The sequence below is a fragment of the Primulina huaijiensis genome, chromosome 12 (genome assembly GCF_012295235.1).
Source record: "Primulina huaijiensis isolate GDHJ02 chromosome 12, ASM1229523v2, whole genome shotgun sequence".
NCBI classification, from domain to species: Eukaryota; Viridiplantae; Streptophyta; class Magnoliopsida; order Lamiales; family Gesneriaceae; genus Primulina; species Primulina huaijiensis.
In genome coordinates this window covers 5,503,199-5,565,856 of record NC_133317.1, presented here as the reverse complement: position 1 = coordinate 5,565,856, position 62,658 = coordinate 5,503,199, and the positions used below count along the sequence as shown (strand labels likewise).

The window sequence follows — 62,658 nt, the reverse complement described above, 5'->3', positions numbered from 1 at the left end:
ATATATATGAATGAGTTTGATAAAAAAAAATAATTAAAAAAAATGAGGCTAAAACAATTTTAAAAATGGCACACTTTATACAAGCTTTTTCCAATGATGTTACTCCATTCCAGAAATCGAATCGAATCGAATTGACAACATTGATACGAAACTAATTAAATTCCTTGCAGATGGCCGTACAACGTTTGGACTTCAAATATAAAATATTATTATTATTTTCAATTTCCCAAATTAAATTTTGAATTATTACCCAAAGATTAAAAAGTTATTATATATATAAATTGTTTTGGCTTTACCCAGTTTATTGCCGTGGGGACATTTTTTTATTCCCCGGAAATCCCACTAGCATTAATGTACATCCATTTCATCCATGTGACGCCTTAGAAAAAGGTAGGTTGCATGCACCTTCTTGGCATGATTGTGTTTTCTTTTCTTTCTTTTCATTTTTTGGGTGAAGCAGTTAAAATTAATGAGTCGCGTAGACAGCAGACGTGAGATCCGAGTAGTTAGTAAACCGGTCCACTTGATCGGTAAATGAGATTACTTGACTGATAAACAGATCCACATAGGTAATATACAGTTAATTTACGAGGCGTTACTGCGTCACGAACACTAGTTAAATGGGCGTCGGGAGAGTTCACGACGTAGACACTCCGACGCTCCAGTCAGTAAGCAATTCAAAGAAAACTCAGAGAACTAAAAAACTTTTATAAAAATGATAGCCTCCTTTGAATTGTCCGAAAATTTCTCTATTTATAGATTTTTAAGAACGTCTAATGGGCTTGGACTTCTGCAATCATAATCAATATTTTGGAACTCAATAGGACTAAACTCAATTGATTTTATTAACCCAACAAATAATTGGTCTTAAGTCCATCATTGGGTCACAATATAAAATTTATATTATATTAAAATTAATGTTGAATATTTGGTATGTTGATGATACTTACTATAATTATCCATATAACTTTAATAATTCTACCACTTAATTTCATTTTTTATATTTTTCATTTTTAACCCTTATATGCAAATCATTTAATACTTTTTCATTTCAAATTTTGTTAATCATATACTATAAAAAAATTATAATAACAAAATATTATTTTGTTTATAAAATAATCATGCTCACGCATGTGCATCGCGGCTGGTTATTATGGATCTTAAACTTTATATTTATAGGTGTGTGCATAATATAATTATTTTATATATAATTCATTATATATTATAATATTTTTTGCTATATTTATTCTATATAATATTTTTTATTTTTGATTTGCTTATAGCCTTTTGTTTTCGGTTGAACTTACGGTTCTGAAAACCGGGAATACCATTTTCGTTGGTTGATTGGTATTTGATAAAACATCGATTAGTTCATGAAATATGATAATATAATGATGTGTGATATTGAGATAATAAATCGAAATTTGTAATTTGTATTATCGTAGAACTCGAGTCAAATGTTAAGTACACGAAGATTGGATTATATCACCTTTTGGTATTTGTATGTTTTAAAAGTAAGATGCATGGTCACCCATCACCTTGGTTTAATGACCGCCTTTCCCTTTTATATTGTAATTGCTTTCATCAATTCAAAAAATAAAAAATAAAAAAAAATCAAAGAATAATAATTTGTTAAAATCAAAGTCTTCATTGTCTACTTTTTTAATTTAATTTATTTAATTTTGAATTTTATGCCCCAAAATAATTTGTATTATTTTCAATTATGCTTTTATATGCAATTAAAAAATTAGAGAAATTGTAACAAATAACCCAAGTCAAAAGTGTATTTTTAAAAAATAATATATTTATTAAATATTATCTAATATAGCCTTTTACAATCTAATAATCCTAAAATACCCTTCTTTATTTTTTTTCCTATCAAAAAACACAAAATCTCATATGTGATCGTCTCATGAGGTAATTTTGTGGTACACATCTTCTACCCGACCTGATCTATGAAAGAATACTATTTTTTATGTCAAAAATAATATTTTTCATTTCATGTCTGAATTGACCTATATCAGTATTCTCACGTACATAGATCTATGAGACCGTTTCATATTAAATATGCTCATAAAAAATTATTATAACTTAATATTGAAAGAAGATTCATTTTTCAAAATGTTTTTTTAATTTAAAAAATTTATAATAGTAATAAATTTATATGTGTACAAATAATAAAAATAAAATAATAGTATTAATAATCATGAGAATTTATGTTAAAATAATAATGATACTCACTGAAAATTTAAGGTCATGTTCCAGCAGATGACGCTAGTTCGAATGCAGACCTCAAATTTACTCTATGCCTGAAATCACGAAGTAGACCATCAGAAGGGGGCCGGGAGCATATCCTGGCGTAACCCCTACGACGCTCAAGTCAGAGACATATAATATAATGACAAAGCAACTAAGGGTGATGCTAAAAATCATTATAGTGAATCGATGAATTAGACACTCAAACCTGATATTTATAGAGAATTACATGGGCCTGTCTTGGGTCTTCTACCTTAGCTAGAGATGGGCATGGATCCAAAATCCGGTTTGAGCCTGATTTTGATGGGTCTATTCATGGAATATCAAATAATATTTGCCACCATCGTCATTATTGATAACTACCATGATTCTCATTTTTATTAATTTATTTGTAATTAATTATTCTTTTTATTATTATTTTTTTAGAATCCTAAAACTAAATACTAATTCATACTAAAAATTTATAATTTATTAAAGTTTTGCTTTTAACGTAAATTAGATACAGAATAAATAAATATAAATATAAAAATTTACAAATAATACACAAGTGAAACAGAAAAAATAATCTAATAAAATATGTTGTTCTTACTATAATTATATTATCATATTAACTGAATTTGACATGGTTGTGTTTTATTATAATCATAAAAAAATAGCCTAAATAATATATTTGGAAATCAACATAATTAAAGGTCAGTTTTAAAAATTAACTCGATGCGAGGCGTGAAATCTAATTCAATAAAGTTAACCTCTTTTTTTTTGAAACAATAAATAAAGTGAACTTATACACATATCATTATGCATAAAATAGTTTATTTGTGTATAATATTTTTTGATATTAAATATTTTGTAATAAAATATCTAGAGATTCTATTGATTTCATGTGTGATTTTTTAATAATTAATTAAAATTTAAGTAAATAATTTTATTATTTTAAAATTTATGATGTTTTATGACAAGTTTAGATTGGAAAATAAAATAAAATAAAAAATAGTAAATATAACATGGGAATAAGAAAATAAAGTTTTCATAGGAATACAAAGACGATAACGGGCTTAAAGCCTTAACGATATGGATCCTAGTTAGGTTTCTTTTTGTGTTTTAGACCCGCCTTACAGAATTGAGCCCATTGTAAACCAATGTTGACGATGGGCTCGTCCGGCCCAATATAATGCCCATTTCCTAGTGCATTGCAGCGGAAGCAAACTTTTTGTTCTGCTGCTATATATTCTGTCAAATCTTTCATTTATCCCAATAGTTTTCTTCATTCACAACTATTGCTCTGGAGAACAGCAGAAATCGGGTAAAATTGGGTGTTCATTGTTTGATTATTTTTTTCTGCACAGTATCCATGTATTTTTAGTTGCAATTAATTACCGATTAGGGTTTTTCTGCTTATTCTCTGCTTGATCCTGATCCGTGGGGTCATCGTAATCTTGACGGATAGTATATATGTATTTTTAGTTTTTTAGCTTCACGTGGTCCGATATTTGATTTGGATGACAATTTAAACAAATTTAGATTATGCTGAAAGGTTTTAGGATGTTTTTTCTTTGTTGAAGTGCTGGCTAGAGATTTAAAATTGTTCGAACTTAAGGTTTTAAGCTTCGAAATTAAGAATGATTTATTCTCCATATTGTTATTGTTGTTTTTCCTTCTGTTTGTAAAGGGAATAATGATGAAGATTGATTTTACTGGGCTCGAACCATCCGCCCCGTTTAGGGGAACTTTGGATGAGGATGAGTTGCGGAACGAGATTTTGGGCACACCCTCTTTTAAACTTCCAACTACTGCTGATGTGAGTTTGTTTTTTTATTTGTTTAAACTTTATTTTGTGTCTTTGAAAATTTATATATTTATGAAATGCTCACTAGTTGAATTTACAAACCCATGTATTTGTGTTTTCTTAGTTCGATGGGTTTCAGAAGGCGGCAGTACAGATGGTGAAGCCAGCAAAGGGTACGACAACTCTCGCCTTTATATTCAGAGAAGGTGTAATGGTGGCTGCTGATTCTCGTGCAAGCATGGGAGGATACATATGTGAGCCCTTTTTTTATTTATTTATTTGATTGCTGGGTTGAGACATTGGTGATAGTTGTAAGGGAATCCAACTTACTGATTTGATGATTGTTTGCAAGATTATATGTTTTTGGCTCGGATTTATTCAAAACTGTGAATCTAGCTAAATGGATGCTAACATTCTGAGTAAATGGTTGCCGTGTAAATGCTAAAGCTCTTGGTGTATTCCTAGACATTGGTTTTTAGTTATTAGTTTTTATTCTTAAGATGCATGGATAGAATATTTTTAGTAGTTTAAACTTTATCGTCCATTAGAAGTATATTTTTTTATTAAATGAAATGATCTGATATTCTTAGTTTTGCACCTGAATAAGTTTGGAAGTGCTAGAGGAAGATCGTATTTTAGTGAAACTCGATTAGTCAAACTTCTTCTTAGCGTCATNTATATATTTCGAAGTTTAATCTCGTGGTTTTCCCTCTTGTATTTGTAGTGCACGTGCAGTTAAAAAGATGAGATTCAATCGCTAAAAGTTAAAACCATGTAAATTATCTTGTTGATGTTGTGGAATCATTTTCATTTTTTGACCTTGATGAAAATCTGTTTATCGTAACTCTTGGTGTTAAATTATGCACGATTCTTCTTCATTTAATGTGCAAGACTAAGTTCTGTATGATGCTCGTATTAACATAACAGCATCACAATCTGTCAAGAAGATCATTGAAATCAATCCCTACATGCTTGGAACAATGGCTGGAGGAGCAGCTGACTGCCAGTTCTGGCACAGAAATCTTGGAATTAAGGTCCTAATGTTAAAATGGTTTCACCTGGTCGTCATTTTTATAGTTTTATTGCCAAGTTCATCTTTTCATGAGTAAACAGCGGAATATGCATTGTCTATCCATCATTTAACTGAATAAGGCATATTTATACAGTGTTCGTACTTCTCTGGTATTGAATCCTATAACTTGAATTGTAGATATTTGCCTGTGAACGTAAAAGTTTACCATTTGGGTTTTTACCTTTTATTTATGTTTTCCTTTCACTATTTCTATTGAGCAAGAATGGGTAAAGACAGGCGCATCATAAAAAGATCCCATTTGTGGAGGGACCTGGTCATCCTGATTGATTCCCTGACATCATCTTTTGCTGCATTATACTGCTTACCATATTGATGTTTGAAAATATTTGTCATTTTAGCTTGGAAATGTATTTACGGGTCATTTTTTTGTCTACTCTTGCTATTCGAGCATCCTATGTTAGAGTACCATTCGAGCATCCTTTGTTAGATTACTAACGAGAGTTTTCTTTCATAATCCAGTGCCGATTACATGAACTAGCAAACAAGAGAAGGATTTCTGTTACTGGAGCTTCAAAGTTGCTTGCAAACATTCTGTATTCTTACAGAGGAATGGGTTTGTCCGTAGGAACCATGATAGCTGGCTGGGATGAAAAGGTACGAGGATGAATTATAAAAACTGTTGTCCATACCCAATATATTTTTGTAACCCTCTGCTATTTGGTTTAGGGACCTGGGCTTTACTATGTGGATAGTGAAGGCGGACGCCTCAAAGGAACTAGATTCTCTGTTGGGTCTGGTTCACCATATGCTTATGGTGTTTTGGACAGTGGGTAAGTTCATGTCTTTGCTCAAAAGTCTCTGTTCACATTTTTACCTTTTTTTTTCTTTTCATCATCTGTTTTATTGCCAATCATATTAGAAATTGCACACTCGGTGTTAGGCTGGCAGCTGCTAAAACTCAATTTTTGGCAGATTGTTTATCTATTATATTTTTTTTACTGCTGAATTATGGACTAGAGAATGATTTGCGTGCATCAAGTGAATCATCATTCGACTCCCGTTGCCTATATGATTTTAGAAAACTGAATTATTTTTTAGCATTTTATGGATAAAGCATTTTGTCCTAAGTTTTATGTTATATTTTTCCTAGTTTGCGTTGTTTCTTGCAATTTTGTTCTCATTGATCAACATAATTAATTCACCCTTGTGCATCTATTAACATCTCTAAGCATCACTCACATTCTTTATTCTAATTATGTTTCATATTTTGTGCATTATTTAGATATCGCTTTGATATGTCAGTTGAGGAGGCTGCAGAACTGGCTAGACGATCAATTTATCATGCAACATTTCGTGATGGAGCCAGCGGTGGTGTTGCCAGCGGTAACAAACTTCTCCCCTACCCCCTAAAAGCCACGTCTCTCCTCTCTCTCTAATGTTACCAAGCCTTCATTATATATATATACATGACATGACTCTGTTCGCATGACAATGACCTCCAACATTTTTCAGTGTACCACGTTGGGCCAAATGGATGGAAAAAACTATCTGGCGATGATGTTGGAGAGCTTCACTACCATTACTATCCTGTCGAACCCATGCCTGTGGATCAAGAGATGACTGAGACATCCATGGCCTAAAAGGCGGAGAAAGGAAGCAGTATATTCACTACAAATTGCCTCTGATTACTTGTGATGTGGTTTTTATTATTCAGAACACAATAGATAATGGTAGACAGGTTATTTGTAACATTTTGTTTCAAATTAAACAACTTCCTTTCGCCGTGTCGTGCAAAATGATAGTCATTTGAAGATTGTTGCTCTTGTCCCTGGAGATAATACTTTGTGCTTGCTCACGTAATCGTGATGAATCTTTGCTGTTTTTCTATTTCCTTCCTGCATTGTGTCCGAAACATTCTAATTTATAAATGTTTGTAGAACTTGGAAGTGCTTTCTCAATTAGCATTCTCACAGATACCCTTTTTGAACAAAAACTATGGATCCTCATGTTCTATCATTTTTCAGAACAAAGATACGAAATTGGATGGACAGGATCAATTTTGGTCTCTGTTTATGTCCAATGGTCACGAAGTTGCATCTGGGTCGAGACCATATCAAATCTTCACGAGTTAACTCTGATGAAATCTTACATTTCAAGAACCAGCTGAATTTCATCTTGATGTCATCATTAAAGAACTGCGTAGTCAATCACTAGGATGAAAAAATGTACATGGAAGCCTTTGCTTGGTAGACAATTCAATGTATGTCCAACTAGATGAAGCCACTAACATATAAGGTAACATTGGGACCCCATTTCCCACTCTGAGAAAAATCTTTATCACGAAGTAAAAGATCTTTTTGCGCCATATTTCCTTTTACTTCAAGTTAATATAGAATTATAATCAATCACTGTAAATCTATTTCAAAACTAGTGATACTTTTCATCATCCAAATTCTAAGTAACATATGTTTCTTCATAAAAATTAGAAAGGATCCTCTCTCTTTCTTTTTTTTTTTTATTCATATTCACATTTTAAAATATACAATTATCTTTTATGTTATCGATGAGTAGGGGTGTAGACGAATCAAACTAATTATAAGTAACTTGTGAGTGGCTCAGTTAAAACTCGACTTGAGCTTGATTTGTCCGAGTTTGAGCTTTAATTTTTTCTACTTCATTAACCCACAAATTACTCGAGTACGTAATTACATTTTTTTTTTGTAGGATATAAAAGTCGAGGGATATTTTTGTGGATATATAACTAAAATTTAAACCCTAAAGTTATTTGTTAATATGTTATGAAGACTTTCGGGTTTTTTTAGTATATGATTGAGTGGCTCGACTTGTAAATGAGTCGAACTTGAAATTGATTAATTGTCAAGTTTGAATATAGAGAACTTTAAATTGAGTCGAACTTGAATAATATAATACTCAACTCGATTCGTGTGTACTCATATGATTGGTTCGAATGATGAGACGATGAATGATGCATAATATATGAATGATACATATATAACATTACGTTTGTAATTCTACTTTTTTTTAAAAAAAAATTGGCCCCAATATTAGATGAAATAAGAGTGTGTAATCAATTCATGTATTACAAACTGTGATCAAATATGAATTTACAAATAGTAATTCAACACAAAATTTGAAAATCTATTGGTACCCCGTTTAATCCCCGCACATGACTGACAGAATGTGTGGTCTTCTTCTATAGCTATTCTCACGTGTGATCCTACCCACTTTATAAAACCAATAATTAGAAGTGATTAATATCAACATTCCCTATAGCCATCACACAACTGCTCCGATGTACTCGCAGTATAATACACACACTATCAAACAGAGAGCACACAAACCCACATTCTATTATTAGCTTCTAAGCATGGTTTCATGATTGTTGACTCCATCTAATGATTTTTATATAATTTTATTTAAAAATATTTTAAATTTTACTTATAACATGAGAGAGAAAACATAGTCGTTACCATTCTTACATGTTTTGAATAAACCGTCTATCCTAATATAGTAACTTGCAAACTTCGTCAGTCGACCAAATTATCTCTCTTGATCTATGACTGTCTTCTTGAAGACACAATTGATCGAGGCATATAAAAAAGGACCGGGTTGGAATCATGACCACCAGAGAATATGAACACTGAGCTTACGTTTGGACGAAATAGTTTGATTCGGAATTAATGATTTGATATGAATAATGATTTAATTTGGAAGACAAATTTGAAATGATACTCATCCATCATAATAATTAATGTATCTACGTGAATCAGCAATAAATAGCTGAATTTGAAATCAACCAAATATAAGTTTATTTAAATAATTAAATGGATTTCAAATTTATCGTTCAATCTAAATATAACCTGAAAAAAATCACACTCTCAGTTTTGTCCAAAAATTGAATTCATCGTTTAATCTTTACAAGATAATTTTTCCTATGTTTTTATTTGCCAGCAGACATAAAAAAAATTCATCGAAATTAAGCCTATGTTTTTTATCCATTATTTTCGAGGCAAGAATACTTCTTGGAGCACGTAATAAAAATATATCATAAATGCGCATCTCATTGAAAAGTGTGCACTTACTGCATTAATGTAAAAAACAAAATAATATTAAATGTTATCACTATAATATACAAATGCTGGCAACACAAATACATGGCATAATGGACAACCCATATCCTATTACAAGTTTTCTAATTTTTATTTTGGACAAAAATTTATGTGAGACGGTCTTATGGATCGTATTTTGTGAGACATATCTCTTATTTGGATCATCCATGAAAAAATATTAATTTTTATGCTAAGAGTATTATTTTTTAATTGTGATTATCAGTAGGATTGACACATCTCACAGATAAAGATTGGTGAGGCCGTATAATTGTACACCTACTTTGTTTGCAAATTTTTACTCACATGGACCACACCCTGACTTTAGGACAACTTACAATCTCACCTAATAATCTTAAAAAACATCAAAATGAATTCATTTGTATATTTAAAGTATCAATAAAACATATGTTTTATTAAATTTTAACTTGTTTATGATCAGTACACTTATCTCGTCAACTTTTCCAAAAAATTAAAATTTATTTATATTTATCAAGACTCTTGATTTTTAAACGATTAGGTCATTCCCCACAAATAATTATTATAAAAACCATGAATTTAAGAAACATCGTGTATATATAAACTTCAAAGGGACGCTAAGGTTAGTTCAGATGGTTATGAATAAATACGAGAAGAGAGGATTAAAGCCGCAAGCAAGGGAAAAAACATAAGTCAATGAAAAGTGCTGTGAAAAAGTAAAAATTTACGGTAAAAAAGTAAAAATCTCAAACTCTCAAAATTATCACACTACACACTTTATAATATTTTTCTCTCAACTCAATTGTGATTTTCTTCACAAATGAGAGATCTATTTATAAAAAATTTTTACAAATAATCCAAAAATAAAATACATCATTACCTACATCATCACACACTAATTTTCAATATTCAACACCTAATTTTACCTAATTTTCAACATTCAACATTCACATTTTCAACACAAATATTTAACACATTTTTAAATAATTTTTCAACACTCCCCCTTGTGATGATGATCATAATGATTGTATACATTACGTGTTTTTATACTGCCTCGTTAAAAACCTTACTAGGAAAAACCCATTGGGATAAAAACCATAGTAAGGGAAAAAGAGTGCAGTCACGTAAACTCCCCCTCATGTTGACACGAACAATTCTTCACAAATTTCGTAGATTGCGCATCCCAATATTATATATGTGCTTTCTGAATATTGTCGTAGGAAGTGCCTTTGTGAAGAGATCTGATGAGTTTTCACTTGATTGAATGTGACGAACATCAATACATTTATTCTTCTCAAGCTCCTTGGTGAATGCGAAGAACTTAGGAGGAATATGTTTAGTTCTGTCGCTTTTTATGTATCCTTCTTTCATTTGAGCAACACATGCAGCATTATCTTCATATAGTATCACAGGCTTCTCGTCGAATGATAATCCGCATGAGATTTGGATATGTTGAGTCATTGATTTTAACCACACACATTCACGGCTTGCTTCATGTAGTGCAATAATCTCGGCATGATTTGATGAAGTTGTTACAAGTGTTTGTTTCTGTGAACGCCAAGAAATTGCAGTGCCTCCACGAGTAAATACATATCCAGTTTGAGAACGTGCTTTGTGTGGATCAGATAAGTATCCAGCATCGGCATAACCAATTATACTTGGATTAGCATCTTTTGAATACAAAAGTCCCAAGTCTGTCGTTCCTCGTAGATAACGGAATATATGTTTAATTCCGTTCCAATGTCTCTTTGTTGGATATGTGCTAAATCTTGCCAATAAATTTACGGCAAAAGATATATCAGGCCTTGTACAATTTGTAAGATACATAAGGGCACCGATAGCACTTAGATATGGTACTTCTGGACCAAGAATATCTTCATCATCTTCACATGGACGGAATGGATCCTTTTCTATGTTTAATGATCTAACAACCATTGGAGTACTTAAAGGATTTGATTTGTCCATATTAAAACGTTTAAGGATCTTTTCTGTATAATTTGTCTGGTGAACAAATATTCCACATTCTTTTTGTTCAATTTGTAAACCCAGACAATACTTGGTTTTTCCAAGATCCTTCATTTCAAATTCTTCTTTCAAGTATGACACAACTTCTTGAATTTCCTTATTTGTTCCAATGATGTTTAAATCATCAACATATACAGCAATAATTACGCATCCGGATGTTGTTTTCTTAATGAAAACACAAGGGCATATTGAATTATTTACATATCCCTTTTTCATCAAGTGATCACTTAGCCTATTATACCACATTCTGCCGGATTGCTTCAACCCATATAATGATCTTAGTAATTTCACAGAATAACATTCTCTGGGTTTTGAACTTTGTGCTTCAGGCATCTTAAATCCTTCAGGGATTTTCATATATATATTACTATCAAGTGATCCATATAAGTAGGCTGTAACAACATCCATAAGACGCATTTCTAAATTTTCAGATACTGCCAAGCTAATCAAATACCGAAACGTAATTGCATCCATCACAGGAGAATACGTTTCTTCATAATCAATTCCAGGCCTTTGAGAAAAACCTTGTGCAACAAGTCGAGCTTTATATCTTACTATTTCATTTTTCTCATTTCGCTTTCGAATAAAAACCCATTTGTATCCAACAGGTTTTACACCTTCAGGTGTAAGGACTATAGGTCCAAAAACATTACGTTTATTTAGCGAATCCAATTCAACCTGGATGGCATCTTTCCATTTTATCCAATCCTGCCGATTTTTACATTCACCAAAAGATTTTGGTTCATGATCTTCATTATCATTTATGATGTCGATTGCCACATTATAAGAAAATATATCATCAATTTCTTCTATATCTTTTCGGTTCCATATTTTTCCAGTATTAATATAATTGATAGAGATTTCATGATTCTCGTCAGTTTGTGGTTCTGACAAAACATTTTCATCATCATGTGTTTCTTCAGGAACATCATTCTCTATTTTGTGATCATTATGTGTTTCTTCAGGAACATCATTCTCTATTTTGTGATCATTGTGTTTCTCTATGAATTTTCTTTTTCGAGGATTTTTATCCTTGGAACCAACTGGCCTTCCACGCTTCAGGCGTTTAATGACATCATGACTATCTTCAATTTGTTTCTTCGGAATTTCAATTCGAGCAGGGGCATTTGCAGCATGTATATATGATTTAGTTACCCCTTTTGTGTCTGCAAATGCATCTGGTATTTGATTTGCTATTCTTTGCAAGTGCACAATTTGCTGTACATCTTTTTCACATTGTTTTGTTCTTGGATCCAGATGTAACAATGATGATACATACCATGTAATTTCTTTTTCGGTATGTTTCTGTTCTCCCCCTAACATTGGGAAGATTTCCTCATTAAAATGACAATCAGCAAAACGTGCTGTGAACACGTCGCCTGTCTGTGGTTCAAGATATCGAATGATCGATGGACTATCATAACCAATATAAATTCCAATCTTTCTTTGAGGTCCCATTTTCTTTCGTTGAGGTGGTGCAATAGGCACATACACCATACATCCAAAAATTCTCAGATGAGAAATGTCTGGTTCTTTACCAAATGCAAGCTGCAATGGGGAGTATTTATGATATGCACTTGGTCTGATGCGAATTAATGAAGCAGCATGTAAAATTGCATGTCCCCATATAGAAATAGGGAGCTTTGTTTTCATAATCATTGGTCTAGCAATCATTTGCAGACGTTTAATCAATGATTCAGCCAATCCATTTTGAGTATGTACATGAGCAACAGGATGCTCAACAATGATTCCCATAGACATACAATAATCATTGAAAGTCTGGGAAGTAAATTCACCAGCATTATCAAGTCTAATTTTCTTGATTGTATAATCGGGAAATTGATTCCTCAATTTTATTATTTGAGCAAGTAATCTTGCAAATGCAACATTTCGAGTTGACAATAAACATACATGTGACCATCTGCTGGAGGCATCAATCAATACCATAAAGTATCTGAATGGTCCACATGGTGGATGGATTGGTCCACAAATATCACCCTGAATACGTTCAAGAAACATTGGTGATTCAGTTTGGATTTTGGCTGGTGATGGTCTTATAATAAGTTTTCCAAGAGAACATGCTTTACATTGAAACTTATTATTCTGAAAGATCTTCTGGTCTTTCAATGGATGACCATGTGTATTTTCTATAATTCTTCGCATCATTGTTGAACCAGGATGTCCTAATCGATCATGCCAATTGGTTAATATTGAAGAATTATCAATTACCATGTTTGATTCAATGGGACGTATATGTGTATAATGCAATCCAGTAGGGAGCATTGGTAGTTTTTCAATCACATATTTCTTTCCTGATTTATATGTGGTAAGACACATATATTTCTCATTCCCTTCATTCATTGTTTGAGTATCATACCCATGGGAATATATATCATTAAAACTCAACAAATTTCTTTTCGATTGTGGTGAATATAAAGCATCATTGATCAAAAATTTTGTACCATTAGGTAACAAAAATTGTGCTTTACCACATCCTTTAATCAAGTCTACAGGACCTGATATTGTATTCACCGTTGTTTTTGTTGGTTTTAGTTCCAAGAAATATCTTTTATCTCGGAGGATAGTGTGCGTTGTACCACTATCGGGTATGCAAACTTCAGCTTTGCTCATAGCATTTTCCATATTTGAACTTCAAAAAATATGCAATGAAAAAAAATTAATGACAATACATATTTAAATATAACACATATCATAATTGTACAATAAAACATTATCATATAAATACATGAAAAATAAATTATTGTACATTTATATTCTACCACTATATTGTTCATTTTCAGAGAAATCATTGAGAAAATCTGCAGCATCAATATTGTTCATTTCTATCCCACCAACATATTGATCATTTCCAGAGAAATCATTCATAAAATCAGCAGCATCAAAATGAGTTGAATCACTCAAACGGTCACTTCGCTCAGTGAAGTTGGTCTCCTTTTCTTTCCCCTTTATCGATTCTTTATAAAGTTTGCAAAGATGCTCAGGGGCTCGACAAATACGAGACCAATGTCCTGGAGTGCCGCATCTGAAACAAGAACTTTCAAATCTTTTCGAGTGATTTTCATTAACACTCATGTTTTCTTGATGCCTTTTCTGTGGATGGTTTGGGACGTTATTTTGAGATGAGTTATAGAAATAACTATCTCGATTATTTTCAAAACCACGGCCGCGTCCACGACCACGACCACTTCCTCGTCCACGTCCACGTCCACGACCTCGACCTCGACCTCGACCTCGACCAAAACCTTGTCTTTGAATTTGATTTTGGTTTCCAGGTTTAAATTCATTTTTACTTACAGCATTTACTTCTGGAAATGCTGTTGATCCAGTGGGTCGGGACTGATGATTTCTCATTAATAGCTCGTTGTTCTTTTCCGCCACAAGAAGACAGGCGATGAGTTCAGAATATCTCGCAAATCCACGCACTCTATATTGTTGCTGTAGTGTTATATTTGATGCGTGAAACGTGGAAAATGTTTTTTCAAGCATTTCCGATTCTGTAACCTCATGTCCACAAAATTTTAACTGCGAGATTATTCTATACATCGCTGAATTGTAATCACTGACTTTTTTAAAGTCTTGGAATCTTAACATATTCCATTCATCACGGGCGGTCGGAAGTATAACTTCCCTTATATGTTCAAATCTCTCTTTTAATCCTTTCCACAGAGCCATGGGATCTTTTTCGATGAGATATTCACATTTTAAACCTTCATCAAGGTGTCGTCGTAAAAATATTATAGCTTTTGCTTTTTCTTGTGATGAAGATATACCATTTTCTTTAATGGTCTCGCTTAGACCCAATGACTCAAGATGCATTTCTACATCAAGAGTCCATGGCATATAGTTTTTCCCAGTAATATCAAGAGCGATGAATTCGAGCTTTGCCAAGTTTGCCATGGTGGTACTAAAAATTACGATGCATTTTATTAGTTAATGAATATTGCAATACAAAGTAATGGATAAACAACAAGTACAAGTATTCGTAAAAATAAAGAAAACACACGAGGAGGATATTCTCCGATAAATACAAGACTGGTGAGTATGATAACCAAAATAATTAAAAATAACCTCGTGAAAGCCATCTTCTTTTTTTCTTCGAAAATTTGATGAAGAATAATTTTTAGAGAAGAAGAGAAAGTTGGAGTGATTGAATGTATTTGTGAGATTGTATTTATAGAGCAAAAACTAGCCGTTTTGTTACCGTTTATTACCGTTGGTGTATAAGAAAATAAATGTATGTATTTGTATAATTTTATGGTAATAATATGGTGTATATAATATTAGTCATATTTAAATAATTATGTATATCATATCACATTATTATAATTAGGTGTCATAAGTTATTTTGTTTAAAAAACCTTATAGGCTTTTATACTTGTCGTATCCCTTACCGGGAGTGTGGGATGTCGTCTTAACATCCTCCCAGGATTTATAACAAGTTTTTGAAAAAATTATTTTTATTATTTCTAACAATAACATTATATTATATATTACATATATAAACAATAAATAAATAACAGTAAAATAAATATTATTACTTTTGTTACCTTTTTCTTCTGTTCGGAGCTTGGAAAAATATGGAGGACTTTTAGAGCTTCGTGCTGATAACGTGTTGTGAAAAAGTAAAAATTTACGGTAAAAAAGTAAAAATCTCAAACTCTCAAAATTATCACACTACACACTTTATAATATTTTTCTCTCAACTCAATTGTGATTTTCTTCACAAATGAGAGATCTATTTATAGAAAATTTTTACAAATAATCCAAAAATAAAATACATCATTACCTACATCATCACACACTAATTTTCAATATTCAACACCTAATTTTACCTAATTTTCAACATTCAACATTCACATTTTCAACACAAATATTTAACACATTTTTAAATAATTTTTCAACAAAAAGTACTTTCTTGTAATAACAAAAACATCATGGTTTTTTCGATGTTATCGTATTTAAGATTGTATTTGAATTCAAAAATGTTAATTTATTTTTTTACTATTTTAAAATTATAATCGAAATTGATAGATTTCAAATTTTAAAAAACCTAAATTCACACCACTATGAGACCGAGGAAGCAAATCTTGCTTTTCCTTCACCACACCCTTCATCCAATCCAAATAATTATAGTGTACATCTCTTATAAGATGGTCTCACGAATTTTTATCTGTGAGACGAGTCAACCATACCGATATTCACAATAATAAGTAATACTCTTATCATAAAAATAATACTTTTTTATAAATAACACAAATAAAAGATCCGTCTCACAAAATACGACATGTAAAATCGTCTCACACAAATTTTTACCATAATTATATGAATAAAATTTACTCTTTCTGTTAGCAAATAATGTAGTTAAATCTTTTTTCTGTGTTTTGGTGTGCTGGGCCCCATTAATCGATCCTCTTCTCCTTCTCCGGTCTTTTTCTCATAAATTCTTCAACTTCCTTCACCAAACCCCAGCTCAACTCGAACGTTCGAATATTCAAGAGATCGATAATTGAACAAAAAGAGTTTTTCATTTTTGTAATTGTAATACTGTTTTTCTTTCCAGATTCTGGGGTTTTTGTGCTCTGAATTTTGGTGGTAATGCAAGGGAAAAGGGGTTGCATTTACCTTTCCCATCTTTAGAAGGAGCTTTTTTGTGCTTGGACTTTTTTTTCTTTACAGATTTTTTTCGAGATTTGTGGTGTTGTTCATGCCCATTAAACGCTGAACGCCTGTTTACATAATGCTGTGCTACGAAGAGCTTCGATATTTGGCTCTCTTTATGCTGAATTTCTGCTTGTACGTAAATTCTGGCGTTTCTTTAACTTCCGATGGCCTCTCTTTACTGTCACTTAAGTCCGCTGTCGACGCGGACGGCGCCTCGGTTTTTTCGGACTGGGACGAGGATGATGCAACGCCGTGTCATTGGACAGGAATTTCTTGCATGAACGTTTCAGGTTCGTCTGACCCGCGTGTTGTAGGAATTGCGGTCTCCGGGAAGAATCTTCGGGGGTATATTCCGTCGGAGCTTGGCAGTTTGATTTACCTCCGGCGGCTCAATCTCCACGGCAACAGATTTTATGGGTCCATTCCGGATCAACTGTTCAATGCTTCTGCTCTTCACAGCATCTTCCTCTATGGTAACAATCTCTCCGGTTCATTACCGCCGTCTTTGTGTAAACTCCCTCGCTTGCAAAACCTTGATCTTTCGAATAATTCTCTCTCGGGACCGCTCCCGAAGATTCTGTGCGACTGCCGTCAGTTACAGAGGCTGATTCTCGCCAGGAATGTATTTTCGGGTGGGATTCCAGTGGCGATTTTCCCTGAGCTTGCTAACTTAGAACAGCTCGATTTATCAGCGAACGAGTTTAATGGCTCGATACCGGATGATATTGGCGAGTTGAAGTCACTCTCAGGCACTTTGAACTTGTCTTTTAATCATTTTACAGGTGAGATACCAAAAACTTTAGGCGATTTGCCACTTACTGTGAGTTTTGATCTTAGGAACAATGATTTGAGCGGCGAAATTCCACAAACGGGATCTTTCGCTAATCAGGGTCCAACTGCATTTTTGAACAATCCGATGTTATGTGGTTTTCCATTACAAAAGTCTTGTAATAGTAATCCAGCCGATGCACCTTCAGTTCAGAGCACTGGTTCAACTCAAAATGAGGGTGTCCATGATAAAAAAGGGTTAAAACCAGGGTTGATCATATTGATATCCGTGGCTGATGCATTGGGAGTGGCGTTTATAGGATTGGTGATAATTTATGTGTACTGGAAGAAAAATGATTCTGGTGGATGTAGTTGCACGAGGAAAGGGAAGCTTGGGGGTAATGAGAAAACAGGACTATGCTTGTTCCCTTGTATCCATGGTTTTCCGAGTAACGATTCTGAAGTGGAGTCGGAAAAGGGTGGCGGTGGTGGAGCCAGTGGTGGCACGAGTGGTGGGGAGGGAGATCTCGTGGCGATTGATAAAGGGTTTAGCATTGAATTGGATGAGTTGCTGAGGGCGTCAGCTTATGTTTTGGGAAAGAGTGGTCTAGGAATAGTGTATAAGGTGGTGCTCGGAAATGGCATTCCGGTGGCAGTGAGAAGGTTGGGAGAAGGCGGAGAACAACGGTATAAAGAGTTTGTGGCTGAAGTTCAGGCGATAGGGAGGGTGAAGCATCCGAATATTGTGAGGTTGAGGGCTTATTATTGGGCGCAAGACGAGAAGCTTCTCATTAGTGATTTCATTTCTAATGGTAACTTGGCTTCTGCTCTTTATGGTAAAGACCGTAAAGTCTCTAATCTTTGCTTGTGGATTTTGATCATCAATACACTGCATTTATTTCCCAATTTCATGAATGTTGCTTGAATATTCGGTATGGAATGAATTTTCATTTCATGGTGTTAATGATTTTAGATGATGCATAATTCAGAAGTGAAGAAATTTTTTATAATCCATTCACTTTTTAATCATCTTTGGCAGGAAAAGTTCTTGTATACATCAAGTCTAGTTATTTAAAGTTTTCTTCCTTTTATACAGGAAAGACGGGACTGCCATCACCGAGCTTAACATGGTCAACAAGGCTCAAAATCGCCAAAGGAGCTGCCCGAGCTTTAGCCTATATACACGAATGTAGCCCGAGGAAATTCGTTCACGGAGATATAAAACCATCGAACATCCTCCTCGACCCTAACTTCGAAGCCCACCTTTCTGATTTTGGCCTCAACCGTCTCATCACAATCACGGGAAACAACCCTGCCTCCTCAGGAGGCTTCATCGGTGGAGCCCTCCCATATCTAAACCCGACTCAACCCGAAAAACTAAATAACTACCGCGCTCCAGAAGCCCGGATCCCCGGTAGCAGACCTACTCAGAAATGGGATGTCTACTCTTTTGGGGTAGTCTTACTCGAGTTGTTGACAGGAAAATCCCCCGAGCTCTCGTCTCCTACAAGCTCGACCTCCACAGAGATACTAGACCTCGTGGGGTGGGCGAGGAAGGGATTCGAGGACGAAATCCCTTTATCTGAGATGGTTGACACAATGTTGCTCCAAGAAATACATGCCAAGAAAGAAGTGCTTGCCGTGTTTCATGTAGCTCTTGCGTGCACAGAGGGAGATCCTGAACTTCGGCCGAGGATGAAAACTGTCTCCGAAAATCTCGAAAAGAGAGGATAAGGGCATTTTTTTTTGGGTGCGAGATATCTAGTTATATTGATCAAATGTTCATCATATACTCACAAGTCTCGTTATATGATACGTGATGAACATTTCCGTTAATATAACAAAGATCGTGGTCGTTTTACACCAAATCATGAATGGACCTAAAAGCAATTATTGAATCTTCTATTCCTTTTCAATTTCCCTGTATTCTAAAAGAATTTGTTTCTCGGTAAGTGCAGAAATTCCTACAATTTTTTTTTTATACCAGAGTTGTTATATTTGTGTCCATTTCATCGGAAAACTGGCTCATTTACATACGTGTAATTTATCTTGTATGTCAGTGGACACTAGTGCGCTGACTTAGTTCATTGAAATAACTTGATAATCTCATCTCATCTTACGAACTTACAAGCTACTGTAATTTACTTAGTGCTTGCAAGATATTATTTCAAATGCTTTCAATTTTCTAGTTAATGAAATGTTTGGAAATCAAAATTGAAAATAATTTAAAATAAGTTCTTCAAGATACAAGTGTCTTCAAATTTCTTTGTTTGTTTTTCGTTGTTTCATTAACTAATTCATTAGGCAGTTCGATAAATTAGATTTGATCGTAATCCTCTTGATTAAGGATATAAATAGTTTTTTTCTATAAAAATCAAATGAGAAAAATAAAGTGGTTAGTTACAAAGTTCAAGTTATTGTTAATAAAAAGTTCTCCTATTTGTTATCGATCCTGAATTACCATATCTTAAAGCAGTGGTCATAGCCACGACCCAATTCAAGGCCCATATTTGAAAGGCCGGTGATTGGCCCAAACACAGGAACTGATATATGTTAAAGACATGGAAGCAATACTGAAGGCCCAAATTGGTCTGGGCTTAGCTCCAACAAATTGCCCAAACACACATCGACAAAACGGACACAAGTCTGCATAAACCTCAGTCTCCCTCCACAGCTCTCCTGGTGCACGAAACAATGAAACACTACCAGAATATGACCCGAATTTCCCGAAGACAGACAAGTCAAAGCTAGGTCGTCTCCGGATGTTGATTCGTCGATCAATTATCATAATTTCGATCGAAAAACAAGAAAAATCGGTGCTAGAAGCAGCAATCTAAAGCGGATAATAGCTTTGATCACCCAAATTTCGATGCTTTTGGAATTCTAATATTCGTTATTTACAAAATGTGGGAAGTTTTGTAATTTTTACTATTTATGCTTGTGGATTGATTGGAAGTTGTAATGCAGTTTCAAGGGGATCACAAAGAGAGTTCATACTGGGGAACATATAGGACTAACGAGAAATTGGCTTCAGTCCCCGCCGTCGTTTTTTTTGTGTTCAGTCCCTGGGTACTTTTTTAGTACCACATTTCCACATTAAGTGTACCACAATTTCACATGAAGTGTACCACAATTTGTATGACATAGTACCACAATTTTGTGGGTAGGGGGTGAACCCAAAGAAATGTTTTGATTGATTATTTTTCACCAACTTCCCCTAAGACTAATGTGTATTTTGGCATTCGCGCACGGTAAATTTTCATAAGCTGAAAAAATATTTCCTTTTATTTTAATGCTTGATAGTAGTGATGATTCGTTTTTCTTACTTATTAATGCTTTAAGAATTGAAATGATTTTCCATTATTTAGGGAAAAAATATGGGTGTATTGCTTGTTTCTCTTGATGATGGATCTTTGCTAGTTAGATTTGATTGGAGTTCGTCCATATTGCATTTGTCCCCGAATCTATGTAGTATAGGTGTATTTTTTTCTTTTGGCAGCTGAAAGGCAGTGATTAATTTGGAGACGAAGTATTGGCATTCTTGAATTATCTCTTTTATTTGGTTTAAACTGTACCTAATATAATTGTTCCAATCGATTTAGGTTTAACCATGAGCTATAAAGTTTGTAAGAAGCTGAAATCAACTCGGGACGATGCTAACCAGTCGGCTGTTTCTGGTCCATGTTATATGCTTGTTCATAGTTTGTAATTCTGGCTATAACATACTTCGTTGAGTGTGTGCTAGGAATGTATGTGACCAATGCTTCTAATTGCCAGGACTCCACAGTCTGTGCTTGCCGGTTTGATGTGGATTGGTGTGAAGGATGAAGATATTTGATGCGGCATGTTTGCCAAGATTCAGATTAACTATCAACTTATGCTTGGACACAACATAATGGACGTGATTATGGACGTCAGGTATTGGTTGACCACGATTTCACATCGACAGCAAGCTTTTTAAATACAAAGGATAAAGAGAGTGGTTATGGAGGAGAGTGGGGAGTGCGGATTGAAGCGCAAAGTGAAAAGTAAATTCCCAGATCTTTTAACAACCTTGCATTGTAAGATCTCAAACTTAACGTAAAGGGTGGCCTTGTCAACGATGAGTGTCTTTTAGCAACCAAATTGACATATTTCTTTGTAGACAACTACACACGAAGTTGTGTAATATGATGCATTTTTTTACGTCTCATTCATCAAGATTGTGCTATGTTACTAAGACCTCAAATGCTGAAACTTAGATAGCCTACTTCTTCGATGTCTTCTTTTTTGAGCCAAAATTAACAGCAGGCTGTGGCTTGGGATACTTTTCAGCTTCGCTTGGGTCTAACCAATTGAGAGGATGGCGGTTGAAGAATGGCCAATTGGGGATGGTAACAATAGAAGTTAGCACGACTCCTGCCGTGTAGATAAGGAACATTGTATGAAAAGACCCCAAAACGTAGCCTACAATGAATGCCACAGCAGCGAAAATTACCAACATCAGCTGCATCAGCTGCTCTGCTAGCTTCTGCCCCTGCCAATCCATCTGCCAAACAAAATTATTTAGTAAAAAGATAGTTATGCCCCAATGAATTAAGTACTCGTGTAGATGTGGTCGGGATTAAATTATTTAAATTAAAAGCAGTTGTAAAGTAACTATTTTTAAAGGTCAACAATAACAAATTACATGAAATCATCCATTTCGTACCCAATAATGTAGAAATTTCAGAACAAATAACATCCCAAAGGGGTTGAGTAATCAAAGCCAAAAATATGGAATGGTGATGAGCCTGAAAATAAATAACGGGGTTGGCAAATATTGAGATAAACGAGGTATGATGGCAGACTATTTAGCACTTACTGGATAGGAAAAAGCACTTTGACCACAAGCAATAGAGTCCATTAACAAGTATTTTGAACCAATTCGACACCAAAAAACCCAAGCCTCGTTGCTCAAGGAAAGAACATAACTATACTTTTTCAAAACACAAGAGAAAAAAGGCCGAAACACCCAGGACGTTGTCCGATTAACTTAAAAAAAACAGCATTTCTTTTGGATGGATCAACAAATGCTATGAATGTACCGGACTAGTCGGGTAGCCATTTTGACTACCCGAACCCGACCCAAATTTTTCGGGCAATTCGGGGGTTCCCGAACTTAGAATCCTGTTTTCTTAAAAAAATGATAACAAAAATCTTGGTGTCTCAACATTGTCGAACATAAAGGCATAAAAGCAGAATTTCACAGAAAGGCAAAGATGCATAAATTTAATTAAACCATCAAAATGCTCCACAATATTCATAACAAGGCAGAGATACATAAATCAAATTAAACACGTTTTATGGGTCCTCTCAACCTTCAAATATACAAAGTTTAAATAAGAACTTTAAGGATAATCTCATGTACTCCTCGTATCTAACCAACCATGGCTTGCTGCTACATGAAGAAATGCACTGTTTAAATTACAAGCTAAAACAAAATTTCCTCGTGCTGGAAATACACTTTTGAACATTTAGCATTATTTACTGAACCAATAATCATTAGATCTCAATAGGTTCACCCAATAACATTGTGATTTTCTGTTCCTGAAGTTTACGAGAGACCTGTTCAAAAAAAGGTAACAGATCTTTGCTTTTTTCATCAGGTAAGTACCAAGATAGTACATGTTCAACTTAAAAATAACATCGCATCCCTATCACTAACGACCTTCACCAACATATTTTAAAACCAAATCATTCCCTTGAATGCTAAGTTAATTAACTGATAGCATAAAAGTACAGAATAAACTCCATACAAAAAATCTTTCTGATCTAAATCGTCAAAAGCGTAGACTTTATCAGCCAGAGAACAAGGAAACAATGTAGCATCGTTTACTGAACCAGCCAGACATTGGAATAACTCAAGGGGTTCACCGAATAACATTGCAATTTTTATTCCTGAAGTATACGAGAGACTTGTTCACAAAAGGCAACAAATCCCCTCTTTTTTCATCAGGTTAAACATTGTAATTGAACAAATACTCAAATACAAATAGAACTCGTACAGCACAAAAAACGTAGTTAAATAAAAACAACGGACCTCAGCAACACCAAGCACATAAAAATCATGACTCACATAGTTCAAGCACATTCAAAATTTCAAACTAACAAAGTTGACTAAGAAACAATTCGATAAAATATATAAATCTTTACAAAATAAAAAATCAGTCAAACAAACCACAGCGTCGAATTTAATATCAAACTTAAAGTATACGCGAACATTTTAGCCGGACCAAAAAAAAAACACACCTTGAAATGAACTCGGAGATTGGATCCCCTAGCTTTGCAGGCTGTGACAAATATATAGCAAATAAAGAATTAAACACACATCCCAGAAAAAATCAAATTCCAAGTTTTGCGACTAAAAATGATCAACGAAAACCTACATTTCGTGGCCTCTCTCGTGTACTTCACCTGTCCAAAAATTAACAACAAATAAGACAAATTGAAAGTTAATATCAAATCACATGTACAACATAGATTGTGCTGTAGCGAGAGAGAGAAGGGGTATACCTTCTGCGGATCCGAGAGAAACTGCTCCTCCGTCACAGGGTTCTGTAGGCAAAGGTGAAGGCGAAGACCCAAAGTACGAAACCGTAATATCTATGTGGGTCATATTGAGATGGGCCAATTGTTTCGCCACAATAATTCTATTTTATTAAGTTCCAGACGTGGGCCTGCAGGCTCATAACTGTGCCCAATTTACGTGTACAATTAACATTAACAATTAATTAACAATATTTAAAATATACAGATTCGAAATCTACAATTTTTTTATTATTATTCAGATAGTGTTTTGCAAGAATTTGTTTTAAATATTTTTAAATTTATAATCAATGAAATATTTGAAAATTATATGTAGAAGTCGACAAACACTTAAAATAAGCTCTTGCAAACACTAATGTTATGAATTACATTTGCAAATATTATTGTGAATTACAAGTGTGTGCATATATATTTTTGAGGGAATGCAGAAAATTAATAAAAACAGGTAACAAACTTTCATTGATAAATGATAATTAGTATGGTTCCCTATTATTGCTTAGAATATAATTTCTTCATTTGAGGCAAAATTTGATGCAAGAAGAGCTATGAATTAGTCGAATTTCAAAGCAAATGTGATATTGGACTTGTTATCATCTCTTTCAAAATGGAAAAAAAAAAAAAAAAAAAAAAAAGAAGTAAAAGGTAATATAAATTAATTAAGTTGATGGCTCTAAGTAAAGTAATCATAAAAAAATATGTGGATATTTTAATTAACTTATAAAAAGATATTTGATTTAATAAAATGCTTATTAAATTTTGAAAAGAAGTCCAACTAATAAGCACACAAACTCTGACAAACAACGTTAGGAGCCGAAAATTGCCCAACCTAATTGCGGTGATGTGGGGAATAGAGCAACTGGAGAGTTGAGAATTATGATTGATTGAAATGGTAGAATCATAGAAAGTGCTAGTGAAGCAATCAATCTTACAAATCCAAGTATATTCTAAAATCGAAATCATTTTTTGCAAATAAAACACAACTGTCTCTCCAAAAACAGAAAGGGTGGATAAACTCAAAAATTGGCAATACGATGATTTGGAATTCACCATGAGCTCAAGCTTTTCTAGTAGGCTTGCTTGTTGCCAACTGAGAATCGGGCTGCAAAACGAACAAGAAAATGTGCTAATTATCAGTAAGACGAACAGAAAAATTGTGATTCAAGGAACTCTTTGACCAATCATAAATAAAGATTCTTGAATTCATGGTTACCTCCTTTTTCACAGATTCTTCCTTCTCAGAAAGAATCAACTCAATGTGGCAAGGAGATGACATGTAAGCTGGTAAGTATATCATAATGTTAGTTCAAAACTTTTTATTAATTATAATTAGATAAACAAATAGATAGAGAATGCTTTACAAAGAGATTTATTCTCCCAACTCTTTATTCAATATAAGAAAAATGAACAGATAATCAAAATGATGTCATACGATTGATTCTCCCATGCGCGCGGTATGTGCGACGTCTTTGCTTCTGAGCCTGGTTAACTTGAATGTGGGATATGAAAAGTGTATCCACATCCAATCCTTTCACCTAGGAACAGAAATCTTCAGTTATTAGATATAGATATAAATGAAGTACGCGAAAACCAATTGAATAAAGCTTTACCTCAGCATTACTTTCGGCGTTCTTCAGTAAATCCAAGATAAACTTAGCAGATTTCGCAGGCCAGCGACCCTGTCCATTGGAATGCCTGTTCTTTGCCTGAGCAGTTCTTCCAACACCGCCGCAGTAGCGAGTGAAAGGAATGGCCTGCTTGTGGGCAAGGACATCCTCCAAATACCTTTTAGCCTTGGCTAGAGGCAGCTTTCTGATGGCATGCGCAGTTTCCCTAGTATTCTGCACAATTGTAAAAGGTCATGCATATTAGATTAGAGATCACATCATTTTCAACTAGGATAGCACACCACAATGATGATATTTATAGACAAAAAAAATTAATTCAGCATGAGACTTCTTGGTGCGACAATACAAAACACAGATGAGTATAAACACATTTTAAGAGTTCTCTCAACATTCAAATCTCCAAAATTTAAATAAGAACTTAAAAGATAATAACAAACAATCTTCGTATCTGACTCATGGCTTGCCGCTACATAAACAAATGCACCGTTGAAATTACAAAGTAAAACAAAATCTCCTCTTATTGTAACACAGTTTTAAACATGTAGCAATATTTACTGAACCCGTAATCATTAGATATCAAAAGGTTCACCCAATAACATTGCCGCTTTCTGTTCCTGAAGTTTACGAGAAACCTGTTCAAAAAAAGGCAACAGATCCCTGCTTTTTTCATCAGGTAAGTGCCAAGATAGTACATTTTCAACTTAAAAATAACATTGCATCCCTAACCTTCACCAACAAACATACTTTAAAATCAAATCATTACCTTGAATGCAATTGAAAGCAAAGCTAATTAACTGATAGTATAAAAGATACAGAATAAACTCCATGCAGAAAATCTAGTAAAAAAACATACTCTTATCAGTCAGAGAACAAGGAAACAATGTAGCATCATTTACTGAACCATCAGTCATTGGAATAACTCAAGAGGTTCACCCAATAACATTGCAAATCTTTTACCCTGATGTATACGAGAGCCTTGTTCACAAAAGGCAACAAATCCCTGCTTTTTTCATCAGGTCATAAGTTGTAATTGACCCAATACTCAAATACAAACCGGAACTCATACCAGCATAAGCAATTTGAAGTTAAATATAAAGAACCTCAGCAACCCCAAGTATAAAAATCATGATAAAGATAGTTCAAGCACATTCAAATTTCGAATCTATATAAAAGAAGAAATCGGGAAAGCCACAAGTACAAGGACACGTACGTCATATCCAAATATCAAACAGAATCACACTTGGAACACATTTAGACGAACGAAAAAAAGTAAAACATACCTTGAAATGAACTCGAAGATCGGATCCCCTAGCTTTGCAGGCTGCGATAAATATATGACAAAAAAGAAGTAAAAACACATCCCAGAAAAACTAAATTCATAGCTTTCCGACAAAAAAGGATAAACGAAAACCTACATTTCGTGGCGTTATCAGGCTCTCTCGAGTACTTCACCTGTCAAAAAATTAACAAACAAGAAAAATTGAAAGTTAAGATCAAATAATAAACTTAGCGATAGTAGATACAATAGAGATTGTTCTGTAGCGGACGAGCGCAGAGATGTACCATCTTAGCTCCTGCTTCTGCGGATCGGAGAGAAAGTGCTCCGCCTCAGGGTTCTTACGTGAAGCCAAAGTGGAGGAGGAGAGTCTTCGTTTATAGCTCTGGCTTCGAAACCCTAATATCTACGTGGGTCATAATGGGCTGGGCTAATTGTTTTGGCACAATAATTCTATGTTATTAATATCCCTGAAATGAGATTGCAGGCTCATAATTTGTGCCCAATTTATGTGAGTTGTAAAACCCAACTTCATACGCAGCACAGTAGAGCTAGAGGTATGGATGTAAACGATCTAAATCAAACCAAATAATATTAGATTTGAATTTGACTCATTTAAGATTGTATGAGGTTCGAGCTCGATTCGAGCTTCTATTATCAGGTTCGAGCTCGGTTTGTCTTGAAATTACTAAGCTCAGGAAAAGCTCGAGCGCGGCTCGTTAAAAGCTCGTTTATCATGTTAATCAAGCCGAGCTCGAGTTCGATTCATTAATTGCTCGCTTATCATATTTAACAATCTTGGCTTGAGCTCATATCGTTTTTGAGCTCGTAGAACATTGAATTGAGCTCGAGTTTGAGTTTGTTAAAAATTAAATATATCTATGAACTAATTTTAAATCAGACATAAAAATGTAAATTCATTTATAAATAACCAAAATGACAAAAATAATAACTAAAAAAACTCGGTATATTATTGAACATCCCAAAATTCGAGCTTACGAGCCACCTAAACGAGTCGAGTTTGAGTGATTGTGTGCAATCAACGATTTTATTATACATCATATTTTGTCTAACATAACATGAATTTGATAATTAAAGCTTTAAATATGTCATTTCACAAGTTATTTTTGTGAGACGGATCTACTATCTGTGTCGACTCTTGAAAAACATTATTTTTTATATCGAAAATATTATTTTTCGTTTCAAATGTAGACGATAGACCGAATCGATCCATCTCACTATATACAGACATAGAGCAATAAGTAAGGAGGATAATAGTGCTAAACAACTTTACATGGGTTTACATTAATTACCTGAAACAGAAAATGTGTGTACATAATTTAGTGATATACTTAAAAGAACCTAAATATACAGATTACATTCGAAAATTTCGACTCAAAATTCTTCGAAACTCAAGTCAATGATTAAAAAAAAATTAAGGAAAGACAAAAATTATACATGGATTGTAGACGACAAGCGTCATGATGTTCACTTCTGTCCTGCTTAGGATATTTATAGGTGGGGAGAAGTATATGTTCTATGGTAAGAATAAAAAAACATGTCATATCCTTAACGAATTTTTCCTTGCTTATTTGATTCACTGGTACAGCTACATGCTATAGGATCTATGGAGTACTTGCTATGCTGACTTGGAATTTTACTCATTTATTATTTGCCAAGACTATTTAAGATAAAATAATGTGCCAAGCTGTATCATTAATTTCGTCACAGACTATGATTATATTTTAGTTTGTGTTACATTTGATATAATTTTCTGGTAGTCCTTACAATATTTTTTTTTGAATTCAAATCAAGTTGTTGTGCAGATACTTTTGGAATCCAAATTAACTTGAATTAAATTTATCAGGCATCCGAGGTTATCTATGGATTTGAGAGTAACATGCCACTAAACCAAATGGTCGGTGGCGACATCCTTAATTTTTTTATTAAATAAAAGGCTAATAAGTTCGTGTTTGTGGTGGCATTCTTTTTATTTTCTTTTTTCTTTTGGAAATATCTGGAAAAGAAACAATTGAAAAAAGTGGACAAGCCTTAAAACTTTCAAAGCTATAACATATGAAGCCTAATTCGGCACAGAGAAATTACACAATTCTGTATGTATGAATCATATCCTCGAGATCTCAAAAGCGCTATGTGCCATGCTGCCTACAACCCATTTGCTTGCTCTGTCGTTTCCAACACTTGTTTTGTTCTGTATTGATACTTACACGCTGCGTACAAGAATGCACAGAAATTTAGGACACTCAAGACTGTAAGAAGCCAGTAAAAGTAATCAAATCGGCCTGTATTTATATTCTGGGACAGCCAGGAAGGTCTCCTTTGCTCTGCATCCCCTGTCGCAGCTTTGACGATGTTGTTCAATATGGTGGCACCAAAGCAACCCAATCCCCCGGCAACTGCAGCATAGGCTGATCCTATACTTCTCATGGCATCTGGAGCTTCTTCATACAGAAATTCAAGCAATCCCACGATGCAAAACACCTCGGCAATCCCTATCAAGCAATACTGGATCAAAAGCCAATAAGCGCTCAGTTCCGGCATTGGAGTCAGAAAACTGGCCTCGTACCCATGTTGTATGGAGTAATGTCGTCTATAACTTTCGAAGATTCCGGAAACCGCCACTGATAGTATCGAAACTGCTAAACCGATGCCTACCCTTTGAAGCTGAGAGGCACCATGTGGATGACCGGTGATTCGCCTTGATACTGGGACGAACACGGAGTAATATAGCGAAAGCAATAGGAATATGCTGAGTCCAGGGAAGACTGGCATGCAGGTGACGGGGAGTTTCAGGCGACCAATATGAGTGTTCAGTGTGTATGCCTGCTGTACTGATAGAGTTAAGAACTCTGTTAAGACTAGATTGAGCATGATGGTGCAAGCTGGAACAGGGACGAGTTTCACAAGAATTTTCACTTCTTCTACTTGCGTCACAGTGCAAAGTTTCCATGGACTTGGACAGGGGCCATCTTCTTTCAGCCTCAGAGCTGCTTTGTCCAAACACCTGTGGGTTCAAAAATTGTATTAATATCAAAAAACTTGATTGCTGGAAGAGTCTCGGGAATCTTTAAATATTACCTGAAATCATCGGTGTGGGCAATCTTGGAGCTACCTTTTATGGCGGATCTTTTCCCCGGAAGCTCGTACAAGCCCACAAAGTCGCTGCTGTGAAAAGAATCTTTTCTCTTTCGAAAGGCGGCGACTAAGACTTGTGCTACCCGGGTTAAGGGGCTGCCACCGGGTAGCCTATGCCTATAAAGAGGAGTGCCCAGAAAGAAAACAAGGTTGGACATGGCCATGGCTATGGCCAATGAACCAAAAGCATAACCCCACCCATGTTTAATTTGAAGGTAGACGACCGCTGTGAAAGCCACAATCGCCCCAACCGTGACTGAGAGGTAGAAGAAATTGAAAAATCTGTCGAGGTGGGCTTTGTAGTCCCTATCTCTTTCATCAAATTGATCAGCGCCAAAGGAAGAGACGCAGGGCCTAATGCCAGCAGCCCCAAATCCAGTCACGTATAGGACTGTGTAGAGGTAAAGCATCTGCCAAGATTTTGCAGGTTCGCAGTTCCCTAAAAGAAGGGCAATCTGACTGCACTCGTCTTGGTTGGGCACAAGAGTCTTCATGGTTGCGCATATGGTTATTCCTGTTAGACCCTCCAAGAAATAACAATAACAATAGTTAAAAAGAAGTTTCAAGCTGATATAAATCAAGCGAATAAACTGTAGCCATGTTGTTAAAAATGAAAATTTTGTACCGCAAGATAGATAGTCGCGAAAATGGCTATCGTCCAGTATCTCCCAAGATATGCATCAGCAAGGAAACCACCCAGCACAGATGATGCCTGCGATATCCCCAAGAAATTGTTGACTGCGTTGGCTGAAACTTCAAAAGGTCGATGCATAACGTAGAACATAAAAGCCACCATGTTAACCGAGAGTCCGAAGTAAGCCATTCTCTCCGCCATTTCATTCCCTGCAGCAGTAAGAACGCACATGTGAATACCGCATGGCAAATAAATCGGAACAAAAATAAATATCTGAACATATTCGTACCAAAAATGAAGAAAGTTGCTATCCAACCACCAGTCTTGGACATTTTGTAGTCAGGAAGGGGCTTTCCATGGATGTTAACGGGTGTCGCTCCGCCTGGTGTGTACCCACCTCCAAGTGCAGACATCCGTCGGTCATCTGATTCAAGGAAATACAGTCCCAGCTTTTTCCTCCTATTCGCGTCTTCCTGTGCATAATGATCAGTTGGTACTAATTCAGTGGACTTGATTTCTCTAGCGCCAGTGCCAACATCATGATCCATCTCGGACACCCCTCCACTTACTCCTCGATACTCAGAATTTATATGCTTTCTTGCTAATGGCTAGCTACATGATAAAATTTCTAGCAGTCAATATATATATACACATAATTTAATGAGGCCACTGAAGTTGATTCGTTGCTATGACCCCAGCTAGTGTGAGAACAGATGAAAATACGCATTGCGAGTCAATAAATGCAGGCAACAGCCGTAGTTGGGGTTAATAATGAACAGATATTATCATAGTAATCAACCCACTCTGAAAATCAACCATGTACAAAAGGGACGTCTTGGATCTGGCATTTCCTATGACTGACCTATCAATGGTTCTTGTGTGCCTCACCCCTTGACCACGGTTCGGTTTGATTAGAACTCGTTTGTTTTTTTCCCGACTTGAATTGTTTCTATCAAATATTTATATGAGGTTAGAACTTACTCGGTTTGATGATAATGTTAAGAAAAACAAAATAATCTCATAAAACCAATCTTTGTTTGTTGTTTTCGATAATAGGTGTTTGAAAAAGAAAACGTAGGTTGCACTTAGATGGAATGATGTATTCGAGTAAATTTAATTTCAAATTCATGTATCGAATTCATTGACTAAGTGTTTTTTTACAAAAATTTATGTGAGACGGTCTCACGGGTCAATTTTATAAGACGAATATCCTATTTAGGTCACTAATAAAAAATATTATTTTTGATGTAAAAAAATATTAATTATTATTGTAAATATGAACATGATTGATCTGTGAGACCGTCTTACAAGAGACCTACTATTTTTTCGCAATTTCAAATCAACTCTCCAACCTTGGTAATTTGACACTCGTACATTTCAAATATTTTGATTTGAATTACTCACATATTCGATTCTTTCTATCTAAACATAACATTAGATCGAGTTCTGGTGAATCAAAAACATATGAGCCATCACTAAAACATAAAAATTATCTCAATCTCTTAAGCAAAAAATATAATCCACATATATGATGGACAACCGATTGATTGTATTATACATCATATTTTGTCTAACATAACATGAATTTGATAATTAAAGCTTTAAATATATTATTTTACAAGTCAATTTTGTGAAACAGATCTATTATCCATGTCGACTCATCAAAAATATTATTTTTTATATCAAAAATATTTTTTTTCATTTTAAGTGTAGACGGTAGACATAATAAAATATTAATTATTAATGTAAATATATGTATGATTGATCTGTTTCACAAATAAATATATGTAAGACCGTCTCACAAAAGATCTATTATTTTTTTTCCCAATTTCAAATCAACATTCCAACCTTAGTAATTTGACACTCTTACATTTCAAATGTTTTGATTTGAATTACTCATATATTCGATTCTTTCCATCTAAACATAACATTAGATCGAGTTCTAGTGGATCAAAATCATATGAGCCATCACCAAAAATATATATATATATCTTAATCTCTTAATATCTATTAAGCAAAAAATATAATCCACATATATAATGAATTCTTGATTCGGGAATTTTTTTTTTTTACTAAATATTATAAACCGAGCAGAAGCAAACAAATAAATAGTAGATAGTTATGGCAGGTTCAATAAAGAGAGACCCAACTAACATGTGAAGCGTGGAAAGGAAAGAATTGAAATTAATCGATAATAGACAGGAAAAAGCATTAAATGGAGGAGGAGAGGGTTGGTGTGACACTCACTGTTTATTAATTATTTTATATATCCGTAAATATTTAAATAAATAAATGATTTGACCGCCTAATTAGTTGGTGCCATTGCCTACGATCCATTTCTCTATATTTGTTTGCTCAATAAATATGCATTCATTATTTACAGTTGAGATTTTGGATTTTAATTGAATCTTAGGTATTTAATACATCACGCAAAATCAGTCTTTTTCTTTCATTTTTCCTTTAAAAATTAAATAGCAATTTGTACGTTATTGGCATCCGTCCATTCAACTTCACTGCCAAAATTGTTCGATGTTCACCACTTGCCCTTTTGACTTCTTTACAATATCGAAGTAATAAATAGAGGAACATAACTTAATATTCATTCACACCAACCTGAATATTTGTCACATTATTAATCTAATGTTGTTACAACATATATTTTAAAAAGAAATATCTTAATCCATCCTTCAAAATACGTGAGTCGATTCATTTAAATGAAAGTCGAAACTATGTAGTCCTATTTTTTTTATAATTATATGTCGAAATTTTTGGACTTAATGATTTGAAATTAAGCAAAAAGGACAAAGAAATCGAACAAAACAAAGTAAAAAAAACCAGCGTCTAAAAGCTATCTCCGAAATTTCCAAGCAGCATGGGAAGCGATGGGTCGCTTTTTCTTTAATGCTTTAATAAAACTGATTATGTAAAAAAAATCCATAATTATTTTTTAAGCTTTTGGAAACTCTACCTAGAACCCTCTTGTTTTATAAGATATAATATATATAATATAGATTATCAAATGTTTTTTTTATTTCATCGTCTATATTTTTTAATTTTATAAATATTGGTGTTCCTCACGAAAATTGTGGGACGTGCCAGACATGTGATCGTGTCAAAGTTGTGAAATAATCTGACTTCTTCAATCAAATGTTGAGGATCTCGATTTGGTCGTACGTTCTAACTCCTTCGAAAATCTCTCCAAAACGAAAACATAAAATGAGGAATATGATGAAATTACAGGAGGAATCCATTAACAATATTAAATCTAATTATGTTGCTATGAACTTGATCAACGTTTTTACAAAAAATTTGAAAGAATATGTAAAAAATTCAAATACTTGACTGTTGAAAATTGAAATAAACGAACATAGAATTGAGAGAATTCTGTAGAGCTTTGCTGTAGAATTTGTCAACATCTTTGTCATGTCTTTTTCTGATTTTTCTTTCCTGTTTTTGTTCAACTCCACGGAGCAGTTTAGTCATCTTCCACGTTTATTCATCGTGGATCGTGGATCAACTCATTCCATCGTGGTCCTTAACCGATCTCTTCATGGGCTTGTCTATTGGGTTCTTCATGTTTTTAAGGCTTCCATTGTTAGTGGGTTTCAAATGATTTGGGATTTGCAAAATATAAGCTCAACAATTGGATAATAAATCTTATTGTTGTTCACAATTAATAATTTAAAGCTTGTATATTAAAAAGTATATGCATAAGCACTCTTTGATTTGTGAGATGGAGAGGATAAATTAAATATAATGATGATAAAATAATATATGTGTATAGTAGATCGATGTACGATTCTAATATTATGTAATATTTGAATCCGATAATGAATAAAAACTATGAAATATAAACGTATTATCAAATAATACGATGTAATTACCTGAATCACTATTAAAAAATAGGTGAAAGTATCAAGAAAAAAAGAACTTATACTAAAATCCTTATTATCAAATCAAAACTTTTGATACATTTCCTACATGAATAAAGTCACTGACCAATAAGTTTTATCTGTTCTAGCTCTTCCTCAGTCTAAAAGTATTTAAATACTCTTATTTATCACATAACAAGTTTGATCTCCAGTACTATAAAATATTTAGCTTCTATAATGTGTCGTGTTTGGATTGAAATGAGAGTGAGTTTATGGCATTGATGTTGCATTGCTCAAATTTCATTGATATTTGTACATTAATGGTTTTATCGATCAATTGTTTAGGGCACGAGTTATTTAAATAAGTAGGTAACGATCGACACATTGAAATGAAATAAGATAGAAATACAACCAACTTCGAAATGAAATAAGAATGCAAATAAAATGATATGTCTATTTTTTCAGATAATGGAGATATATTTAATTATATAGTTATATATTTTAAAATTTAACATTTTCAACATAACATTATTGTATATGTATTCTTTATTTTTAAAAAACAAATTTTGGTAAAAAAAAAATTAGGTTGAATAAATATATTTTAAAAACAAGATCGACATTAAAATCTATATATGAATTTTTTGTAGTATTAATTAAATAGTTAGTTTGATATTTTTTCTTTTCAAAATATAATTTTATTACAAAAATACTTTTTCAATTAAGTTTATTATTATTTTATAAAAAAAAGTGTAATAAATTGATTAAACAAATAAATAAAGGAATGTTTCATTATTATTATTTTTCAGAAAAATGTAATCTAATATAAAAAAAAATTGATAAATAAAAAATATTGGACAAACACGTTAAATATTTAAAATTTTATGGGACTATTTTAGATTATTAAATAAATAAATATAAAAGTAATTATATGATTTTGGTGAACATATTTAAAATAAAAAAGCTGAAAAATATTTTATCTATAAATTTTCATTATTTTTTTGATATAAAAATTACGGAATAAATTTATTAAACAAAATAATAAAGATAACGTTTCATTATTATATTTTTAAATAAACTAATTGTTGGGTCAAGCATGTATGAGTGAGAGTAATACTTGTACGAGTGACTATGAGTAAGCGTAGTACTTGATCTGATTGGTTAGATGAACCGTAAAAAAATGAAGTCAGATCTTAGAGAATAATACTATCCATGCTTGGGACAGAGTTGACGGTAAGAAAAAGTAAGACTAATCTATAGAGCTGTCAATCGGACCGGCCCGTGTCGGGTTGGGAAGTGGTCGGCCCGTGGCAGGCCGGCCCATCGGGTTGGTGGGTTGGGAAATCCCAGCCCATCCCACCAATAGATGGGCCGCGGGTTGGGTTGGGCCAACCCACGGGTCTAAAAAAATCTAAACAATTTCAATACATTTGCTTAGTTTTGCATACTGTAGTTCACCCAAAACAATTGACAAAAAACGATGTGCTGTAATCTGAATAAAAAAAGGTTGTTGGCGGTCAAAGAATCCAAAGATGAGTAAATGTTAAAACATGAAATGCCACAATTGACAGTGAAATAAACGAACAAAGTGCTAAAAAATTAAAGAGTTCAAAGAAATTAAAGTTCATCAAACTAAAAAAAAAATACAATTTTTTAAATTTCATTAATAATGAAATCATTCATATCAAATTCTTCTCCTCCATCTTCATCCTCTCCCCCTTTATCAATATCAGCATTTGATCCCTGATTAGACAACGCTGTTTTAACACTTGTGTCGTCTTCATTACCTTGATCAACATTAAAATACAAAAATACGAATGTAATTAAAATTAAAATAATAATAAACTAATTTATCAACTAAGTCAACAACAAACTAGAAATTTGTAAACAAAATTACCAACGTAACCATGCAACCAATTGCGAGTGCAAATAAGAGCTTGAATTTTTTCAGGAAGTGTACAACTTCTATACTTGGTAAGCACACGAACACCGATGGAAAAAGCTGATTCTGATGCAACAGTAGTAATTGGAATAGCCAAAACATCACATGCCATCATTGCTATGGTGGGGTACCGATGTTTTTTATCCTTCCAGTATTCCAAAACATTGAATATGCAAATTCAAGTTTTGGCTCCTCCAAATAAAGATCAATTTGAGATTTTCCAACATTTGTAATTGTCTAGCTCTCATATGCCATCATTTCCTATATTAATTGCAATAATTATGATATGAAAATATAAATCAATTAAATAATACAAGAAAAAAAATATTAGAATACTTACATAAAAAATGCTTTTGCTCTTTCCTTTACCTTCTCCTGCACTTTGGGGAGCAATTTGTGTGCTAGAAGCCAACATCGAAAGCTTTATCCGTGGGTCAAGAATGGCTCCAAATGTAAGCACCATGCTATATTGTGTCCAATACTTTTCAAACTTTCCCAACATTCTTTTACACATATCACTTATCACCTCATCTTCATGCATTAAATTTTTCTTTAACAAAACTTCAATCTTCCAGACTTGCATAAAATATAAATTTCATGTAGGATAAGAAGAACCGGAGATCAAATTGGTAGTGTCATAAAATGTCTCAAGGAACTCACATATTTTTTCTCCTTTTTTTCACTCTTCACTTGAAGGACAAAATTTATAATTCTTGTCATTGAATTGAAGGAAAACAAAAGCTTTCTTATACTTGATGGCACTATCAAACATTAAATATGTCGAGTTCCAACGAGTAGACACATTCAATCGCAAACCAATACTAGTATCAATGCTACCGACTGCTTTTACACATTCTTGAAACTTCTTCATCCTAGTCTCCGAACCTTTAACATACTTGACTGACTCTCTAATTTTATTCAAAGCAACAACAGCGACTTTCAAACCTTCTTGTACAATTAGATTCAATATATGAGCAGAACAACGAACATGAAAATACTCACCATCACACAATAAGCTATCATGCAAAGAGAGTTGCTCTTTCAAATTATCTTGCATGTTGTCATTACTAGATGCATTATCCAATGTCAAAGAAAAAACTTTTTTCTCAATTCCCCACTCCTTCAAAAATTCAAATAATTTTGCTGCTAATTCAACTCCTGAGTGTGGTGGAGGCATATGAGAAAAGCTAAGAATTTTACTATTCAACTTCCAATCATTATCAACAAAATGAGCAGTCAAGCAAATATAACCCTCACTAGTGCACGACGTCCACAATCCGAAGTTAAACAAACTCTATTATGAATAATAGCCAAAACATGCTTAAGTTTCTCTTTTTCCCTCAAATAGATTCTTTTAATATCACAAACAAGAGTGTTTCTAGACATACAAGGAACATCGGGATTTATATATTTCATCCAAGCTCTAATACCATCATACTCAACAAACGAAAATGACAAATCATGTCTAATGATTGCACAAGCCAATAATTCACGTACAATTTTTTGGTCTATTTTCTTAGACCTCATCTTCCCATCTTGATCAAGAATCATTTGTCCTACATCATGGAACTTCAATTTGCTACAAGTTTTCTGATGACGCCACAACGTAGAAGTTCCATGCTGTTTAGTCCCACATTGATACTGTTTTTTACATCCATTACATTCAGCTTTGTCTAAACCATCAATCCCTTTGATTTTCTTAAAATACATCCAAATATCAGAAGTTTCTCAACGTCTTTTTGGTTTAGTTGAACCCTCATCATTCTTATGATTTTTCAGTTCATCAACATCCACATCAGCAGTTGGAGTTTGAGAAGAAACGTCCATTTCAACAATATGTAAATTTTTTTTCAAAAACCTACTGTAATTTTGAATTCAAAATTTAAAAATACAATCATTTCAATAATAACTTGTATTCAAGAATATATTCAAGAATGTATTGCTTCTGCTCTTGAAACACTAAAACCGACTACTTTATGAGAACGGACAACAGCTGCGGGTCAAGTAGTAGATGGGGTGTTACTTGGTGGGCGGGGCTTTGGAGTAGCAATGGAAGCTCTCCTGAAATATCTAGGATCACTGGATCAGAATATGGAAATACGTATGCACTAGGTACAATGGCAATGTAGTTTCTTTTGGATCTCTTTAAAATATCTCAATTTACATGGTGATGTTGAGAATCCAAAACATTTGCAACTAGTATCATGCAGTATAAGAAACGAAATAAAATTTTAGAAAAATAAATTAATTAAGAGACGTGGCAAAAAAAAAACATCATAAATTGAAAAAAAAAACTAATAAAATGAATAAATAAAGCAAAATAGAGGTTAAGCAACCAACCCACCAAAGCTTGAACAACCGGGAGATTATAAAAGTTTAGATTAACTTGAGTTTTGAAAAATAGAGCCAACAAAAACAGCATTTCGGGCTTTTACGGAATCTAGAATAGGGAAGAATCTTTGGAGAAAATTAACGAGTTTGAAAACTTATAATCACTTCCCACTCACCGGTTTAAGGCGCTGATTTTGAGCTTTATTGAATTCAATGGCTTCCGCGACCGCTAGTCCGCCTTCCGCAGCTATTGGATTTGGAGAGTTGGTGGTCGGTGGAGGCTGTGGAGCGTGGAGTGTGGCTGTGAGAAAATGAATTATTATTTAGGTTTCTCACTTTCTCGGTCCAATACTCCAATTGTCCAAAGGTAGAATTAGAGTTAGACTATTAGTAAATAATTTTTTTATTTAACCCATGGGCCATGGGCTAACCCGAGCCCATCGGGTTACGCCCAATTCAACCCACAGCCCGAGCGACTGGGCCCGTTTAGGCCCGAATTTAAATGGGCCAACAAAATCAAAACCCAACCCATTAAATTTTCTTGTCGGGCTGGGCCCGCTGGCCCAGCCCATATTGACAGCTCTACTAATCTACGAGGGATGTGAGACAATATCAGTAGATAGATACACATCTCTCCGGACTCATGTACCTAAAAGTCCGACCCATTAGAATCCAAATATGTGCACTATGCGTTTTATCATGTATAAGGACATAAAATTACACATTGACTAACAATTATAAATTTTGACCTAATGGTAATCGTTTAATCATAACATTTGATATCAAAGTAAGATCATGAGTTTAATCCTCCCAATAAGCACATTTATATGCTTATTGGTAGAATGTTGAGTTAAGATTGCATGAGTGAGAAGTTCTAGTACGTAAAACTGATGATGTTACGCTGTTTGATCTGGTTGGCTCGATGGATCGTAAAAAAATGACGTCAGATCTTAACGGATAATAATATCCAATATAAGACAAGAACAGCAGATAGATACATACTTTTATGGACTCATAAACCTAAAATGTAGATCCATTATCATCCAAGTAGGTGTACCATGCATGGTCACAAGTATAAAGTAATAAAGTTGCACATTGACAAATCACTATAAATTTTGATCTAGTTTACAACGCTTTATCTTAACATCAATAAAACACATCAAAAATTTTAAGATGTGCATAAAAATAGAGAAATTAATTCCAATACTTACATAAAAAAAGAGTTCTAAGTTTATTGTTTTAAAATTGGTTTCATGATGAGGGAGAAGTCACACGTGTCAGGAAGTGCTTGACAAAATAAATCTTATGAGGACTAAATCAAAATAATAAAACAATGGAAAGAGGGATTTTAGTCTAATTTTTTAAGTGCTCTCCGATGTTAGTGTATGTTATGTCCGAAATATTTCTTCTCATATTTAATATTATTAGATCATATTCGTCTTTTGTATTTTTATAAAAATCGACATATATATTGATAATCTAAAACACAAACATCGAATGAAAAATACTCAAAATATAACATAAAATAATTAAGCACAAGTGGCCTCACATTTGTTTAACACTGAGATGCCCATAGTTTATGCACAAAACGATGGATGTAAAGGCCAGCAGGACACCTCATTGATGGAGATTTTGCTGGGGGGATTCCTATTACGTGTTAATTAAATTAAAATAATATAATGAAAATAATAATAATAACAAGGGTTTCCATTTGCTTGTCTTTAAATGTGAGTCCACACTACAAAGATCCAACGCCAAAAGCATACACAGTAGATCGTAGCATTATCAGGTAAATCTTTCTAATACCCTAATTCGTCGATTTATGGTGTGTATGTGTGTATCTTCCAGTGTGATTCCCTAGCTTTGATTTTATACGCCATCATCTGTTTCATTTAATATTTATTTTGTGTATTTGGGTGGTCGAAATTGAAGTAGGATCTTTGGATTTATTTATTTTTTTGCCTGCAATTTACAGAATTTTTGGCGGAGCAATGACGGTATCCATGGATGTGGAGGAATCACCCCCTGCCTACGAGCAAATCATGAGCGTGGGGCTCCTTCTGCTGGCCACTCTCGTGGTGGCAAAATTTGCATATGCATTGATAATTCCAAGATCCAAAAAAAGGCTGCCGCCTACGGTGAAGTCATGGCCGGTGCTGGGTGGCCTGGTGCGGTTCTTGAGAGGACCGATTGTGATGCTGCGTGAGGAGTATCCTAAGACTGGGAGTGTGTTCACTCTGAAACTCCTTAACAAGAACATGACTTTCCTGATCGGGCCTGAGGTTTCTGCCCATTTCTTCAAGGCACCAGAATCCGAACTCAGTCAGCAAGAGGTGTACCAATTCAATGTGCCTACATTTGGGCCTGGGGTCGTGTTTGATGTGGACTACACCGTTAGGCAGGAGCAGTTCAGGTTTTTCACTGAGGCTCTTAGGGTTAATAAGCTGAAAAGTTATGTCGATCAGATGGTAGTGGAGGCGGAGGTATTCTCATTTCTTCGTGATTCATATTATTTGTTTCATAAGTCTTTAAATGGTACAAATGTTGTGACTTTTTACTTGGGAAAAACTTGTCTGAGCAAAAGTATGATCAAAACTCCAAATATTGCCAGTTAGAACTGAATCTCTCCCATAATCTTGTGGCATTATGTAAAACCAAAGACATATTATAGCAGGGGACCGAGTAGTGAGGGGCCATTTCAAGGTCACACGCAAATTAGTAGCTTGCAGCCTTCACACCGTTCAGAAGGTCTTACCAGTTTTTTGAAGTTCGCCTTTTAGGTATTATACAATCTTGGGATGTTAGTGATTCTGGGCCCTTTCCTTTTCTTATTCAACTGATTTTACCTCGCATACTTGCCAGATTACCTCATTGAAAGATAAGAGTGTTGGATCCCCATTGTTCCTTTTACGTATGCTCTATATTCTTGATTGAGAGGAGATATGTAATGGCAGAAAGGTGAGGAATAATTGAACACATCTTAGCCAACCATTTTGGTGTACAACGAAGCAAATATTCATTAAAAAAATCCAAGTTGCGCTTTCAACCTACGAAATATCTATCATCAAATCGAAAGAAAAGAAGGAACGTGTATATATATGTGTGTGTGTGTGTGTTTGGTTTAATCATGTAATTGTTCATTTCATATTGTGGAAAAACTAACTAGGCCTATCTTCACTTTCTACAATTGAGTAGGAGTATTTCTCAAAATGGGGAGAGAGTGGTGAAGTGGATCTGAAGTATGAGTTGGAACACCTAATCATATTGACAGCGAGTAGATGTCTGTTAGGTGAAGAGGTTCGTAATCAGCTTTTTGAAGATGTTTCTGCTCTCTTTCACGATCTTGACAATGGAATGCTTCCTATCAGTGTGATATTTCCATACCTACCAATTCCAGCCCATCGCCGTCGTGACCAAGCTCGTAAGAAGCTTGCTGAGATTTTCGCTAACATCATAAATTCTCGAAGACAAACAGGCAAGGCACAAAATGATTTGTTACAATGCTTTATAGATTCTAAGTACAAAAATGGGCGCTCTACGACAGAGTCAGAGGTTACTGGCCTGCTGATTGCTGCTCTTTTCGCTGGTCAGCACACAAGCTCCATTACTTCCACGTGGTCAGGGGCGTACCTTCTCTGCAACCCAAAATACATGTCAGCTGTGGTGGATGAGCAGCATAAATTAGTTGAGAAGCATGGGAATAAGGTTGATTATGACATTTTGTCTGAGATGGAAGTCCTATACCGTTGCATAAAGGAAGCCCTGAGACTCCACCCTCCACTTATAATGCTTCTACGTAGTTCACATAATGACTTCAGTGTGAAGACCAGAGAAGGTATCGAATACGACATTCCCAAAGGCCACATTGTAGCCACATCACCTGCCTTTGCAAACCGACTCCCACACATCTTCAAAGATCCAGACACTTATGATCCTGACAGGTTCGGACCAGGGAGAGAGGAGGATAAGGCAGCTGGAGCTTTCTCCTACATATCTTTTGGTGGTGGGAGGCACGGTTGTCTAGGGGAGCCATTTGCATATCTGCAAATCAAAGCAATATGGAGCCATTTGCTCAGAAATTTTGAACTGGAGCTTGTTTCACCTTTTCCAGAGACAGACTGGAATGCCATGGTAGTGGGCGTGAAAGGAAAAGTTATGGTGCGGTACAGGCGCAGGGAGCTTTCCCTTAAATAATTGGCTGAAAATTTCAGTAGCTTCAAGCGATGAGATTTTTAGTTTGTGGAGTGTGTTGGATTTTCTGCTGCATATTTTATTTCATCAGACTCTAATTGTCTATTTTCCAAACCTTTTGAATTGCTGTTGAGCTCAAGATGATTTCTTGGTTGCCTGAAAGTGTTACTTATTTATCTGGCCGGTGTAGGCACACGAGGTGGTGCTTCATTGAATTTCTTATTTTTTGCATCTAAAAAATAAGGTTGATATTCGATTACGAAAGTAGCATGCTGACAAAATTGGTCATCTAGGATATTAGCTCCTATGTATTCGTTCAAATTCTACACGACTAGAAATTTACAGCTGACGACATAAACAAACCTGACTTGAAAAAATATAATGATGCACACAATGTCTTCTTATTCCGTTCTTCGAGCAAAACAAAAGTGTAAACTATTTCACCTAAATGATAATAATGATAACGTCATTGAGAACTCGATGAGCGAAAGAAGCTCTTTAAAAGGAAAACAATGACCAGTAGCCAGCATTATTAGGGACACACTGCACAGTCAATACAAATTTAAGTCAAATCACATCACAGATGATCACAAACAAAATTGGTCCCAGATTTGATTGCTATATTACGAATATCTAAAAAAGTAAATTTTCAGCCAACCAATAGCTTGTTTTCTTCCAAGAAGCTATAAGTGGGAATCTCTAGGTTGAATGGTGCGGGTCCTTTGCGAATCCTGCCTGAGATGTCATAGTGGGATCCATGGCAAGGGCAAAACCAACCACCAAAGTCACCAGCATTCGGCAAGGGAATGCACCCCAGATGGGTACACACCCCAACCACCACAAGCCATTCTGGGTTCTTGACCCTCACAGAATCCTCTTGCGGATCACGAAGAGATGCAACATCAACACTGTTAGCCAAATTGATGTCATCTTCAGTTCGACGCCTAATGAAAACTGGCTTCCCACGCCACTTCACGGTAACAGTAGCCCCGGGTTCAATGTTGGATAGATCCACCTCAAGTGAAGCAAGAGCGAGGACATCTTTAGTTGCAGACATGCTCAAAACAAATTTGAGGACTAGGAGACGGGCCAGTGATGCATACACAAACCTGCCACCAGTCAAAACAAAGTATGCAAATGCACGTTTGCTGGGATCACCAGGTGGATACCGCTCATGATTGTGCTCATCGTACACAATCTTTGAACTGGGATTCTTTATTGCAGCCACTGTAGCTGGGAGATCTGGAGTCATACCAATCTCCTGTCCAGGCGCAAGGGCACCAGATGAAAATCCTGGAAAAATTTCATCAAGGTTCATAATATATCATTAAAATCTGCGAGGTACCTCATTTGTAGAATTGAATAAAATCGTTGAAGAAGTTAAAAAAATTGAGTTCAAAATAGGAGCTAACAAGAATGATTAGTAGCAGACAGCTGTACAGATGTAATACATTGCCGCGTTCATAATCATTAAAAATTAACAATATTTAGATTGAAACAAAGTTATATTTCGCAACACAATGGGGCTAGACAAATAATCAAACACCTGATTATCTTCAAATCAAACATTTGTAACACGTTAATAAAGGGAATGACTTCTGAGAAGTGGAACATGAAAAGAAGAGAAAAGAACACCACACCGATCAAATTACAGGATCTGACTACGACAAGATGTTGCAAGAACACAGCCAAAGGAAATGCCTGAAGCAAATAAGTACAGCTAGCATGAAGCAACCGAGTGAAAAAGCAGGATTATGTACGGGTCGACTTTCAATCTGATGTAGCAGTAGAAACTGTAAGAAAGCTCATCCACACACAGATGCTCAATCCTACACTCTTTTCTACTTTAGCCTGAAAACAAAATTCAGGCCGCAAAACAATCAAGAACAAACAGCATCAAGCACCCAAACAAACACTCTCCGATGGAAATGTCTCCAACATACGCGCATACATTTCAGATTCAAGCCATAATTGCCCGCTCAGTCCTTTTCATCAGTAAAAAGACAAAGCTTAACTGCTTGACATAGAATATTTTTAAAACAGCACACATCCTGTTAAACAGATTTGCATCTGCATGTAAAACTTCAAGAATATCTCAAGGAAAGGCTAGAAAATTTTCAGGTAGTTTACTCCACAAAAGAGGGTAAGTTGATGTTATGGCACCTTCGGAAGAATTATTGTCTTTCGAAATAATTGCTATAAAAAAATTTCCTCATAAATAATTACAGTGGCTCACACTCGTACATGCAATGTTGTGTGTTGTATGATATCATTAACGCAGTAGGTTAGAAGAACATATATTCATACCAACCTCACGATTGGGAGAAACAAGCTTAAGAATAAAACCCCAAATCCGCGGAAAAGAGCTCATTCAATGGATTTATTTTTGTCATCCAAATGAAAGCAAAGGCAAAAATTTTCATAAGCAACAGCATATTATTCAGCATCAAAACTCGTTTCTACCAGGAGACGCCCACATCAAACAACACCCCGGCCACTCAATTATTAAATAAGCACCAAAAAGTCAATATCACATCAAGAAATCCAAAAGGTTGGAAACAAAATAATTATCACACAACCAAAATCACAATCTGACAGGCAATTTCAGATCTTGCAAAGACAGCTCATTACACCGGACGAAACAATCAAACACCACATGCAATCCCATCAGTCATTCATGAAAAAGGTAATACTAACCCAATACTTCAACTTTATAAAAAAAATACAACCTAATCGTCCACTAAAACGAGGAAAAAACAAAACGAAACACAAAAACGAAACTATGACGGACAGCGCCGAACCTCTGATTTGATCCAGATATGAATTGGTATGAGGAGGCGAGGAAATGAATGCTGCGCGATCATCGGAAGATGGATGGATGGCGGCGAGAGGGTTTCGGGCCGAGTAGGCGGCCGAAGAATTCCGACCAGACAGCCATGAAAGAGATGACAGCCTGCGCCCCGCTACTCTCAACATCTTAGATTGATGGAGATTCTCTTCTCTTCTGTGTTAACTCAGATAAATTTCGATCGACTTGGATGCAAAATTATATGGAAAATGTGGTGAGCACGATAAATACAAGGAAATTCAACAAATTTAATTAAATATAAATTATATATATTTATATACTTTAGCCACAACGAAGAGGAAACCTCCTTAGCTGAACTGCATGACGAGAATAACTCTTGATGTTTTGGATTTGGACTTATGTTCGATTCCGGAGAGCCGCAACTTATTTTATTTTTGGCTGGACTTGGTCGTGTGGTTTAAATCTACTATTATATATTTTACTTAATTTGATTCTTTTTTAATTTTGGAAATTCTAATTTATTTTTTCTTCAAATTGTCATTAATCAACCATATTTAAAATACCATCTTCAAATTTCTCCCTTGATTTATATATAACAGCTACCGACACATACATACATCGCGTGTGCATGATTATTTAAATTTTTACTTGAAAATATATATTTATTGTGAAATTGTAATAAGTTTGCAATAAAATTTACTCGTAAACGTTCTTTCTCCTCATCTTTTGTTAGTCACCACACTCGATATGTCTGTAATACGAGGAAAGAAAAACAAAAACAAAACAAAATCGAAATTAAACAGATCGATAAAATCACTTTAATAAAAGGGGGAACAAGTTGAATTAAGATGAGTTTGAAAAAACATCTGAGATGGTGAGAGAAGTTGCTGGAGATATTGAATTAAATTTACTAAAAAAAATATTAAAATCGAAGTAATAAAAAGAAACATGGGGAAAGATTTTAATGTTGAAAATAAAATACAAATTTGGATATTACATTAAACAGCAAAACAATTTTTATTATGCTCTCAACACACTGAAGATTTATTACTCTATCTTTAAACAAAATATCTCAAATCTAAACACAACCTTATTTTGTTGTTTAGCAATTTCGACGAGGAAAAGACATTTAAATATGTCTTAAAAAACATAAATAATTATTATTCAATAATCGTCGAATTAAATGTGAAATGTTAATATAAATGAAATCTAATATTAATCACGTAATTGTAGCATCATAATAACTCAATCACAAAATTTCACGTGAGACCATCTTACAAATTATTTATATGAGAAAAGAAGTGTTAACAGTTCGGTTAAACCCGTGAACCGAAACCGAAAACTGGACCATTAATTCGGTAATGTTTTCGATTTTTTGTTTTTTAGATTTTCGGTTATTGGTTCAGTTTTGTAGCTCGGTGAGCCCAACCAAATCGAAAATCATTATTTTAAAATTTATTTAAATACTTTTTTTTAGTATTTAAATCAAATTTTTTTGTTAATATTTTCATTAATAATGAATATAAATAACTAAAAAATTTAAAAATATAAATTCGTAAAATGAACCGAAAAAATTTCGATTTTAACTGAACTGAATCATTTAATACGATTCAGTTTTTTGGATGAACCGAATTTTTCTCGAATGAACTTTTCATTCCAAATATAAACGTCGGATCGGATGATCTCACGAAAACATATTATAATTTAATAAGAAACAGATTTATATCGAATCACATATTTTTTTTTTGTAGATTTTGTGTGATGCATTTACTGACATGGTTGACTAATTGATGATATATTGTGTAGATAGCATTCAAGGCATTTGAGTAGATTTACAAATGTATTTACTACAAAAAAAAAACAAAAAACAGATAGGAAAATAACGAAGAGGGAAGCTGGCCAAAAATGAAAATTTTCAAGCGCTTTTCTTTCCCGAACGATTTCAAAAATTTCAACCTTTTTTTTTTATGGCGTCGCGTCTTTTTGAGCCCTTTATATCTATAAATTAGTCCCAACTACTCCACTTCTCTCTACTTCACACTAATTATTGTCATAATTTATAATTAATCCAAAACCACACTGCATTTGTGTTGATTTCTTTCCATTTGCTGCAATCCAATGGCGGATCCCAGCGACCTTCCCTGCGATGCCGATGGAATGTGCATGGTCTGCAAGCATAAGGCCCTGGAAAGCGAAACCATCACTTGCAAGACGTGCGTTACCCCATGGCACGCCACCTGTCTCAGCGCCCCGCCAAAAGCTCTGGCCGATGTAGCCCAGTGGGACTGCCCCGATTGCTCCGGCATCTGTCAGCCCGCTGCCAAATCCGCTGCTGACGCTGGAGGGCTTGTGGAAAAGGTTCGGGCCATCGAGACTGATGCTTCGCTGACCGACCATCAGAAGGCAAAGCTGCGCCAACAACTGTTGGGCGGAGGAGGAGGAGGCGATGAACAGAAGCAGAGGACGACCGAGAGCGGGGGTGTTTTGGAGATTTTGGGGGATAAGTTCAATTGCTCCATTTGCATGCAGCTTCTCGAGAGGCCCGTCTCCGTATGTTTACTCTTATTGATGCCTATTTATGCTTTTCTTTCAATTTAAATGCACCTGTTTATCCTTGGAATTTTGAGGGTTTGTTTTTATACTATTCGACATTCAGCCGTTTTCCGATATGGGTATTTGTTTCCTCTTGTAAATCTGTGCCACTCATGTATAACCCTGAAGATATTTGGTGCCAAGCAAAATGCCTTCTTGTATCATTTTAAAGATTTGGGGTTCATCTGCTTTCTGGGATACATGAGATTTAGTGTCTTTATGTGTTCCAAGTGTTTATGTGAACTGCCAAATGATATCAATGTCTCGTGGGGGAATTTAAAATCAATGCACATTTTTTTAATTTATTTTAGCTATTTAATCACAATGCACCAAAATATTCAAATGCTAAATTATATAGTTTTGGTTTATGTTCAATGAATCAAGATGCTCGACTGCCATCTGATTCGGAAGTGTAGTTTGAATTGATATTATTGTAATAGAATGCCATTATATCAGATATAATGGGAACAAATGCTTCCGTCTAACTTTTATGTTTGTGAGGTTTGAGAATGTAGTGATCTAGTGGAGTGTATCTGAGGGGGAAAAGTGGCGGGGATGTCTGTTATAGTTGACATGGACCGGAACAGTATCGTGGCAGAACACAGAACTTGGTGAAAATGATGAAATAAAAGGAAACATAATAGGAAAGTAAATTATTTTATATGAAAACAAACTGAATTGATTAACGAATACAAAAGAAACATAATAGGAAAGAAATATGTTTGTGAAGGTTTGAGAGATGTAATGGAGTGTATCTGAGGGGGAAAATCGCGGGATGACCGTTATGGTTGACATGGACCGAAACAGTATGGTGGCTTTGTAACACTTGATGAAATAAAAGGAAACATGAGAAATAAAATTTTCATATGAGGACAAACCAAAACAATTAAGGAATAGAAAAGAGTACCATAAAAAGCAACCATGGAAATCACTTGCCTCCACATGTTTCTCACAAGAAAATGTTGCTTTTTAGCCCTTTTCATCGCTCATTGGTATTAGCTATACAAATATATTTTTTAAAGCATTGCATAATATTACAATTTTGGTACATAATGTTTTTCCATATATGCATGGATTGACGTCATGCGAGATATTGGTATAGAATATTTAAATGTGTATCAATTGTTTATTAGCTGATGTTACCTCAAAAAGTTGCTTGAATTTATATATTAAGATGTCTTCGTAATTTTATATACTATCAATTTACCTTTTTATACTTTATATGCCGATATAGGTAATTTGGTTAGTTATTGCAATTGCATGCCTTCAATTTGTTTAAAATATATAGTTTCTTTCCGATTTTAGCCTAAAACAAAGTACGGAACACCTGTAACGGTGCATGGTTGATGTATCGGGGCATTCTTATTCTGTTAGCCAACACTATAATACTGTTTTTTCTTTTTTTCCCCTTGTGTGTTACACTTGTTGCTCATTGATGATTGTGTGAATATTTACGAGAAACTCAACGAATTCTAACCTAAGTGCATTGATTGAAATTTAGCTCTTACTATATGGCAGTGGTTGTTAATTTACATTTACTCTTGTTTCAGACTCCATGCGGCCACAACTTCTGCTTGAAATGCTTCCAAAAATGGGTAGGGCAGCAGCAGAAGAAAACTTGTGCTATCTGTCGCAAGGCAATTCCGCCCAAGATGGCAATGGAACCTCGAATAAACTCTGCAATGGTTATGGCCATTCGAATGGCTAAACTTTCCCAGTCTGGTTTTTCTGTTGGCACGATGAAGGTCCACCATTTTATTCACAACCAAGATCGTCCTGACAAAGCATTTACCACCGAGCGGGCGCAAAAATCTGGAAAGGCTAATGCCTGCAGTGGGAAGATTTTTGTCACAATTCCTCTGGATCATTTTGGTCCAATTACAGCAGAGAATGATCCGGGAAGAAATTTGGGTGTTATGGTCGGAGAGACTTGGGAAGACAGGATGGAATGCAGGCAATGGGGGGCTCATTTTCCCCATGTTGCAGGTATTTCAGGCCAGTCAGATCATGGGGCTCAGTCTGTTGCATTATCTGGGGGTTATGAAGATGATGAGGACTGTGGTGATTGGTTCCTCTACACGGGAAGGTATATTCAATTCTTATTCTATGTATTTAAAATTTAAATAGTGTTTTTGTTTAAGTTTAGGTTTTCGTTGCATGATATCAAAGTGGACTTGATCAAGACTGATTTTTTTAAAAATCTTCTGAATATAAAAAAGATGATGAAGCTGCTATGCCTGTGTTTGAATTTGAACTGATCTTCATCTACATCGTTAAATTGTTAAGTAAGCCTTTGTGCAGGAACTAATTTTTGTGAGCCCTTGGGCTGGTCATTCTTACCAGGTTCTGTGATTGACTTCTTGTTATCCATGTCATTTATCGCTTTCCTTCATTGGTAGATTTGATTTGGCACTATGTTGTTTAACATTACATTTCCCCCCAAAGTCAATTGTGTCTATTATTGTATATATTTTTTGGTCATTGAGGATTTTGACATGTTATGCTTTCATGTTTGCGTAACTCTGTTCTTTTGATGGATTTTGTTTCCTCCACGAATCCAATGTAAAAAGCTGAGGCTATTTGAAGCCTTTACACTATTCCATATTTTGCAAACTAATTTTTTGAGTAATCACTAAGATTTCTTATGTCTACCAGTTTTTGGTCATAATAAATTTTTACTTGGAAACTTAATCATGCCCCTCATTAATTTGAACTACATTTCATTTCATGAACTAATTTGTTAGCTTCCTTGGAGAGGAGCCAAAGTTTAGGTTGTTGGTTGATTATTTTTGTTGTCATTTCTCACATTAGCTTCTTGTTTTCTTCTTTCTGGTGTCTTATTTGGTAATCAGTGGTGGGCGTGACCTTAGTGGGAATAAAAGGACAGCCAAAAATCAGTCATTTGACCAAAAGTTTGCGAAGCAAAATGAAGCCTTGCGAGTCAGTTGTCGTCAGGGATATCCTGTTCGAGTAGTAAGGTAAATATTATATATTTGTTTTCCCTGTGCATTTTGTTTGATTGTGTGAGATTTTTTTGAATTTAAGTTTATTTAGTTGATGAAAAGGAAAAGGTAAGCTTTTCATCTTATTCAGAGAAAAGTGGTTTTCTGAGTATCATTCCTGCAGTCAAATGCAGGGTTAATGTCCCCTGTTTAGTTTCTGGCAAAATAGCCTTTCTGTTTTATGCTCTTAATTCCCTATATCAACTCTGCTTTGTTTCCCTGACAATCAGGTCTCATAAGGAGAAACGTTCTTCTTATGCACCGCAAGAAGGTGTGCGTTATGATGGGATTTACAGGATTGAAAAGTGCTGGCGCAAAGCTGGAATTCAAGTGGGAAATTTGCTAAGAATATATGCTTGCCATAATATGTTTCTTAATGTTATCTTAACTCTTTCTTGTCGATTTTTGTCACAGGGATTTAAGGTTTGTCGATATCTATTTGTTCGTTGTGATAATGAACCTGCACCATGGACAAGGTCTGTTGTTTCTGTCTCACCAAATTTAACTGCTTTCTTGGTTTGTGTCTTTAGTTTTTATTATGGATTTTGATGCAGTGACAATCAAGGTGACCGTCTGAGGCCACTACCTCATGTCCCAGAGTTGAAGGATGCTACTGATATTACTGAAAGAAAAGGGAGTCCTGCCTGGGATTATGATGTGAGATATAGAACGACTTCTTTGTTAGTTTCAACAAATTTCTTTTAGATTGTATGTGCATGTATGAATTGAGTTTTGCATGGTGACTGGAATGAATTTAACTTCAGAAAACTTCAATTATTTTCACGTGCTTTCTCTTCGTTTTTAAAGAAAAACAATCCAGCTATGTACTTTTCTGTAATATAGGAGGAAAATGATCAATGGATGTGGAAAAAACCTCCACCAGAAAGTCGAAGAACCCCAGGTGATGATGGTGATGGTAAGAGTTCAAAGAAAAGAAAACGTCCAAGCCGAAATGGGTCTGTAAAAGAAAGGCTTTTGAAAGGTATGCTACTCAATTTAGCGATCTTGCAGTTGCTGGTCCCCTTGAAATTAGAGGAAGGCCTCTTTTGTTGTGATTTCCACATGGTAACATCGGCATTCACAAGCCTTATACGTTAATATTTCTGCAGAATTCATGTGCCTCATCTGTCGGAAAGTCATGGTTCTACCGCTCACTACACCTTGTGCTCATAATTTCTGCAAGGCATGCTTAGAGGGTGCATTTGCTGGTCAATCCTTTGTAAAACAGAGGACATGCGAGGGGAGGAGGACATTAAGAGCACAGAAGAATATTATGAAATGCCCATCTTGCACAAATGATTTATCTGACTTCCTTCAGAATCCACAGGCAATGAATGCTATTACATTGATTGATGATGTGCTTTCAGAACTGCTGCTGTAGAATACAGGGTTTTTTTCCCAGACAATGAGAAACATGTATTCTGTTATGCAGGTGAACAGGGAGTTGATGAATGTGATTGAATCACTGCAGAAGGAGGAAGAAGCGTTGGAGGCTAAAGATATTGAGGATGATGCAGACAGCGAAAGTGATGAAGAAAGCAACAGAGATAAAGCAACCCAAGGCAACAACATTCCTGCTGAAAATGATGAGAAAGTAGTGGTTGATGATTCAGCTGCTCACTAGTTCTACTAAAAAATACAATCCCCATTCCTAGTTTCTTTTTGCACTTATGGTATGTTTGAGGATTATGCAGCCACCTGAATATTGTTTTCTTGGTTTTTGTGGCACTTATCTTTTTACTATGATCTTATGACATTTATACATTCGTTTGCTGTGTCTACATGCTGTTGATGCTTTCTTGCATATTTGTATACGTTTTTTAATCTCCATCCCTATGTTTTTATATCAATTTTTACGACAATTTATGGTTTTCCAAAACTAATGTTACAACATACGATGGCTGAAAAAAAGGCGGATGCCAACTGGGACCAGGCCTGACCAAGGCTCTGCAGCAAAACCTGCCCCGCTTCATGAGGCTCATGCTAGAACTTTTATCTAGTTTTTGTAAAGTTGATATAGAATTGTTGTCTCTAGGACTTGACATTTGTCTCGCTTCAGCACTACCGACTGCCTGACATAGAACTTACAAGGCCGTACAAAGAATATTCATGGTTCAAACCTAGACCCAGACCTAGAACAAAACCATGGCCGATCCAGGACCTGCCTAATTTTCATGTTGAACGGCCAGGTCTCTGATACTTAAAGTTCAGGTAGAGCAGCCCAAACCCGGAGAATTTCTGTTCGACGTGAGACGACGCCAGAAAGTCGTAGCTTCTACGAAATTTACAAGATATGGCATTCACTTAATTTATTAGAATTTGATTACCTGTGGAGGAGGAGTTAATTCCTGCTTCCGTTTGATTAATAAAAGTGATTACGAAATTTTTCCTACGAAGTTTTGTATCCATTATCAGTTTTTAAATATTTACGAACACTTCTTGACACAAGTCACGGTGATTAAGGCAATGTTAGCGTAAATCATTGTGTTTTTATTATATTGGAATATTTTAAAGTTTAAAGAACCGAAATTAAGCAAAAAAAAGATCAGGAAAAACTTATTCGATTGTTCTATGCGTCAGGGGAAATGTCGAGTTGCCTAGAAAGGACGCCTTAGTTCCCCATATGCGGCCTGAAAGAATCAAAGCAGCAGAAGGTGCTTAGATCAAAGCAACAGGCACCTTCTGCTGTGCAGAGGAGGCGCCCAAGTGCCTTGGTTTTCTCCAGAGTTGTGGGGGAGACGTATAGTGAATATGTGATAGTTTTCGTGATACATTGGATCCAAATGACGTACCTTGTTAGTTTTCATCCGATTTTTGGATGAAGAGACATTTCATTGTTGAAACATATATCTACATGTTGCTATCTATAAATACATGATCAATGTTAAAAACTTTTGCATCAGATTTTTCTGAAAACTTCATACGCTCATATTGTTCATTCTGCTTCTATTAAAAGAGACTATACAGCATTTATGAGTTTTGTATCTCGGAAAAAGATTATCAGAAAATCGAAACACCAGAGCGAGTAAATTCTTCTTAAAGAGAAGCATTCAACTGTTGCCTCAACTCACCATTATTTCATTTGTCAATTTCTAGTTTTCAAGGTATCATGAACAACACATCCGGGTGACAAGTGACTCGATGCTAGTTGTGGTTCGAAACGCTCAATCCAGTAATTACTTTGCTAGCTTAGACCAGATCATTATGACATCTTACGCTCAAAATCATTCGCTTTCACTGATAATTCATGGTTCAACTCTGGCCGATTTTAAGACACTTGGTTAAGCTGTTGAGAGCTGCTCACACTCAAGATCAACAACAAACATATGCAATGGCCTTACTGATTGCTGGGGCCATACGTCAACTCAGTTCGTGTTGGTTCAAATTCTACTAGTCTACTTGCACTCTCTTTCATTTCATTCAACAAGACAGAACAAGGAAAGAAGAAAGAAAGGTTTTCTAGTTAACTGGCTCTATCCATTTCTGAATCATCACAACAAAAATTCAATAACGCTCTGACTTTTTAAGCAAACTGCTCCAAAAAACAAAAATAAACAGAAAATTAAGAACAATGTGAAATAGGGCACGATGAAGAAACAAAAATTGCCCAATAAAAGGAGATACGGTAGAAGAAGCCCCTCCAAACAGCATAATTTGTTGTAGTTCAGAAACTCTATGCACACATACAGAATCACAAACTCATCAAAATAGTCCAAAATTTTGAAGCTCCTTATGTTGCTCCTCATTGTGCCTGCCATTGTTGTGTTGGGCTCATGGCACAGATGAAAGGTGCAATTCTTCGGACAGGCGATCCCTAAACCTCTAGAGTTTCTCAATTGCAGGAAATTTAGCTCCCCCCCTGTTAATTTCAGCTGATGCCGTCTCTTGCTACTCTTATCATAACATAATGTACAAACAAAATTCAGTTAGGAAAACCACTGCAACACATTTGATTCTACCACGATTAGCAGTCAAAAAAGAAAGTAGCAGCTTAATCTGATTCTTTGCCTGAAGCAGTTGATACATCCCCATAGACATCCTCCCTGATTACAGAACCAGTTAGGATTTCTTGATTGTTTTCCACAGAGGTGGTGGCTCGGATCTGGCTGGGTCTTGGTCGAATATTAGCACCCATAGGGAAGGGAACCTGAAGCAGAAATAGACAAAAATAAGATTCTTGATTTTTTTTGAGGGTTACATCAAGGTTAAGCTTAAATCCACATCTAAGAGTTCTGAGGTCAAATATCACTTAAAAAGTGAATCAATGCAACAACTGAAAGGTCAGTCTAAGTCCTACAGCACATGGATTTTCTTGAGTTTAGAATGGATAAGATAAGTTGATTTATCAAAGGGGAAAAACGCATAAATTTTCAAAATTCATCCATAGTGTGCAAGACACCTTGTTCTCATACCTGATCACCAGCATTGGGACCTTCTGTATGGAAGAGTATAGGACGGCACCTCTTGTCTTCATTCATCAAGCTTGAATTCTGGAAATGAGCAATGAGGGCAGCCTTTCCCTGGATTCGAGCATATGCCAAGGATGCTACTTTTTCACTGTTAAACTTTTCCCATTTTTTTCCATTGAATGTCTGCAAAGTCAAGAAAAGAAAATATATTTGGACCAATCCAACACACACAAACAAGTGCCTGAAAAATTAATATACCTGATAAAAAGGAATAATGAGGGAAGGATCGGTCATATTTATAAAAGCATAGCCTACATTGCATTTGTTCTGCATCCAAAAACCAACATGAAATAATTTAACAACTTTGGTGCCAAATTGATAAGCATCCCAGAAAGCCCTTTGACAAATTAAGACAAATGGAAATAAATTCTTTGGAGTGTACTTGCCTTAAAATCAATAGGCAAGTAGATGAAATCATATGTCCCTCTATGGCGTTCATCAATTGCAGCCAAAAGCATCTTTGAAGTGTACCTGAAGTCACAACCATCATGGATGTAAAGGGAAGCACGGATTTTGAAAAACCAAGAAAAGAAAAAAAGAGAGTATATTTCACATGCCTCGGAGAAGCATTCAATTCGATGCAATTAAAAAACAATGTCCGTGGCGTGTGTTCCAAAAACGGATATCCAGGATATTAAATAAACATCAGTATCAGATAAAGACGCATTAGAGGATAACAACTTTCAAGTATTTGAACAATAAAGACGAGCTTGTTCAAACCAAAGTGTTATCTGGACGGTGCAACACCATCCTAGTACATGGAAATATAAAACCTTAAAATTTATTCATTTAGTCACTGGCATGCAGGTCATACTATAACATTTATATGCATGTACAACAACCCGTTGTACTTGTGCAAAAATGCTAATCATCAAGGGATTGTGAAACCAAGGGAAATTTTATCAGCTAGGGGAAATGAATAAACAATATAAAAAAGCATAGAGGCCCTACTTGTTAGGAATGTTCTTTATCATAAGGGTTGTCCTCTTATCTTCTCCTCGTAAAATTCGGTCCACATCGAGCTCAAACTGTTTCTTGTTGTCACCTTGACTAGAGTTGCCTTCATTTCGGTGGCTTCTAGCACGTTCATTGGGAGAATCAAATGAACTAATCAGAGGAATAATTTGGCCTCTAGCAGGAAAAATCATGCCTCTCTGATGTTGAGGATGCAATCCATTATTTTGGGAAGGAATTGGCAGGTCTATACAATTTCCACCAGCACGAGGAAAGATGTTATGAGGAACGAATTCCAACGGATGTGGTGAATTACAAGACATTCTCATGTTCCCAAGTGAACCTGGGTGAAGCACAGTTGTATCAGGTGATTCCCCAGCATAAGCATGTCGTCGGTCCCAGATATTGATAGATGGTGCCGATCCTACATGGTGATTATTAAGAGGTAGAAGAGCATTCAGCATATGAGAAGGTGCCCTAGGAACTGCATGCAAATGTTGAGGAAGAGAAGCACCAATCCCATTAACAAATGATGTTGAATTAGGCCATGCACTGGATTGAGGTTGGCGGTGATAAGAATGACTCCACATGTAGGGATGGCCAGGTGGAGCACCACTGCCATTTCCAGAGGAACCAAAATCTGAAATGAAGATGATCATATCACTCATCATAATCTCACAGTTCGAAAAAACAGTAAACGGAGGAAATATTATAATTGGAAATATGACATTTTTTTTCTTCAAACATATCAAGGGACACATAAAATCTTTCTCAGTCTATATTCCCGCCTTCGACAACTCATTTTCTAAATGCAATTAAGCAGCAACTCGGGAAATCTAGCAAAGATACAAAAAAGGCAGGAGATCTTGTGAAATCTTACTGTCATTTAACTCATACGACTTGCCATCATTACCGACTCTACAAAACTGCTGGTTGTCAAGAATTTCGGGTGGGCGAGCACTAATATTTGCAGCCATATTACTTGGAGAACCAAAGAGAGGGGGAAGCCCATTTGTTAAACCACCCTTGTACTCTGGAAGTGAATGAGGATGAGTATTTGTCACTCCCTGGAGCTCAAATTTCAGGTGGTTCCTCAAGTGGCCAGATTCACTAGTAAGCGAATGATTTCCTGATCCAACCTTTATTAGAGAGGGCAAGCTGTAAGATACACTAGATGGATCTCCTGATTGAAACATGTTATCCAGGAGTGGACTATGAGGACCTCCAGTTCCTGAGTATGGACCATTATCCATACTGGGTGTGCTTCCTCCAAGAGTCAGAGATCCTGAAATAATTATCCAAAAATATATTAACAGCTTTTCTGATAATTGGAAACAAATCAGCTGCTAAGTAAAAACTATTATAATTACCAACAAATCCAGTAGCTAGGATATTAGGAAGGCTATGGTGTTGCGATTGAATACCAGATTCTGCTAGTTCCGGCTCTGAAGAAAATGGCTGCCTTAACCTATAGAAAGCAGAGAAAATCCATGGGAGTCAGCGGAAATATAATATTCTCTGTAGTCCATGAGCCAACAAGGCACAGTGAACTTAAAAACCTAAAAAATCATATCGTTTACTTGCAAGGTTGGTCTCATGAATGAATATGATCCAGAACGAAGGAAAAATAACAGCAATGAGGATTAGAAATGAAGATAGATATAAGCGTTTGGTCCACCTTTTAGAGCCACCAGGTTGTCCAGGTTCAATCTTAATCCGCTTTCCAGATATGTCACCACTGTTCCATGCATGGAGAACGGATTCTGCAGCTCTAACATCATAAAACTCCATAAATTTGTGTTGACTTCTAGGTAGAGTTTCACGAATCTACACCCAATAACAATAGTTAATAGCTACAATAGATTGCAAAGTAAGGTACTAAGTTGGCAGTTGGCGCCAGAAGTCACCTCCTTGATTTCACCATAGACTCCAAAGATTTCAAGGAGTTCATCATTTGAAACTGAAGAATCATGGATGAAAATCACAAGAGTTCCCTGATTTATATCCCTTTCTGATGGGTTCTCCTGTCAAAAGTATCCAGAAAAGACACAGTTTACATAAATGTTTAAGATGGGCAATAGATGAAGAAGAGCAAGATAGCCGACATTACCTTCGGAATTGAGAAATGTATATCAAGCTTCCTATGCCGTAATTGCTTATTTTGGAGAGCTTTCAATGCATTGCATGCTGCTCGTATATCATAATATGAGATCATAACAAAGCCACGATGCTTGCATGCTGTATACAAAGTGCGGATGTCCCCATATTGCTACAAATACGAAATTTGAAAATAAGAATCCATTCCACAACTATGTTACCAAAAAGAAATTGCTTGAATCACAACTTGAAGAACCAAAATATAGTCGTAGGGTACCTCAAAAACCATTTGTAATTCAGAATCTTCAACGTTGCTATTTATATTTCTCACAAAAAGTGTTCTAGAAGGGTGCTCCCCAAAAGGGTGCTCCCCACATTGAGAAACCTCAGATACTCCCATTTCAGTATTTGGATTTACATCAGAAAGTTCATAATTTCTATGCAACGAGCCATCTTCTCCAAGTTCCAGCCCTCCCACGCTGCTAAACAGGTCTAGATCTTCCGCATTCTCCCCCCCATTAAATTGGGCAATGCTATCAAATCCATCAGTCACTCCAGAAAGCAAGTCATCGTCATCAGGAAGAAGATTACCAATGGTTAAAGCCTCAAGTTCTTTAAGGGACACAAAAGCATCCTCTCCCTGAGAGTGGGAGGCAGCGGCACCAAAAGAGCAACCATATGCAGAATGATTTGAAGGTAATATTACTGCACGAGATAAAAACAGAAGGAATAATGAAGTATTATCTCGAAATGAGGTTCACTTTGCATTAAACCTTGAAAGCAAACAACATAAAAATGATTAAAATGAAACCGGTCAAGTTCAAGTGCTTTTTCTTGCATGAGTTGCTGAGATAAGAACACATTCAATGAATTAGTTAACACAGGGGAGATGTAGTGCATACACTTTTTACTAAATAAATCTGACATTGAGCTTGAAAAGAGGCTGTTTTCGTCCTGAGAACCCATGATACTTATTTTACCTCCACCGACCAAACCAGATGCAGACTCCGGATTCATAATAGTTCTAGTCCTTTGATCATGGTCAAGAACACTTGGCAAGGAATGACTGGCAGCTCTTTCAACTGAAACTATATGTTTCCCCAATGAAAGGTTAACATTTCGACCATGACTGAGATAATATTCAGGAAGAACATAACCCTGGGGATCCAACGGGATTCTATTCTCAATAGGCGACGAAGCAACACCTGCGGCTCTTAATGCGGCACCAGCTTTCTGACCTGCAAACAATCCACAATACTTAATGCAATCCCCGATATTGATCCAAGAAGTCTAATAGCTTGAAGAATTGTGAAACAATGGCAAGTCAATATAACTGCTTTTTGTTAAAATGCTTACAGACACTTGTGGAATTTTTCTGGAGTTCGATTATCTTTCCCAGAGTGCGAGATGACATTTCAAGAGTTTTTCACGAGGAAATTAATACATTTTTAACAATGCAACTAATATGTTCACGTTGCGGCTGAAAAAAAGAACCGAATTTCACAGAAACCTCCTGTGTTTATTGATAGAAATGTTTGCCACAGAAAAGCTAAATGTCATATAAATCCTTTAGCTATTTCTTCATGTTTATCAAAAGTAGTAAATTATTTTATTCACAAACATAAATAACAAAATAATAGATTAATGTATTTTTCATAATCATCATTAGACAACAAAAACTAACCCATCTTCACCAAAGGAATTTAATTATCTGTTGGCAAACCTTCTATTTGCGTCAGTCGCTCAACGAAGAATATTAATTCACAAACGACACAATCAAATAGACAATAATAGAATTTTCAACTAAAAAAGCTTTTGACAAAGAATCACTTGCAAACACATCAATTGTAATTTAGGTTAGGCTCCATACTAGGCATAAAAAATATAGTTTAAACGGTCTATAAAGAGGGATCGGATCCATCTACACATTCAACTACTAAGAAACCTCCCAACCCCCTCGATCCAGAGAGAGAGAGAGAAACGAAGAACTGTACTGTTTTCATTTTCCATGCAGAAGCCGCCATAAACTAAGACCATGGGCAACTCACCGAGATAACCAGGACTGTGTTCCATCGTCCATGCACCAACTTGTCTCTGCAAAGAATGGAAAGAAGAAATCAGGAATAATTATGACCGTGCTGCAAAGATGCCAAAAAGGTAAACGGATTGTGGGTGGAACAAAGACTGATGCAAGGTGAACAGTTGGACAATTCAAGTCCCTGCTTTAATTTATTTTTCACAAGATTTTCAGTAAGATTCTTCTTACATTGTATGCCAGTGATTACCTCATGCAAAGAACGTGTTTCCTCAGGAAGAAAGGATGAAGGAGGTACACCCGAATGGTTAGTCATATCAGAGGGTGCGACTGATTTAACAGATATCCTGTCCTTGGATTGCAGCAAAGAACAAACTCAATGATTCTGTAAGACAATTCAATAAGATCCAGCGTTAGAGAGAACACGCACAAATAATGCATACACAATAAGATTTTACGTGAAAACAGCGGATTTCAATGTCTCGTAACGAATCGCTTTTTTCTTTCTTAATTTTTTTTAAGAAAATGGCTAGTCTATTTGAAACAAGAAAAGAGAACGTTAACGAGATCCAGCAACCCACAAACCACAATTCATGGCTGTATAAATAAATGTTCGAAATTGAAGCAGATCGAGAAAAGATAATCTTTAATTTCGAACTCTAGATTAAGGTAAACACAAAATTCAACATCAGATCACACAACATAAACCCTCGGACGACCAAAAGTTGCATCCTTTGGACTTGCACGACCATAATTCTCAAGGGATCAAAGTCTAAACAACTCAAATTCCACAAAAAGTAAACAAAAAACGTCAAAGCAAGGTCAGCTACAGAATCACAACAACATCTCTCAAAGCTCAAAAACCGTACCAAAGAGAGAGACAAAGAGATAAATGGTGCAGGAAACAACAAGAGGTGACAGAACAGAAGAAGAATCTGAAGAAGGCCATATAAACTGAGAGAGAATTTAAAAATGACAGGACAAAGGAATAAATTGCGGGAGAAGGCAAAGGGAAGGGAAAATGTAGGAGAGATCTAGGTATCTTTGGCGTGCAAACAACATCTTCCGTGGCGCCTTTAATTCCTTCCATTTCTGGCCGGCGTTTTCCTACATTGGACGTTAATGTACCTCAACAATTACATGTGAAAATTCTTGTTTCCTCCCACGAGTTTGTACCCACCTGGAGAAAATGAGTTCCTTCTGTTCAGCTCCCTTTTGATTCTCCTCCCTCTTTCCCCGCGGCTGCTGCACATCAGATCTTTGACGACGTCACGCCCGGCGAGCCACGGTGGAGATTCCTATCTCTACCAGATCGCTGGGCGCATAGAGATATTAATAACAAAACGAAAGAGAATAGATGGCAGGAGAGAGAGAGAAAAAGAAAGAAAAATGGTTCTTATCTATGTGTGTATATATATATACACCTATACATATATATTATGTTTGAAAAGGA

At 35.3% G+C, this 62,658-nt stretch overlaps 8 protein-coding genes, 1 long non-coding RNA gene and 4 other non-coding genes across 17 annotated transcripts; 5 read left to right on the top strand and 8 right to left on the bottom strand.

Moving 5' to 3' along the window:
- Positions 1–3,432: 3,432 nt before the first annotated feature.
- LOC140989167 (proteasome subunit beta type-5-B-like) lies at positions 3,433–6,962 on the top strand. The gene is made up of 8 exons (XM_073458286.1): positions 3,433–3,559; positions 3,926–4,054; positions 4,167–4,296; positions 4,970–5,076; positions 5,595–5,729; positions 5,802–5,905; positions 6,358–6,458; positions 6,588–6,962. Exons 2-8 carry the CDS (start codon positions 3,932–3,934, stop codon positions 6,713–6,715), a joined length of 828 nt encoding a protein of 275 aa, XP_073314387.1. The 5' UTR covers positions 3,433–3,559; positions 3,926–3,931; the 3' UTR covers positions 6,716–6,962.
- A 9,648-nt stretch (positions 6,963–16,610) lies between these two features.
- On the top strand, positions 16,611–19,535 carry LOC140990563 (receptor protein kinase-like protein ZAR1). Its single transcript, XM_073460302.1, has 2 exons — positions 16,611–18,492; positions 18,753–19,535. Exons 1-2 carry the CDS (start codon positions 16,965–16,967, stop codon positions 19,388–19,390), a joined length of 2,166 nt encoding a protein of 721 aa, XP_073316403.1. The 5' UTR covers positions 16,611–16,964; the 3' UTR covers positions 19,391–19,535.
- A 1,339-nt stretch (positions 19,536–20,874) lies between these two features.
- Positions 20,875–21,841, top strand: LOC140989883 (uncharacterized). The gene is made up of 2 exons (XR_012177590.1): positions 20,875–20,907; positions 21,434–21,841. It is a non-coding gene; the product is annotated as an uncharacterized lncRNA (long non-coding RNA).
- LOC140989881 (large ribosomal subunit protein uL22y-like) lies at positions 21,675–27,560 on the bottom strand. Of its 4 annotated transcripts, XM_073459380.1 has the most exons (7): positions 27,412–27,560; positions 27,264–27,300; positions 27,129–27,169; positions 25,831–26,061; positions 25,653–25,755; positions 25,434–25,501; positions 25,092–25,322 (listed from the first exon to the last, which is right to left on the bottom strand). In XM_073459380.1, exons 1-7 carry the CDS (start codon positions 27,412–27,414, stop codon positions 25,278–25,280), a joined length of 528 nt encoding a protein of 175 aa, XP_073315481.1. In that variant the 5' UTR covers positions 27,415–27,560; the 3' UTR covers positions 25,092–25,277. The 4 variants fall into 4 exon arrangements, with proteins under 4 accessions (XP_073315482.1, XP_073315483.1, XP_073315484.1 ...); XM_073459381.1 differs by lacking the exons at positions 25,092–25,322; positions 25,434–25,501; positions 25,653–25,755; positions 25,831–26,061; positions 27,129–27,169 and adding exons at positions 21,675–22,184; positions 23,927–23,967 and having other exon boundaries at positions 27,412–27,549; XM_073459382.1 differs by lacking the exons at positions 25,092–25,322; positions 25,434–25,501; positions 25,653–25,755; ... (2 more) ...; positions 27,264–27,300; positions 27,412–27,560 and adding exons at positions 21,675–22,184; positions 23,927–23,967; positions 24,064–24,091; positions 24,191–24,304.
- LOC140990779 (small nucleolar RNA snoR74) lies at positions 23,148–23,277 on the bottom strand. The gene has a single exon (XR_012177705.1). It is a non-coding gene; the product is annotated as a small nucleolar RNA snoR74 (small nucleolar RNA).
- On the bottom strand, positions 23,496–23,627 carry LOC140990778 (small nucleolar RNA snoR74). Its single transcript, XR_012177704.1, has one exon. It is a non-coding gene; the product is annotated as a small nucleolar RNA snoR74 (small nucleolar RNA).
- On the bottom strand, positions 26,386–26,515 carry LOC140990777 (small nucleolar RNA snoR74). Its single transcript, XR_012177703.1, has one exon. It is a non-coding gene; the product is annotated as a small nucleolar RNA snoR74 (small nucleolar RNA).
- LOC140990776 (small nucleolar RNA snoR74) lies at positions 26,727–26,858 on the bottom strand. The gene has a single exon (XR_012177702.1). It is a non-coding gene; the product is annotated as a small nucleolar RNA snoR74 (small nucleolar RNA).
- Positions 27,561–29,163: 1,603 nt separating the features above from the next.
- LOC140989951 (protein NRT1/ PTR FAMILY 6.1) lies at positions 29,164–31,634 on the bottom strand. Its single transcript, XM_073459511.1, has 4 exons — positions 31,204–31,634; positions 30,906–31,123; positions 30,224–30,804; positions 29,164–30,149 (listed from the first exon to the last, which is right to left on the bottom strand). The coding sequence occupies exons 1-4, from the start codon at positions 31,460–31,462 to the stop codon at positions 29,291–29,293; spliced, it is 1,917 nt and encodes a 638-aa protein (XP_073315612.1). The 5' UTR covers positions 31,463–31,634; the 3' UTR covers positions 29,164–29,290.
- Positions 31,635–40,705: 9,071 nt separating this feature from the next.
- Positions 40,706–43,421, top strand: LOC140989890 (obtusifoliol 14-alpha demethylase). Its single transcript, XM_073459399.1, has 3 exons — positions 40,706–40,845; positions 41,032–41,539; positions 42,252–43,421. Exons 1-3 carry the CDS (start codon positions 40,736–40,738, stop codon positions 43,248–43,250), a joined length of 1,617 nt encoding a protein of 538 aa, XP_073315500.1. The 5' UTR covers positions 40,706–40,735; the 3' UTR covers positions 43,251–43,421.
- A 307-nt stretch (positions 43,422–43,728) lies between these two features.
- On the bottom strand, positions 43,729–46,308 carry LOC140990376 (cytochrome b-c1 complex subunit Rieske-4, mitochondrial-like). Its single transcript, XM_073460053.1, has 2 exons — positions 46,049–46,308; positions 43,729–44,540 (listed from the first exon to the last, which is right to left on the bottom strand). The coding sequence occupies exons 1-2, from the start codon at positions 46,221–46,223 to the stop codon at positions 43,897–43,899; spliced, it is 819 nt and encodes a 272-aa protein (XP_073316154.1). The 5' UTR covers positions 46,224–46,308; the 3' UTR covers positions 43,729–43,896.
- A 1,762-nt stretch (positions 46,309–48,070) lies between these two features.
- LOC140990666 (E3 ubiquitin-protein ligase ORTHRUS 2-like) lies at positions 48,071–53,464 on the top strand. Its single transcript, XM_073460486.1, has 9 exons — positions 48,071–48,606; positions 50,199–50,734; positions 51,501–51,626; positions 51,881–51,980; positions 52,065–52,126; positions 52,205–52,307; positions 52,494–52,632; positions 52,760–52,977; positions 53,083–53,464. The coding sequence occupies exons 1-9, from the start codon at positions 48,175–48,177 to the stop codon at positions 53,272–53,274; spliced, it is 1,908 nt and encodes a 635-aa protein (XP_073316587.1). The 5' UTR covers positions 48,071–48,174; the 3' UTR covers positions 53,275–53,464.
- Positions 53,465–55,046: 1,582 nt separating this feature from the next.
- On the bottom strand, positions 55,047–62,637 carry LOC140989906 (protein MEI2-like 4). 2 transcript variants are annotated; one of them, XM_073459432.1, is made up of 15 exons: positions 62,386–62,637; positions 61,456–61,590; positions 61,219–61,264; positions 60,073–60,408; positions 59,448–59,875; positions 59,184–59,342; positions 58,981–59,097; positions 58,752–58,900; positions 58,444–58,541; positions 57,954–58,358; positions 57,071–57,713; positions 56,506–56,590; positions 56,318–56,386; positions 56,063–56,242; positions 55,047–55,797 (listed from the first exon to the last, which is right to left on the bottom strand). In XM_073459432.1, exons 2-15 carry the CDS (start codon positions 61,519–61,521, stop codon positions 55,642–55,644), a joined length of 2,937 nt encoding a protein of 978 aa, XP_073315533.1. In that variant the 5' UTR covers positions 61,522–61,590; positions 62,386–62,637; the 3' UTR covers positions 55,047–55,641. The 2 variants fall into 2 exon arrangements, with proteins under 2 accessions (XP_073315533.1, XP_073315534.1); XM_073459433.1 differs by having other exon boundaries at positions 61,456–61,552; positions 62,386–62,610.
- Between the last annotated feature and the right edge of the window lie 21 nt (positions 62,638–62,658).

What these genes read in the sequence shown, in the direction of transcription:
- LOC140990376 (XM_073460053.1), bottom strand. Translation starts at nt 46,223, where the DNA reads ATGTTGAGAGTAGCGGGGCGCAGGCTGTCATCTCTTTCATGGCTGTCT. An exon ending in ATATCTGGATCAAATCAGAG is followed by an intron (nt 44,541 to 46,048) that starts GTTCGGCGCTGT and finishes AAATTTTTCCAG; the next exon opens with GATTTTCATCTGGTGCCCTT.
- LOC140989881 (XM_073459380.1), bottom strand. An exon ending in ACGCCGAAAGTAATGCTGAG is followed by an intron (nt 25,756 to 25,830) that starts GTAAAGCTTTAT and finishes TTCTGTTCCTAG; the next exon opens with GTGAAAGGATTGGATGTGGA. An exon ending in CGCGCATGGGAGAATCAATC is followed by an intron (nt 25,502 to 25,652) that starts GTATGACATCAT and finishes TATACTTACCAG; the next exon opens with CTTACATGTCATCTCCTTGC.
- LOC140989167 (XM_073458286.1), top strand. Translation starts at nt 3,932, where the DNA reads ATGATGAAGATTGATTTTACTGGGCTCGAACCATCCGCCCCGTTTAGG. An exon ending in ACAGAAATCTTGGAATTAAG is followed by an intron (nt 5,077 to 5,594) that starts GTCCTAATGTTA and finishes TTCATAATCCAG; the next exon opens with TGCCGATTACATGAACTAGC. An exon ending in TATGGTGTTTTGGACAGTGG is followed by an intron (nt 5,906 to 6,357) that starts GTAAGTTCATGT and finishes TGCATTATTTAG; the next exon opens with ATATCGCTTTGATATGTCAG.
- LOC140989890 (XM_073459399.1), top strand. Translation starts at nt 40,736, where the DNA reads ATGAAAATAATAATAATAACAAGGGTTTCCATTTGCTTGTCTTTAAAT. An exon ending in GTAGATCGTAGCATTATCAG is followed by an intron (nt 40,846 to 41,031) that starts GTAAATCTTTCT and finishes TGCAATTTACAG; the next exon opens with AATTTTTGGCGGAGCAATGA. An exon ending in AGATGGTAGTGGAGGCGGAG is followed by an intron (nt 41,540 to 42,251) that starts GTATTCTCATTT and finishes ACAATTGAGTAG; the next exon opens with GAGTATTTCTCAAAATGGGG.
- LOC140990563 (XM_073460302.1), top strand. Translation starts at nt 16,965, where the DNA reads ATGCTGTGCTACGAAGAGCTTCGATATTTGGCTCTCTTTATGCTGAAT. An exon ending in CTTGGCTTCTGCTCTTTATG is followed by an intron (nt 18,493 to 18,752) that starts GTAAAGACCGTA and finishes CCTTTTATACAG; the next exon opens with GAAAGACGGGACTGCCATCA.
- LOC140989951 (XM_073459511.1), bottom strand. Translation starts at nt 31,462, where the DNA reads ATGGATCATGATGTTGGCACTGGCGCTAGAGAAATCAAGTCCACTGAA. An exon ending in AGCAACTTTCTTCATTTTTG is followed by an intron (nt 31,124 to 31,203) that starts GTACGAATATGT and finishes TTACTGCTGCAG; the next exon opens with GGAATGAAATGGCGGAGAGA. An exon ending in TCGCGACTATCTATCTTGCG is followed by an intron (nt 30,805 to 30,905) that starts GTACAAAATTTT and finishes TATTTCTTGGAG; the next exon opens with GGTCTAACAGGAATAACCAT.
- LOC140990666 (XM_073460486.1), top strand. Translation starts at nt 48,175, where the DNA reads ATGGCGGATCCCAGCGACCTTCCCTGCGATGCCGATGGAATGTGCATG. An exon ending in TGGTTCCTCTACACGGGAAG is followed by an intron (nt 50,735 to 51,500) that starts GTATATTCAATT and finishes TTTGGTAATCAG; the next exon opens with TGGTGGGCGTGACCTTAGTG. An exon ending in GAACCTGCACCATGGACAAG is followed by an intron (nt 52,127 to 52,204) that starts GTCTGTTGTTTC and finishes ATTTTGATGCAG; the next exon opens with TGACAATCAAGGTGACCGTC.
- LOC140989906 (XM_073459432.1), bottom strand. Translation starts at nt 61,521, where the DNA reads ATGACTAACCATTCGGGTGTACCTCCTTCATCCTTTCTTCCTGAGGAA. An exon ending in AGATTTATTTAGTAAAAAGT is followed by an intron (nt 59,876 to 60,072) that starts GTATGCACTACA and finishes TATCTCGTGCAG; the next exon opens with TAATATTACCTTCAAATCAT. An exon ending in TACATTTCTCAATTCCGAAG is followed by an intron (nt 59,098 to 59,183) that starts GTAATGTCGGCT and finishes TACTTTTGACAG; the next exon opens with GAGAACCCATCAGAAAGGGA.